This window comes from Chelonia mydas, chromosome 8, assembly GCF_015237465.2.
Source record: "Chelonia mydas isolate rCheMyd1 chromosome 8, rCheMyd1.pri.v2, whole genome shotgun sequence".
NCBI lineage: Eukaryota > Metazoa > Chordata > Testudines > Cheloniidae > Chelonia > Chelonia mydas.
This window is the reverse complement of record NC_057854.1, coordinates 21867260-21928207: the sequence shown is the minus strand read 5'-3', so window position 1 is coordinate 21928207 and position 60948 is coordinate 21867260. Positions and strand designations below refer to the sequence as shown.

Genomic DNA, 60948 nt, shown 5'->3' with positions numbered 1-60948 from the left:
AGAGTGAGCGAGCTAATGCCCTAGCATCCAGCAGGGCTCCACAGCTGCTCCATCTAACTGCTACTGAAACGATTTCACATCTAGTCTGGGACGGGCCTGGAAAATCATTTCCCCGGTAATGTCTAATATGAGCATGTCAGTGTCCCATCCTCCAGGTGCACTCCAGTGGAAAGAAAAGGGCTGGAGTCAGCAGCTGAGCTAACCCTGACTGACTCACTATGCCTGCATGCTCTTGGGTGATGCAGGCAGCGTGGGATCTCTGCTGTATAAAGAATGCTGCACTCGCAGGGAGTCTCTCATTGCCCAGACACTTTATTCACACTAAGCCATTGTGCTAGGCGGGTGCCTTCCATTCAGCTGTCACTGGATGAGTTGCTCTGCCCACTAACTGCTCTGCTGTGGGGCTGGCCTCCCTGGATCCCAGAAACCTCCCGGATGGCTCTTGTGCAATTGCTGTACGTCCTGGATCCACTGACGCCTCTCTCTCAACAGCACAGCGCAGGCAGAGAGTACGAGTTTAGATCTGGAGTGCACATCACCTACTTTTATTGCAGCTGACCCAGCTGTGAACCATCAGTGCAGAAGTGCAGAGCGACACAGGCTGTGCCCTTACCTCTCTTAAGACCTAAGGTGAAATGAACAGCCAGGGACAGATTCGGATCTCCATTACACAGGTGTAAATCCAGACTAAACCGACTTTAATGCTGTCATCATGCCTGGGGAACCCAGAGCAGAATGTGGGCCTCAGTATTTTGGATCTGGCACATTCAAATGAAAAAGAAAATACTTCAGCATTTATCCGGCTGCTACTGTTTTTCCATAAGGATTTCTACTGACAAAGGCCCCTTTCAATTAGGCAGGCAGCAGCATGCCGGAGATATGGCAGCAGGAGATAGTGGGTAGCATTTTCCAAGTGGAAACAGGCAGCTGTTGTGAAGAGCTGACGGGTGAGACGTTGTCTGAAATCTTATTATGGCTGTAAGTGAGAATGAGCTCGGTGGCCTCAATTTAATTCCCATTTGTCTGCATCAAAACCCCACAGCCTAGACTGGCACAAAGCGGACTGAGAGGCCCAGGATTGGGATAGCAGGCCAGAACTGAGGTGCACTGGCAGAACTGCGTGGGAGGCACGTACTAAAATAGCAGGGAGGTAGCAGGTCGAGATGCAGGTTGAGATGCAGGTTCATTGGCTGAGTTATGCAGAGGAGCAGCATTGGAATAACAAGGCGCTGAAGATGAGGAATGTGTGGTAGTGGCAAAGCTGTGTGGGGTTTCCAGCACTGGCATAGCAAGGCATGCAGCAGGTCAGTGCTGAGGAGCGTTGGCAGAGGTGGAATGCCATGGGGTTTCTCCATCACGAGTGAGGGCCTTCGACAAAGCAATGTGTGGTGGCAGGATTGGTACATCAGGACTAAGGGGCATGAACCTGACACCTGTGTTTTGCAAAAATAGATAAATTGTTCCCTGGACTTCAAAACCATCATAAAGGAGAATGCTGGTTAGATCTTATGCCTAACCACCCTTGACATTGTCCTTGAACAATGCAGTATTGGACCTGCCTCGTTCAGCGGGTTGTGTGGTATATGTAGCTTGAAACTGGGATAGCATTTATAGTCTCTATTCTGCACCTTTAAATCTAAGGACACTTCTTGCATGCAGAGGTCAGCAGCCATTTTGTTCTCAGTTACTGCAGCCTGTTACAGTGGAAACACACACATTGCGCTCTCCTAGGGGACTTTACTGTTATTCTTTCTTGGTGGTGTTGTCTTGAATCTAAAATGAAAGCCATTCTAGACTAGAATAGTTTGCTTCAGGTTATAAACCAAGTCATCCATGGGCAGGTTATTCCATTATTGTCCATGACAGGGTTTCTTGCATCCTCCTCTGAAGTAGCTGGGATAGGCCACTGTCAGATACAGGAGTATGGATGAGATAAACCATGGTCTGATCTGGTGTGGCAATTCCTACAGTTCGATGTGTATGGAAACATCACAGATGGGATGATGAGCCTGGTTTATTCTTCTCCTTGACATCATTTTAATAACCTGAGACAGACCAAATCCTCTGCCCCAGGTGAAGACAGACAACCCCAGCTTAGTAAAGCCGATCAGAGGGCTAGGAAAAAAGCATCCACCAGAAATGCCCAGGGGCGAGCAGCCTGTGCTCTGCTTTCAATAACTAAAGTGAGGATTGTCATCTGCATTTGCTTAGCAAGTGAATGACTTTATTTTTGATATGATGCTCTTGTCTTTGATGACTCAGGCGTGAAAGTGGAGAGCAGTTAAGAATGAAAAGGCCTGGCTGGAGGGGACCTGGTGACTGTTCACCAACAGAATCTCCAGAGGCTGGAACCCTTCCAAAGGATTTACACAGTTGTCAGTAATAAGAGCAGGATTTGCTTCTTTGCTGGGCATATAGGAGCTCCACTCTAGTGAAAACAAACCAGCATGCCATGATAACAAGTTAGCTATGTCCAGTTAAGGCTATCGAGGCTGCAGTAGCAAGAGCACTGGCTATTATATACTTGACATGCTCTCTCCTGGTTGCATTGCTATATCCTGAAGTGCCTAGCTCTTCCCTCCAGTGAGGCCAATGCTGTGGCTGGATTTTTTTGTTTTAAAAGACTGCATAACATTATGACCAGTTCTGATATCTCTAGCTGTGCCACTAAGACAGGAGCACACACATGCACCAGGGCATACTATGATTGTTGCAGGGGTCAGGAAGGAATCCCTGCCAACCCCCATGGATGGTGGTTTTGACTGGGGTTTCCAAGAACACAGTATATGCTGAAGGATGCAACCTGCTCCCAATGAAGGCCAAGACAGTTATCCCATTGTCGCCAATGGAATCAGCACTGAGACCTTTAAGAGCCTTTGTGGTTTGTGCAGAGGATTCCTAAGGGCCACATTATGAAGGACCCCAGCAGGAACTTTCCCTGATTTGCCACTTCCCCACCCCCCACCCCCCGGGCTCTGGGAGCACATGCTGGAGTGGCAGCTCCATTGCCTTTTAAAGGATGGCAGCATGAGCTCCAAATGCCAGCCCAGTTCCACATGGCCCCAATCCTTCTTGCATGACTAATACCACCTGTAGGGCTGGCTGGGCCCAGTCTGTGCTCACAGAGTGTAAGGACTGCTATTCTAGCTGGGCCCAATGCAGAGACCCAAGTGGGATGAAGGCTCCTTGTTTAATCCCACCCCATTGTGCACCCATGCAGGGCGAGTCACAACCTGGCTTTGAGCATAAGAAATTCTGTGGTGCCTTGATAATAACGCAGACAGAGCAGCGAATGCCGATCTTCTGCATATTGCCACTGGGGCCCAATGGGAGTTACCAGGACTCACCTTCACCTGAGGCTGGAAACTGTCTTGCCTGCATAGGTCCAAGCCAGTGTGGTAAACCTCGTGCCTCCATATCAAAGGCTTTAAGGTTTCCTACATTTTTATCTCAACATTCCCCAGTAACACCCCGTCCCCTATGCTCTGCTCAGCTCTAAGCTAAGAGGGTCCCTTTCCCAAAGCCAAACAGGTTACACTAGTTCTAGGTTTGGGGCTGAAATCCGTCCCTTCGCTCTGCCAAACTGTTCCCTGGGCAGCAGGCTACCATAGGCTTCTTGGGGGAGTTTCTATGGCTTGTTTGGTAAACAAGAGACAAAGGGCTCTCCCATCACCGTCCCTTTACCATGTTGTCAGTCTATTGTATTGTAACATCACCTGCCCCCATGCTGATAGCCTGGAATTCCTCCCCCAGTTCTTCCTGGGGCCAGATGCTGGTAGCTGCAGCGATCAGTTGAGATGGCAGTGGTGAATCAGAGGGAATAATGACAGTGTGAGTTAATCAATCATAGAGCAATTCAGTCCTTGATTGTTACATTTCTCCATGGCAAGGAGCAAACAGACGCCTTCAGTCTGCGTGACTCTTATTTTAGATTGGGAGAACAAAACAGCATAAAAAGACAAAGTAAAAGCCTGACTGCCTTTGTCTACTCCAGACTGGGCTTTCTCCACCCCTTCTACTGCCAGTGCAGTCCCCCTGCAGTAGAGGGCTTGTACACAACATGGAGAGGGGTAAAATACCAGCCGGCCAGTCCAATACACTAGCAGCCACCTCAGCCCTATCTTCACTAGCATTCCAGCAGGGGAGAGTGACAAGTTCCCTATTTACTGGTGTACAGGCTGCCTATCTCTCTGCGGAGAGTAGCGCACGTAGAGATTTAAAGGCACAGTATACAGAAACAGCATCTTTAAAGTCACCTATCTTTATACACTACATTTATGTTTAAAGGGCACAGGTATGTTGCTGTTTGGAACAGTGGCTGGGTATTTGGGGCAGTTGGGTGCCCTCTGCAAGCCCCCATTTTACTCTGCCACTCTGTGACCTGTAAAGGCCTCATGTCATGGTAGCCCCCTGTGGCTGATATACGCTGGCTCTTCCACAAATTCTTGAATTTCAGGGCTCCATACTGCCACCTTGCTTCACTGAAACCACTCCAGGAACTCAGTAAGTCCATCGGTTTTGGCCAAGCTTGTGGCCTGCCGTCCAACCGCTGATCTCTGATATATCACATGGTGCATCTCTGATACTCCATGCCATTGAACAGAAGTGATACCGAATGGCACATTACCTCGCAGTGACACCAGCCTGGGTTTTGCAAGCCTTTGTGTGATGCACAGCAAGGCACAGAAGGTCGTTATGCTCCAGTAGAGGTTATACATGGACGCAAACCAGGTTGCGTGCCAGGTGCAGCCCTTTGTACTGAGAGTAAGGCCAGGTTTACACTAGAAATGTTTCCTCCGGTACTGCATTTTTTTTTTCTGACATTTCTATACTGGCAAAAGTCCCAGTGTAGCCGCAGTTATCCCCACACAAGAGTGCTTTTGCTGGAATAGTTTATTTCATTCAGCGAATCAGTATAAGTTCCACTGGCAAAAGCTGTGTCTTCCCTGGAAGGGTTTGCTGATACAGCTATACCCGAATAACTATACCAGAAAACCTCTAGTGTAGGCTAGACCTGAAACCCCTCACATACCCACTCCCTCACTGAGAAGAGAGCATTATAAAATGGAAACAGTGAATTGGAGAATCTTTCTATCTAAGATACTTATATGACCCCAGTCACCACAGTATCTGAGTGCCTCGTAATCTTTTTTTCAATGTATTTATCCTCCCAACAGCCCCGGGAGGCAGGGCAGTGATAGTCTCCCCATTTTAAAGGGGAGGATTTAGACATAGCACAACTAAGCAACTTGCCCAAGGTCCCACCGAAAGCTGGCATTGGAGCCCTGGTCTCTTGAGTCCTAAGGTAGTGTCCTAACCACTGGGACAGCCGTCCTCGCCCAGGTCTGTGTGAGATGGGAGACATGGGTTTAAGCAGCAGGTTCAAACTCACAACACGCCTGTCCAACCAAATCCAAAGGCATTCTTGATTCACTAGAATGACCAAATAACCCCAACCCCAGAACCTTCGGTTGGAGTGTCTTGTTGAAACGAAGCATTGCCTTCACAATAACAATTAGTTTCTTAATTAGCAATGACTTACATTTTCATAGCAATGGCTCCCCAAATGCTTTACAAGCTCAACCACTTTGCCCGCCACTGAAAGGAGGCTTGAGAAATCAGGCAATTAGTGACATGTCAGATTTGGTAAGGATGTTGAATTCCCCAGACAGCATGAATAAGATGCTGGGCAAAACAGCCAGTTTCTTTGGTGAGGGGAAAGCTTATCCTCTGGCAGCTCACTTGCCTCCAAGTTTGTCAAATTCCACTGAGATCTGAGCAAAGCATTTTGCGGCTGGAGGGCTACAAATATCAGCCATTAAAAATAAATATAAAATGACCTAGTTTTCCCCCAGTCCAAGTACTAGAAAATGATACAGTAAGTGGAATCTACAAATGGATTTCAGATACTCTGATGGAGCCACAAGATAAAAGCAAAGAGAAACCGATACAAGAAATGACGCACAGGCACTGCCTCCAGTGTAAAATCGAGTGGTGGGGGCCGCAGTTATGATTCACTCATCCCCTCCCTCAGTTAAAACACAGCTCTCAAATGGCATAGCAGTGACTCTGGAAAGGGATAAAATCCCTCCCGCTTCAGGGCTATGGCAACCTCTAACTAACTGAGGTTAGGAAGAAACTGCCTCTGTAGGCAGGCAGGTTATCCCATAACTGTTCACTGCAGGGCTTCTTGCGTCTTCTTCTGCAGCATCCAGCGCTGGCCACTGTGAGAGATGGGACACTGGAATACCATGGACCACAGGTCTGATCCAATCTGGGGAGCCCCTAGGTTCTGTGTTTCACACCCCTGTTTTAATCACACTCCCAAACTATGCTACGAACTTGGGCTTTGCTCCCAATTCAAACATTATCGGACCTTTGTACCTGGAGCTACTTAGGTGTGCGTGGTTCTGGGCTGCAAAACCAAAGTGGGTTTCAACCATGGCAGAGGTCCACCATGCTATAACTGGTTTTCACCCATTGCTTTCACTCTGGAGTTCAGTGTTTTCCTCTTTGGGGGGAAGTGGAGGGCTCAGCTCCTTGCAGGATCCCCAGCATTTGTGAGAGCTTCTTTCCAGTGCTGATCCATTTCATTTTGCCCAAAGTATTGAGGTGAGCAACCTTGAACTGATCCCATCACATCCCCTCTGGAGGCAGAAATCTGCCTGGTGGCTCCACAATTAAAATGGAAATGATTTGATTATGGGGCTTTGTTAGAAAAAATAACCCCCCCCCCCCCCCCGGGTCAATGTTATTGAGGGTTCTATTTATGGATCAGGAGGCGCAAAACAAACTGGATTTATTTCTACAGTTTATAAATCTGGTCAGTAACAGCTTGAAGGACACAAGATCACAAAGCATTGCCTTCAGTTGGAGACAGAGCAACCTGATTTCCAAAACCTTTGATTGACAGCTTGATTGACTAGATGTCAGGAAATGGACGGAGCAGTGGCTTTTTGTAGCAGAAGGCCATTTCCAAACCCTCGACAGCCTGCCACATGTTTACAGATCTTGGCAGCGCACTTCTGAGTGCTGCAGCTCAGTCACACGCCCTCGCCTTTCTGATTTACAAGTCAGTTCCATTTATTTATTTTCTTGACTCTCCGCTGCTAGTGCAAGTGATTCATGGAGGCCTTTTGCCACTTAACACCAAGTTTGACTTTCCATAACTTGATCCATTTTTCTACAGTCCATCCGGCTCTTCCCTAAAGGATTAAAGCAGTGTGTAAAGTATGAGTTAGCAGCAGAAATTCTCAGCAACGGGCTCGTGGAATATGCAAATGTTTGACTCCCTGAAGCTGCAGCATTGCTGGGGAAAGTAATTCAGTTAGCATCCCATGCATGTGAAACTGGTTCTGCAGGGCCCGATGTGAGGAATGCCAATGAGGAAGTTGCTGAGAACAGTGGCCCCATGTCTAATGCTACATTAGGAATCTATTCTATTCCATTTTCTTTAACTTCTTATACCGCTCCCATCCAACAGTATCTGAGTGCCTGATCTCTGTCTAGCAGAGTAATTCCTCAGAATTACTGGGCTGAATCTCCCCTAGATCAGAAAAAGTGACTGAAATTTGTTACAGGTTCTTGGTGAAATGAAGAGGTAAACAGAGGAGGTGTCTGCAGTACAAAGGCCACCTCACAGCTAGGGGCTAATATGCACCCCTTGTTGTCAGTTCCAGCAAAGAGGCCAGTCTCTCCTCTTACTGATAGAGGGAGGGTCCCTCTGGGGCAGGGCAGGGACACATTGTCCAGGAGGTTTGCCCTGCAGAAGTTTGTGCTGCACCTGTTATGTGGATACAGCTTAGCCTGGGGCTCTCCACCCGCAGCTTTCACCAGCACTGCATTCACTTCAGAAAAGAGCTGCACCTGCCAGATTCCCCCCATGGCAGGAGCATTTCCACACAGCTTTATCTGTGGCCACATCACAGAGCCAGGCACGGAGCTGTCTGCCTACTCTGCTTCCTGGAGCCAATTCCCAGGGCTGTGGAGAGGAAAGTGTTCCCTGGAAAAAAGCACCATTCTTCCCACAATTACCACTGGCAGAGATGCGCCATTCCTGTTTGAGTGTGTGAGAAACCCACAGAGAGCAGCAAAGCACATGGGGCTTGATCACATCCGTCTGCCGGGCTGGCTGGCTGAGAAGGATGAGCAGGGGTCTGATTAGATTTCTACTGTATGTCTCAAAGTGGTTCAACTTCTGAGGACTCAAAGCAAACTAGCACTCTCTCATTCTTTCTGTAAAGCAGGGAACTGGGGCTGCTTCCCCATGAAAAATGTTACGGCTCATCTTGCTAGGAAACAATGATTTCTTCTTCACCATGGAAACAGGCGTTCAGCCCTTCCAGCGGCACCAGAACCAGCCATGCCCCTGGGTTCCTGGAAGAGCCTATACCATTCATGGCAGGTACGAATATTTAGCATAGCTTAAAACTTCCTGCTCTTCCCTTTTCCTCTTCTCCTACATCTGGGCCCTGGTTAGACAGGAAGGATGTGGAGGAGTCCCATTCCCCACACCCTGACACTTCCACGCCCTGTCCAGGCTAGGAGCAGACACAATTTGTAACCATGGACACAAGCCAACTCTCAACTGTGGCTGGGGAAGCAGCTTAGAATGCAGTCATTTACAACCCTTAGCACAACCCAGTAACCTCAGAGCTGCTACCTGTTGATGCACCATAGAACAGCACACAAGGGGCCAGATTCTCAAACCAGTTAGATGCACAATCATGTATGCAAAATGGGCATTCATTTGCATGCCAAATTTGCACACACAGTTACTGTGACTGCATGCACAAATCGGGCAACTGTATGAACAAGTGGGCAATTGGATGCATTTGCATCTGCAATTACCAAATGCATGTGTGCAGTCGCACTAAATGCACATGCAAATGGACCACACAAGATGTGCATGAGAAGTGCTTTAGTGATGCGGGTGCTTAGTCGTCTAATAGCCTGGGTAGCAGACGAACGGCAGCTACAGCAGAAACTAACCCCAGAAAACTCTGCTCTCTGCTCTCACTCTCTTGTTCTTTAGCTCTCTTGTGGTCTCTCTAAAGTTGATAGGAGCTGAAAGCCCCAGTGAGAGTGACCTTGGGGAGGGAGAGAAATGGAGGGATTTGCCTTTAGCTGCCAGGTAGATGAAGCACCTCATTGTGCAGAGCCGAGAAGGCCCCAGGGGAAAATGTCCATCACCCTGAAACCCCAGTGTGGGGGCCAGTGGCACATTTGTGACTGGAAACTTTAATGTGCAGGCTGGAGGCAGCACGGACCTGTGCAAGGCAAGAAGAGCAGCGTTATGGGCTGTTGTGAAATGGCACAGGACTCCAGCCAGGCTGGGATGTGTGGGAGCCAGGCAGACACACAGAGCGCTCCAGGGACCCTACCTGTGTGTTCTCCCAGGTCAGCTCTTGTGCCTATCGGTCTATAATATCTACCCCAATAAAAGATTCATGACCCACAGGCTGCACTGCGAGCTTTGCTTCTCTCCCATTTTGCCTTGACCTTTCTCTTCAGCTTCTCTGTACAGGAGCTGGGAAGGAGTGGCTTGCTGAGACCTGAGACTGCCCTGTGTTCACAGCTGTCTCAGGTCAACCCAGGGGGCAGGTTGGCTCCAAACTGGCATCGAGCCTCTGACTCCAGAAAGCAGCTCTCAGCTGAGCAGTGAATCTGGGGGGCACAAGATACAGGGCCGGTCTAAGGGAAGAGCAGCACAAGTGAGTGCTCAGGGTCCTGCATACTCACAACTCACAGGCCAGGCCTGATCCCTCCCACCCCACTGTGAGCACTGGGGGGAAGTGGAGGTAACTCCCTGTCTGAGTCCCCTGCTCCAGATGCTGGAGGCCAAGCCTGGCTCAGACATTCTTCTCTGCCCCCTCTCCCATCACGATGGGCCAGGATTGTTCACACTGGTGCAGGGACAACATAGAATACCCCTCTCTGCTCCAGTTAATCCCTGCTGGCCCAGAGACGATTCGCCCCCATCTGCCCTCCAGGTGGGATGCTGGCAGAGGCTGCTCCCTCGGGGATGTGCTGAATCAGGGCCTCTCTCCATCTCACTGTGCAGACCCCCCTGTCCACCTTTCTGCTTTCCACCACTGCTAGCTCCTCAGCTGGAGGGTCCCCACAGGCCCTGAATTTAACTCGATCAGCTCAAATCAGGTGGCCAAGCAGGCTAGTCGAGTGCTCAGCGCAAAGGGCCAAGGAGCCAGGAAGGTCCTTGATTCCCCCAATGACTGTTCAAACAACATGAGCCAAGCAGAGCCCACAGGAAGAAACCACCCCCCAAAATAACATCCCTGCTCTGTAGCACAGAGCGGCCCCTCCACGGAGCCGCAGCTCCGGTAGTTGCCGACTCCACCGCCCTGCTCCCCATTCCGGGGAGAGGCAGGCGAGGTGCGTGTCCCGAGGCTGACGGTGCTCCTGATGAGCTAGGACAACGTGGCTCCCCCTCACTGCTCGGCATCTCCCCAGCACCCCCATTCTGTCAGTCAAGAGCCTCAACGCACATCTCCCCACCACGCATGCAGCCCATCCTCCCTGCCACAGGCTCAGCCAACGCAGGCGTGGTCCCATTTCCTAGGTAAGATGCAGATCAGCCATGTTCCTGTTATCGTTGCCTGAGGCTGGCTATGTCAGCTAGCCCAGTGTACACTCCGGGCCGATCACTGATCACAGCTTCCGCCTGGCTCTGCTCTGTGCCAGGTGTTTGTTTAAATGGGCTGGTCTGAGTTGATTCTGCCGCCCCTCCCCTGCTCTAGTTGCTGTTGCCATATTCCATGACGTCGCCCGGTTCCTTGGGGGGTTGTGCTCTTGTGTCACCTGGTGTCGTGTCGTAGCTTGTCGTCCCTGGAGGCTTGGAGCCAGCCAGGCATCACGGCCCACCCTGGCCTAAGTGGGGGAGTTCCCTGGAAGCCAGTAGGGTTGTGCCTGCTTCACACTAGGAAGTGGGGCCTGCAGCTCCTTTGGGAAACGTCATCAGCTCCTGGGAGAACCCCAGGAAACCTGCGGGGGGAGGGCGGGTGGAAGAGGCGGATACACACTAGAGCCCCCCATCTCCTCTGAGATACGCAGCCCCACCCCCACGCCAGCCCGCCATGGGAATTAGGGCTCAGGGTGGGTTGTCCCTGTGGGTAGAACAGGCCCTGCTCTCCATTAACCTTTCGTGGGCCAGCTACTTGTCTCCCATTCCAAACACTTGGCTGCCTGCCTACTGTGCCCTATGTGGGGTGATTGGAAAGAGCCCTGAGAGCCCCGTTGGTGAGGTCTCTCGACCATCTGATCAGATGCAAATGGACCTTGTCACCTTGCCAATCTTATACAGCTCCTGGGCACGCTGTGATCAGGTGACAGCAGCTTCTGCCTGCACAAATGTGCTCAATTATGCAGCACTAATGGCAAAACATACCTTGTGGTCTGAATCTTTAACCAGAGCAAGGGTTTACCTTTATCAGCAGTTAAAACATGAAACCACTCCCCAGGGGCAAAGTATCTCTCGCTTGCCATTGCCCTGTTACCCTAAGCTCCAAGTGCTCAGCCCAGCCAATCCACCCCTTCCTAGAAATCACAGGCTCTGATCCTTCTGTGGGTGCAGTTCCCTCTCTCCCTGGAGCTGCAGCTATTAGTGTGATGACATCACTGGGCCATGGCTGTATGTGAGGGTCAGATCATCAATACCTCTATATTTTACATGCACACATACCCAGTGTGCATGCGCTAACCGGGCATTTGTGCCAGCATAGGTCAGGCACCCACCTCGCCACATGCTGAGGGAAATGCCTGATCTTCACACGCACACCAAGCTAGTCACATATAGGCGTCTGGAGTGCCCAGCAGCCGGCATGCAATGACACGGGTCTAGTTCCTTCCCCGAGGGGGCACAATGGTCCAGTACAAAAAGCAATGGCCTGGGAGTTAGGAAACCTGGGCTCCAGTCCTGGCTGTGCCCCGGACACACTGTGACCCTCCCACAGTCACTTCTCTCTGTGTGCTTCAGCTTCCTGCCTGGCAAAGGGGCATGATGATACCAGCCCAGCTTTTGAAAGTGCTCAAAGAGCTATGAATTAAAAGCACTAGGGAATGACTAATTCTTGTTATTAAACTCAGTGAGTGGCTTCTGAGCACTCCCAGCCTACGCAGGCATAACTGTTCATCATCAGAGCCCTGGACAAGGGAAATATGTGATTCCTCTTTTTGTGCCCACATGTATGTTTCAAAACATATGTGTCGGGCCACAAAGACCCTTTCCGTGTGCTGCTGACAACCAGTGGTAAAGTTTGTGTATGGAAACAGACCAGCATAGGTCTCCCAAGGTACCCACCTTGCCCAAGGTGAGTGACATGGCCCCTTGTGTTCTCTGCACGAACCTGATTGCAACCTTCATGTGCTGTTCCAAACCATACAAGGCTATCTGATTGGCACTGCACCTGGCACTAATTTACTCCAAGTGGCCAGGCTTTGCAGCAATTCTGCTCACAGGGCAGGTTCCTGGGCACAGTGCTTTACGCTGAGCTTCTCTTCAGAGGCCAGAGCTCTTTGGCTGTGGCAGAGTTTTGAGAGGGTCTGTCCTAGCCCCTGAGCTAACCGTGATCTGACGGGATGCTGGCATGGCACAGAGCTTCCTGCCCCAAAGGCCGGAAAGGGCTGCAGCAGCCCTACACGTGACAAACAAGCAGAGCAGGATGAGGCCTGGGTAGCTTTGACCAAGAGCAGCTGTGCTAGGTTGGGGTTGGTTTGGAGCCTCAGCCCTTGTCATTAACTGCACCTTTGGGCAAGCGGACTATGCCAGTAAACACATGACCACCTTCTTAAAGGGGTACTATCCACTGCAAATAGACCTACAATGGGCTTACTTTAGAAATGACCCAGCACATCCCGACATAGCTCTGTGATGGTGCTTGCCACACCAGCATGTCTATACTAGACTTTCTAATCAACCCCTCACCCCCAACTGCTGAACCAGGACCGGTGCAGCTCTGCTGCTGGGAGCAATGGCAGGCGGGCTCGGGCCAGCCTTTACCACCAGTTGTCTAACCTGGGCATAGATGATGGGGGGTTAGAACACTAGCTGCCAGGATCTTGTCTGCAATAAGGCTTCCATGACAAATCACTGGAAAGCTGGTCTAATGTATTAAAGTGCAGCAAAGGCCGACACGTCCCAGTCACCCCCCTGCCCCATTCCTCGCACCAGGGTAAGGGGAAGCCTGAAGCAGGTTCCCTGCCTGTGAAACCCACACCCAGCCTGGAGGCAACAGTGACAAGACCACCAGAAGTACCCTGTGGTCAAAGTCTTGAGGTGCCACACACCCGTGGCAAAGCCCAATGCTTGGACACTGGCGTTGTGGGGAAGCAGTTGGAGAATGCTAGAGCATTCTGGACCATGGCAGGCCAATGGGCATGGCACCACCAAGTGCCCCATGTGACTGCACTTCCGTGTCCAATGCCACCACCACGAGCTGCTTCTGACAATGGGGAAGAGATGCTCAGCCCAGCTCAGGTGCGTATGGCCTGGTTACACAGACGTTGGTGAGTATCCTGACAGGACTGCAGTGGCTCAGTACTGCCTGACTCCTTGCAGGGCTTGCAAAACTGCCCATGCATTCAGTCAGCTGAGCCTGAGCACGTGCATGAGACTGACCTGCTCATCTGGCAGGCACAATGACAGCAGCCGGGACGTCAGCAGCAGCCGGCTCGCTGGTTGGGGCGGGAGATGGGAGGAGGCATAATGAGGGTGCAGCACAGAAAAGGTAGCAGAGCGTGAAACCAATTTCACACTTTATTAGCCAATTCAGGTGTCAATTGCTCAAATCTGAAGTGAGTAATCCTGCCTCCTTCCCTCTTCCCTCTTGCTCCAAGCCCTCCCCTCGGAAGCATATTCCCTTGCTCTTAGCAGGGCCTGTGAGCAACCCAAGAGCCATGAAGAACATTCCCTGGTACTGCCCCTATGGCGAATTGCCTGCTCCAGGACAGCATTGTCCCAGAGCTCTGTGCTGCCTGGGTCCGGAAGGCTGGCCATGACTGTGTAAGGTCTTCCTCTTCAAAATACCATCTTCTGGTTTACCGCTGAGAGCAATGCCACCACTTGGCACATACCCACCACCAGCACTTGGGTGCCAGTTTGTCTCAGATTTACTTTATTAGACAATCTCCTGCCAGTGTTTAACCCTTCATGGAAAGAGCTGGTGGTGCACCATCACCAGATTTACACAGCCCCCCTCAAGAACAGCAGAAACACGGCAGCCAGCACCAGCAATTGCAACCCACCACTAGCATCCCCACCAGCCTGAAAAGCACAGTGCCAGCCATCACGCCACCCCCATGAATGCCAACAGTGCCACCAATGGGACAGCGAGAGCACCACCTACCAACAGCAGCACCATGCCAACACCACCGCCCCTGCCACGAAGACACGTATTGCCACCAGTAACAGTGCTCACAAATGCCTGTATCATCCCCAATGGCATCACTCCCAGCAGCACTGTCATTGCCCAGGTTCCCTGGAAACTGGGCCGTGTTTTCATTCCCAAGAGGCCAGGGCTTGGATCAAGCATTCTCACAGCACTTTTCTGGGCAGGGTCTAGCAGCTTCCGCGGGATTTAAGCTTTGATTTCTAAAGATGATTAAGTTCCTAGCCATCATGGAAGTTGGGAGAGAACCTTCCGAATATCAAGAGCAAAAAGAGGTCCAAGACAGATGTGCACTGCCCTTATTAATGGCATTGGGTGTTGACTCTGAAGTCTAATGATGACAACCCACATGCCAGCATTAATTATTTCCCTGCTCTCTATTTTAACAAAACACCCAGCTATTCTGGGGTTGTGGACAGGGTTTAGGATTGTGAGTGGAGTTTGGGTAGAGTCCCATCACGCCTTCTCCAGCCCTTGAATGAAGCCAAGTAACTGACAGCAGCCAACCATGGAGAATGCATGCAGCTGAGGATGCTGTTTCAGCAATGAAAAACAGGCTTGGAACTTTCTTGAAATATATTTCCCTTCCATTTTCAATGATTTGGTGTCTGAAGATTAACAAGGCTCCCTGGATTTAGGCTCTGCAGGAGAGATGCTGCAGTGGGCTTTCCCTGATGCCTAATGCTTTCCCTGGACTCCCTGACCTGAAGCAGGAGGACAGATCAAAGTCAGGGGAGAAGTCCTTCCTGGCCCATGATTGAAGCAAACAACAAATCCAAAGAGCCTTTTCCGCTGGAAGATGTAATTAGCAGGGCCCTGGGTCAGCCCTGCACCAGCCTAGCGACTCTGTCAGTGGGAACAAGCACACCAATAACAGGGACAGCAGGAACTGTGCACAAGGAGCGCTGATATTTAATTAATTAATTTATTAATTGCAGATCAGATATACTGCATCCCTGAAACACTGCAAAGGGGGAGCCATGCTTCCCTGTGAACACTGCCTGTGGGTGGGGCAGGACGTTTTTCACCCTCTCTCTGCTCCCACATTCAAATGGAGGTGAGGGGACGGACTTTTTTGCCTTTCCCTAGAGCCCAGAGTTGATGGGGAGGCAGTGTGGTTAATGGATGGGGCACTGGACTGGGAGTCAGGAGACCTCCATTTCATTGCTAGGTCTGCCATTAAATCATTATGTGACCCTGGCCAAGTCCCTGCCCCTTTCTGTGCCTGTTTCCTCTCCTCTCCTTTGTGCAAATTGTCTCTTCAGACAGTAAGCCCTTTGGGGCAGGAACTGTCTCTTACCGGGGTCTGTACGGTGTCTAGTGCATGGAGGCCCGGAGATCCGTCGGGGTCTCTAGGCACTATGGCAACACAGATAACAATAGGACTAATGATGTGGTTGAGGAAATGGAGAGGGCCTAGCGTTGTGAGCACAGGAACAGGAGCCAGGAACTCCAGACTTCTAATCAAGACTCTGCTACTGACCCCTTGCGTAGCCTGGGGTGGATCATTTCACTGTTCTCATCTGGGAACTGGGAATGATGATACTTAATACCCTACCTCTCTGAGAGGCTCTCGGAGTTAATGAGCATGACAAATATTATTATTAAGTGCAAGGAGCTAGGGAACACGTCCCTCTGCTTTCTTGCCCTTACCCACTGGAGTCTCCATAATGCCCTGGCCCTGCGTATGCCCCTCAGGACACCAGGTCTGATGAGGAGCTGGGGGAGGCTGTTTCTCTGCAAGGGAGCAGCTGTGGCCAACAGGGTGTCATGACAGCTCCATGCCTTGTAGCTGCCTCTGTGTCCCCTGTTGCAAACTGCTTGGCTCCTTCCTCTTTGTTTGCAGTCTGTTGTCATTACAAGAGGAATCAGAGCTGGAGGAACACGCGTGACAGCGAGATGCGGGGGGGAGGCAGGAAGGGAGCTGCTGGTTTACAAATCAGCCGGGAATGTTGAGTTAATGTGCTGCCTGGCCGCGGGCCAGTGCATCAGCATTTACAGCCTGTGCTGGGGGTGCAGAGCTTCCCTTGCATCCTAATACCATAATTACCACAGCTGCGCTGCTGGCCCACAGATACGCTCCCTGACTCACTGGCCAGCCGGCCGGCAGTGCAGACTTGGGGCCTCATGGAAGGGCCTTCTCTGGGTGGGGCTGAATGGTGAAGCTCTGAGGGGGTCTGCCCCACCCTGTCTCCCCAAACTTGCAGCCAAGATGGAGGAGCCAAGTGGTGGGTGACTCTCCTGGGGCTGGTGAGCTCCCTCTTGCAGAGGGCCCAGTCTGGGACGGGCCTGGACACCTCTTCACAGAAGAAGATGGGGAAGGGTGAGGGGCTCTCTGCTGGCCGCTGGTGCAGTGGGGAGCAGGGAATGTTCGTATATGGACTCAGATATATACTTTCCAAAGCTACAGCCCATTAAGGCAGACACGTTGGGGGGGGGGGGAGTTTCAACCCCTAATTCTGAGACTTGCTTTCTGCGCTGCTGTCCGAAAGGGTTCCCCTGGACATGGGCAGCGCCATCGGAGGCCCTTGCATGGTATCCTAGCGACAGGTTCCCTTTTTCTGGGCCCACAGCTTGGCACATAGCTTGCTTATAGCCCAGCTGGTGCGGATCAGTCATAGCAGAGTGTGGGGAAGATGGAGCCCCTCTCCTCCCCAGCTCTGTCTTGGCCCTGCTGTGCCGCTCTGCCGTTGGCACAGTGAATAACCCTGGCCCAGCCAGGTCCTGCTGGGGAAGCAGAATAGAGTTTTGTCTGCCCACCCGCTGGGGCTGGGGAGTTACCCAGAGAGCTGCCCTTTCTCTCCCTGGTTAGAATTGTGCTGAAGGCAAATAAGGGTTTCCAATGGCTGCCGGGTGGACAGATCATGACTTGAGTAAGGCTCCCTTGCTGAAAGCTGCCCCAGCTTGGAACCTAAAGAAAGCGCTATAGGCAACCATCCCTTTGGGCAATAATAATGTGACCCAGGAAAATCAGCTGCTCTAGCTGGTGTGGGATTGACATGAGGAGTTTATAGCAAGGGGGACTGGCAGGTGCTCTGCTCCCAATGTTGCGTTCACTCTGGGAAGCAGCGTAGTCTAAAGAGGATCTGACACCCAAATCCCCAGGACAACCTCTGCCTTCAGCCACACATGATCACTTGTGCAGCTGGCTGGGCTGTGGGATGCCAACCTGGCCCCTACTTGCCTTCACCTGAGGCCTCTCTGGGAGCAGCCTTTTCCTGTGGTCAGGAATGGGACCCAAAGGGGTTCTCCAGAGAGAGTGGGAGAAGGAGGGTAGGGGGAAGGGAATGAGTGACTGACAGAGTGTGACAGAGGGATAAACCTGAATACAGTTATATGCTGCTTCCCCCCGTCCAACACCCCCTGTGACTGTGTCTTCTATCTGCGTTAAAGAGGGATGGGACTAGCCTGGCCAGGAGAGGGGGCTGCAGAGCTGGCATAGAGGCCTGGCAGAGTGGGAGGCTGCAGGTCAGGATGAGGTGATCACTACCCTCCAGGATTGTTCTGGAGTCTCCAGGGATTACAGATTAATCTTTAATTAAAGATTATGTCAGAAACCTCCCAGAATACATCCAGCCAAAACTGGCAACCCTATGACTCAGCAGAGCTGAGCTGGGCCATTCCTCTGACATGGGTGAGGGGTGAAAGAATTCTTGGGGTTCCCGCAACCTTGCTGCGCCCTTGAACTAGATACAGACCCCAGGCTGAGCGGAGCATGATCGTTTAGCTGATTTAGCTGTGACCTTGCAGAGCTGGAGGTCTGTGGAAGACCCCAGCCACAAGAGGGGGGAAAGCAAAGAGTGGGGAAGGATGTTTACCCACCCTTGTTGTGACCTTGCACATGAGCAAGACTCAGAAAACTTCCCAGAGCCAAGGCCTCAACAGATGCACCTAACTGTGAAGAAGGAGATTCCTAACCTTGTCCTGAGTTCACTTACTGAGCTAACAAGTTGGGTCAGGCACCCTCCCCCTTCGCTCACTCCCAGCCGCAAACAACATGTTCCAGTCATGGGGCCAGAGCATTCCTGCTGGAAGGGTATGTCCTTGCCAGGCTATTTAAAGGTATGCGGGCTGCCCTTTATTCTTCCACATACTTATGCTGTAAGAGGCCTGTACCACACGCCTGGCTGAGAGGAAGCAGCCCCAGGGTCAGGGCAGTGCTGATTGGGAGGGGCTGGTGCCAAACACAGCATGAGAGGCCTGCCATGAGGGGTCCGTTAGGCCTTCAGTGCCCATTTGCCCAACCCTTGCTGTGTAATAGCAAGACCTCCCCACGAGCGGCACTGCAGGGAAATGCAGCAAAACCCTTGGTTACGTTCAAGTAGGGTCTGGGCCTCACACCTGAGGGCTCTGTCCTGTCCTTGCAGGGAGTGGATTCAGCGATCAAAGCAGCCTGTCCATCTCTGCTTGCTAAGACTTGTAGTAGTAATTACCCTGCTGGCCAAGAACGCACCAGGGACTGGGCTGTTGCAGCTTCTTTTAGACACTTCTAGGGAGCGCCAAGGAAGCAACACGCAATATGGCTGAGCAATGATCCCTGGACCAGCCTTAGGCCCGTGCCAAGCAAACAGCTGTTTGGGGGCGTCACCCATGGGCCTTCAGCCACTCACCGTCTGGGATTTTGCTTGGAGCACTGCCCCTTTCCCACTGGGATGGGATGGGGAGCAGCAGGCCTCAGTCCTGCCCTCTGGTGAGTGGGTCACCCCTGGGGAAGGGGAGCCGACTGCAGCAGGCCCCACCCTAAAGTCTGGGTGTTGTCCCTGGCCGGCAATGGGGGCAACATTCTGGGGTGATAATGGCTGCCGGGGCCTGGATAAGTGAAATGTCACTGGCGTGAGAAAAGGAATCTAGCGCCCCTGCCCCCTCCCCCAGATCTCATCCTTGTACTCAGCATGGGTGGCTGGGCCGTGGGAAATACATTCCTGAGTCTGTTCTAGCTCAGCCCAGCCCAAGGCCCAGCTATCGCCTGAACAGCAGCTCAACATGTGGCCAGCATAAACCGCTTACTGGGATTTGCAGTGGGCTGTTTCCTTCACATCTGCATTGGCCTGCTCAGCCTGCTTGCAAGTGCTGTGCCCAGGCGCTAGATGGGGATCCTGCCAGCCTCCAGGCTATGCGAAGGAGACAGTGACTTGCAGCCTGAAGGACCCCCACAGGCTCTACATGCTAGGATCAGCCTTTCTCAAATGCGGGTCCCACTGCGGCCACATGCAGCCACCTGAGGCTTTTCTTGCGGCCAAAGCCTCCTAGGCGGTGATGGGGGAGAGGGGCAAAGCAGCAGCCCCTCCCCAGCAGCCACCAGCAGCGGTTGGCCCTGCCCCCTCTGGAGATACAAACACTGGAGGGGCAGGCAGCCAGCGAGTTCCCTACCTTCCTGGGGGCAGTGGGGTTGGGCTTCAGCCTAGGGGTGGCAGGTGGCAGGCTCCAGCTGCGGCGCTTCGGGCTCCATTCCCCGGCCACGCAGTGGCAGGTTCTGACCCCAAGCTCAACCCCCCCCCGTTACCCCTGGCCCCCGCTGCCTCCCCTAGTGCCCCATCACCCCTGGCCCCTGTTGCCTCCATCCTCACCTCCCCATCGGGGCTGAATTTTCCCCAGTCTTGCTGAGGCTGTTTGTTATTGTATGTTTGTTAATATCACTTTTCAAAGCAGACTTAAAAAAAAAAGCAACGGAAAAAAGCAAAAGAAACTACAAGAGAAAAAGACAAGAATGTTCAAAGCACCTTATTTGTGTTTCTGTTCTGTTTAGGTCCAGTAAAGAATAGAGACAACTGTACATTATTTTGATGATTCAGTCTGTAAAAAAAACCCTACATAAATAAATTACAAGGATTTGGACATGGATATGTGCATATTTATTTGTTTTTCATTAAGCATTTTAGGAAAAATTGTCAACGCAGCCCCCAGCAAGAGTTGGTGGCCACACTCTGAGGCCACCAAAAATTTTGTTGTGTGAGCCCCGCTATGTGCAAGAATCACTTCACTCAGTGCTAAACTGCAGCCACTTCTGGACGGGGACAGGGCAGTCATTTCACACTCATAAAAGCTCATGCAAAGGTGGAGTAAGAAAATGTTGTAACTCTGTAACCAGGCCTCGTGTCTCCCCAGCTTTCACCCCGATCGGTACGGAAGTTGCTCTGGGGTGCCGTGAGCAAAGAGCAGGGCAGCATTTCTGCAGCACTTCCCCTCCCCAAAGGGGCTCAGGAGTCTGAGTTCCAGAGGAGCAGGACTTGTTTGAGTTGGCGTTTCTCATAATTGCTTGTGTTGGTTGCTCTGCTGATTGTGTTTGAGCCCCCCACCGAGTTGGCAGGAAGACCGCTTGGGAGGGAAATCCAACCTGATTTGATTTGATTAGAATGAAGCGGAAGAATCCAGAGGAGCCATCAGCAGCTCCCTGAAGGTCTGAGCCCCACTGCCCTGATGCATAAGCAATGGGGGGCATTGTTCCAAGGAGAGGGGATGTAGGCGTACGCAAGGGACACCATCATGTGGAGCTGCCCTGGGATAGCAGTGGTTGGAAATGTTAAGAGACAAGGCCCTGGGGTGAGACAAGCAGGATGGGGCCCTGTCCATTGGCAGCATCAGGCCCATTCTAGTTAATTAACTGGAATGGCAGGCAGCTTGGTGGGGTAGGAAGATGAGTGACACTTTCACGGTGATCGTCAGACCTCGCTGTGTTCTCCCCCAGCCCCTGTGTTCCCATGGGTATCCAGCGAAGGGCAAACCAGTGTCCGGCAGGGCCCACAGCAGTCTGGCACCCTGTGTTCTGGGCTAAACGCACATTCCACTTCCCCTACAGTCTCCCCATGGCCCCAACCCACCTTGTCCAGAGACCCCCACCCTTGTACATCCTCACTTTCCCTTGGTACCCGGCAGCCCCCTGCCCTCCTCTCTCCCCAGACACACAACTCCCCGACAGACACCTCCATGCTCTTGCCCACCTTCTCATGTGTCCAATTCCATGCTGACAGCCCCATAAATTCAGACCTTTCTCACTCATCCTCCCTGGCTCCCAGACTACTCCTGGACCCAGCCCCCACTGACAGATACACTACAACTGTGTACACCCCATACCTACCCATACCTATACACTCCACCCCATTCCCTGACTCCATTCCCATATTCACCCACCACCCATGTACCCTGCAGCCAGTGAGAGTCTGCAATAAACTTGGCCTGAGCAATTTATAATGTTGGGCCAGCAGTGGCCAGCTCTCCAAAGGGGATGCAATTCCTGCTAGGCCACTCCATTGACAGGACTGGCAGTGTGGCTGGGGGCTGGGCTCGCCTGGACCTTTAAAGTGCTAATGAAACCTCCTGCTGCGGGATAGAAACAGCAGCATCCCACCCTCCCAGCAAATAAAGGGGAACTCCTCCCCACAGCCCTATTGCGGCCTCACCCCACTCACATCAATGGTGCTTCAGATGAAAGGAGCACTGTTGACAAAGGTGGGTGAAACCCAAACACCATTATACTCCTGCTGAGGGAATGATGATTCCAGTTGTGTATACAGATGTTAATAGGACTCTAACTGCAGACTGGATTCTTCCCCTTCCCTTCCTGCCATGCCTAAAGGGATCTACTCACTGTCTCTGTAAATACAGTACAGACTCTGGTGACAGTGCCTCACCCATCCCTGGAATGCAGCCATCTCTGGAGTGAAAAGCAACAGCTCTTGCCAGTGAAAAGTCTGTCATAGCAGGTAGCTGTGAGCCCACAGCTGGATCAGGGTCACCTTCCCTTTTGGGGGACACAGGAGTGTCTGCCCCGGAGGGGAGCCCAAAGAGGAATTTTAGGTGTACTGCCTCTGCCATGGACAGTGTCCAAATGTCTGGCAGTACATTCAGGAGGAGGGTGTGACGTTGCACCCCATATGATTTTATGAAAATATGCTAATGAGGATGAATATAATGTAACTGGAATATGTTTCACGCAAAAGGTCTCTTGGAAGGTATCATTACAAAGCTTATAATCTACTCAGTGTGGTCATCCTATTTGTATAAATGTATCAGCGGGCAGCAATGCTACACAGACAGTCAGGGCAGGAAGTGAAGGAGACTATCGCTCCAAAATGAGATGCCAGGGGAGCTTGTGGTAGGCAGGATATACTCCGGCCCAGACTGGGATTGACTGGGACACCAGAGCCAGCATGCATAATCTTGCAAAAAGTGCCATAGAGGCTTTGATGGGAAATGGTCAGGAGTCTGCCTTTATATCTCATGGACAGGGGAAGGAAACATGGTCCTGCCAGGGCTACCCTCCTCACACTCTGTATAAACAGCACAACCTTCCTGCGAATGTGCTGAGTGATGAGAAGCAGAGGCCAGGGCCCTGCAAAGTGCTAACTTCTGCTCCCTTCTTGCTCTGCTGCAGAAGCTGGAGGAGATCAGCAGCTTTGTTACTGGTCCCATTGCAATGTGAGTCGGCGACTGGCTTTGCTGGGTGAACCCCTTTTCCCCCATGCGAGGGGGCTGTAACAGATCTGACAGCATCCCATCTCACCAAGTTTCAGGATTCCCATCTGAAGCAGTCCCATGGTTCCTGTGCAGCAGCATCCCATTGGGCTCTCCCAGGAGAGCCTACCAGCTAGTCATGATGCTTCAGGCAAGGCCCAGCCCAGTGGATGGCTTAGGCTTGCTGTGTAAGACGCCACACAAGACATACCAAATCATTGCCTGCTGGGCAGTCATTCCTGTTTGTTCCCTGTGTGTTTGCCTTCCTGCCAGTTAGCAGAAATAGTAGCAGGCCTAAGGCTTGGGCTCCACCTAAAACTTGTACCGGCCTACCTGTGTCTGCCGCTCACGGCAGCATAGCTGCACAGCCTAAACCCTCAGTATAGCTGCACCCTGGAAGAGGGTGTCTGTCAGCACAGTGAATGGCGTTCAGGGAACTGGTGTCCACAATGCACCGTGCTTCATTAGGGGGCTAGGCCAGCAAAGCTATTCCAGCGCAGGCACTGTAGTGCACACATAGCCTCATGGGAATCCGTTAACAAATCCAGGGCCTCCCACAGGCACGACGCTGCCCCCTACTGAGCCACTGAGCTCTGCAGGGCTAGACCTCCAATCCCCTGGCTCCAGCATCTGGCACTGGCACTGACTGGCCTCTGCTGGCAGACTCAGCAGAGCAGCTGAGGGTCAAACAGGCCATGGCGAGTGAGCTGCACCCTCAGCCCTGGAGGAGTTCCCTTTCGACACATTACTGCAGGCCTGAGCGGGGGAATCTTGCCCTGCTGTAGTCCAGCCTGTACCTGTTCTTGGGATCATAGAGGCCTTCAGGCTCCAGGGCTGCTGCCTTGCGCAAATCACATCCGTTGGCCATGTTGCTGAGTTGGCCAGAAGTGATCATTTGAGATAGGTGACAGGCATGCCCTTTGCTGAGGAGGAGCACACTGTGACAACCTACTGTCCACCCGGATCCTGTGCCTTTAAGCTGCAGGAGTGCCCACCACATAGACACCACCTGCCCAGCCTGAGCGCAGATAGAGGGGCTTATGTTTTATCCATCAGAATAAATATAGACATATAAAATACCACTTTACTGTAAACCCTCTGAATATGATGTGTGTGTGTGTATCGGGGTGGACACTAGCAACAAATGGACATAAGGGACAGAACCACATACCCCCTGTGCAGCCCCATCCTGGGCTGAGGTGTCTGGATGTCACGTACCTCGGACAGGTCTGAGCTTTTGGTCTCATGCTTTGGCGGCATTTATCTAGCTTGTCACGGGGCTGAACTGGACAGCCTTTGTCAGAGTGGACATCTGCGTTAGCAGTCAGGTACCAGGAGCTGTCTCACAGCCCTCAGCTGTACTGCTTTCCCCCGGGTGCCGTGGCTGCAGCTGGCGGGTGCATGGGTGTTATCTGCTCTGTGCCCTGCAGCCAGCATCTCAAAGAACCCCAAAATTATGAACATACATGTAGGGTGCACACACACACACACCTGCGGCGCCCACCCACGGCTGGCATACATTGGCTGCCTGTGTTGATAGACCGCTGCACAAAACACATGCTTGCCCTGCAGGCAGGCCAACCACGTCTGCAGGCTGCAGCCTCACCCAGACACAGCTCAGCCTTCCTCTTCCTTGCGTAGGGCCCTGGAGCATCAGGCTGGCTGGTAGCAAGAGGAGAGAAGTTTGCATGGGCTGCGCATTTTATTTGCTTTGCAGGGGCTTGAGAGGAGGACCTCAGCCTATTTTCATGCCCAACAGGCTGAAAGCCGAGGCTTTCAGCATTTATAATATATAACTTGGGATCGATTTTTCCAGCCCAGCATTTTTAAATAGAAACAGCATGTTCTGAGTGCCTGGAGCCTCGCTCCAGTAGTGCCCCACAGACCATCCCTTCTCCTCCCCTCCCCCAAGGCTGGTTCATCTCTCTGCTGCATTGTTCAGCTTTGCTTCCCAAGGCCGTGCCCATCCTGCTGTGTGGGGCAGTGGGCCTGGCATAGTTGAAAGCCAGCCTGGCGCCTCATAACCCTTCATGCCTGCGTAGAATGTTACAAATATTCCCCAGTTACTCCTCACAGCCTCCCCGGCTAGGTATACTGAGGGGATGGCATGAGGCTGCTGAGGGAGGAGTGTCAGAGCCAGGATTAGAACTCAGGAGGCGCTGGCTCCCAGGTCTGTGCTCAGACCACATCTTTCTCTGTAGGTCCCACCTAGGCCTCATGGTCCATTTGGAGCCTGTCCCTCAGCAGCACTCTGTGGTAGTTACTGCTCCTCACAATCCCCATCTCTCTTTTCCACGACCATTTCTTTGGGCTGGAGATGCTGCTGCTACAGGCAATTGTGTTGTTTCTAAATAGCTCTTCCCATCCAAGGGTGAAGAACAGGGATGTCTTCTCTTGGAGACTTGCAGGCCTATTGCTTCCACACATCCTACCTTTAAGGGCGGCATGCTTCCAGTTGTGGAGAACCTGCTGGTTCTTGCCTTTGGAGCCAGTCAGCACCACTACTCTGGGCTTGTCTACACTTACATTTTATAGCGCTCTAACTTGCTGGCTCAGAGGTGTGAAAAATCACCCCCCTGAGTGCAGCAAGTCTGAGCGCTTTAAAGTGCTAGTGTAGGCAGGCTCCGGGCACTGGGAGCTGGGCTCCCAGCGCTCGGAGCTAATCCCCTCATGGAGGTGGAATACCAGGAGCGCTGGAAGAGCTCTCTCCCAGCGCTTGCGCACAACCACACTCGTGCTTCAAAGTGCTGCTGCGGGAGCATTCCCGCAACAGTGCTTTGAAGTTTCCAGTGTAGCCATGTTAGCTGGAGCAGGCCACCATCAAGTGACACAAAAGACTCCCTTCCCTCATGCACTGCCTGCTTCTGCCAGTGCTGGGCATGAGCCACACAGATGGAATTAGTCATATCTCCTATTTATAAGGATACACAGAGATCCATTCACCCTCCTGTGAAATGCAGCCACCTCTGGGGTAGGGCCTGGCAGCTCTTTAACAGGGCCCAGGAACTCTACACAACAGCTTTCTCACAAGGAGTGAAGACCAAGCCTTTACTCAGTAGAACTGGCAGGGAAGCTGTCGTAACCACCTTCAGTGCAATTTGGCTGCGGCTCGCCAAGCCAGTCTTAGAGCTTGAACAATAATGGAAAGGACCATGATTCTGATCTAAGATCAGTCCCGAGTCCCCTGGGATCTGTCAGGCCCTCAGCTTCACAATGCAAGGAAAAGGTTGCAGCACCATGCCCTGGCACCACAACGGAGTTCTGCTTGAGAACTGAGTCCCTGCAGCTCCTTAGGGCCCCTTTGCGTGTCTCCCATCCAAGCACCTACCAGACCTGCCGTGGCTTAGCACGCAGTATCGCAGTGGAACACCAAGCCTCGCAGGCAGTGGGATGTGGGATGGCAGAGCCTCCTCTACAAACTGCTGTCCGTCCCCACTGACTTCTCAAGCCAAATGTTTGCTCTGGAAGCTCTGCTCTTTCAGAGCTGAGGCAGATCTGGGAATTCAGCAGCCGGATGGCACAGCTGTGCCATCTAGTGGCCACACTATGAATACGCAGTGGGACACAGGGTGCACTGGGACCTCTGTAACACAAGTGTGTCACAGGCCACTAAAGAATTCCTGTCATCAGCCACACAGAGCAAGAGCCTCACAGCCCTTTCTAACCATGGCACCAGCATTTCTCACCCCGCATGCTTCCAGTACTCCAGCCCTTGTGATGATAATGTACGAACAGTCTGAAACATCCCCATCAGTACAGCCGTGTTCCCCTCCAGCTCAAGAATCCCAGGCAATTGAGTCCTGTCATGGCGATGTGGAGGTGATGTGTTGGGGGCGTCTGTGCCATGTTAGCACTGCCACTGCCCACATGCCCGCCCTACCCACTGCTGGAGTGCAAAGAATGATGGTTCCCCCTTCACCCACAGTAACTATCACTTAGCAGCTCAGTAGTATTTCCCCCCCAAGTACAGTGCATGAGTGAAGCATTTGGTAGCTTATCCCCAAGTATCAAGAAAGTTTGTTGTATGTATGTAGCTTTATGTATCTATGACATGTCAGAATAATATTCAGTATTAAATAGTATTAGTAGTCATTGTTAGCTTTTCTTCAGTACATCTCAGAGGAGGTCATTTGAGCAAACTGAGGCAAAGGGAGGGGAAGTGACTTGCCCAAGGTCACCCGTTAGGCCAGTGGCAGAGGCGGGAATGGAACCAAGATCTCCTGAGTTCCATTCCAGCATTCTATGCACTAGGCCACTCTGCTAATTTGAATGCTCTTTTAAAACATAGCAGCCATTGCCATGTCTTTTTTATTTAAAGTGGATTTAGTGTGAGTCAAAGGTGCTAGACTTTGAGCCCATGAGACTGAATGGGCAGCAAGGGCAGCAGCTGAGCAGACTTCCCCTAAGTCTCCAGGGCTCATTTGATCCTTGGCCTCTCTGCTGAGATGGCTAGTAAGAGCACCAGCCCTTGCCAGTTGTGATGGGTGCTTTCAGGATGTGGACACGTGTTTGCTAGTCATGTCCTCATGTCCCAGATACATTTCAAAGAGGCCACCAAACAGCTGTCCGTTTCAGTCTGGAGGTCTCCGTTTGTCAGGGGAGGTCAACATTGGATCTCCTTTAGATTCCGGCTGGGTTCTTTCTCCCTGCTGAATGGAACATTCCTCTCAATATTATTAACTTCAGTGAGTCACAGCAAAGGGGCACAACATGCACCCACAGCCCTTCCTGGCTTCTAATAAAGCACAGAATCATAGAACTGGAAGGGACCTTGAGAGGTCATCTAGTCCAGTCCTCTGCACTCAAGACAGGACTAAGTATTATCAAGAACATCCCTGACAGAGGTTTGTCTAACCTGCTCTTAAAAAAATCTCCAATGATGGGGATTCCACAACCTCTCTAGGCAATTTATTCCACTGCTTAACCACCCTGACAGTTAAGAAGTTTTTCCTAATGCCCAACCTAAGCCACCCTTGCTGCAATTTAAGCCCATTGCTTCTTGTCCTATCCTCAGAGGTTAAGGAGAACAATTTTTCTCCTACCTCCTTGTAACAACTTTTACATACTTGAAAACTATTATCCTGTCCCCTCTCAGTCTTCTCTTCTCTAGCCTAAACAAACCCAATTTTTTCAATCTTTCCTCATAGGTCATGTTTTCTAGACTTTTAATCATTCTTGTTGCTCTTCTCTGGACTTTCTCCAGTTTATCCACATCTTTCCTGAAATGTGGCACCAGAGCTGGACACAATACTCCAGTTGAGGCCTAATCAGCGAGGAGTAGAGCAGAAGAATTACTTCTCGTGTCTTGCTTACAATACTCCTGCTAATACATCCCTGAATGATGTTTGCTTTTTTTGCAACAGTGTTACACTGTTGACTCATATTTAGCTTGTGGCCCACTATGACCCCCAGATCACTTTCCACTGCACTCCTTCCTAGGCAGTCATTTCCCATTTTGTATGTGTGCAACTGATTGTTCCTTCCTAAGTGGAGTACTTTGCATTTGTCCTTATTGAATTTCATCCTATTAACTTCAGACCATTTCTCCAGTTTGTCCAGATCATTTTGAATTATAATCCTACCCTCCAAAGCATTTGCAACCCCTTGCAATCCCAGCTTGGTATGGTCTGCAAACTTTATGAGTGCACTCTCTATGCCATTATCTAAATCATTGATGAAGATATTGAACAGAACCAGACCCAGAACTGATCCCTGCAGGACCCCACTCGTTATGTCCTTCCAGCATGACTGTGAACCACTCATAACTATGCTCTGGGAACCATTTTCCAACTAGTTATGCGCCTACTTTATACTAGCTCTATTTAGGTTGTAGTTCCCTGGTTTGTTTATGAGCAGATCATGCGAGACAGTATCACAAGCCTTATTAAAGTCAAGATATACCACATCTACTGCTCACCCCCATCTAAAAGGCTTGTTACCCTGTCAAAGAAAGCTATTAGGTTGGTTTGACACAATTTGTTCTTCACAAATCCATGCTGGCTGTTACTTATCAGCTTATTAGCTTCTAGGTGTTTGCAAATTGATTGCTTAATTATTTGCTCCATTATCTTTCCGGGTACTGAAGTTAAGCTCACTGGTCTGTAATTCGCTGGGTTGTCCTTATGTCCCTTTTTATAGATTGGCACCATATTTGCCCTTTTCCAGTCCTCTGGAATCTCTCCCATCTTCCATGACTTTTCAAAGAGAATTGCTAATGGCTCAGATGGTGCAGACACAAACACACCCTCACACCTTCATGCCCTCCTCCACGACAACACAAAAGACACCCTCAGACTAACACACACACACACACACACACACTTTCCCGCACACAAAGTTCCCTGTGCAAAATTCTATGTCAGTAGTTTTTGTCCTTCCCGTTCTCAGTCCAGTGGGGCCTCTTCATTTCTTTGCCAGCTTATTCTCCAGCTTTACTCACTGCATCTGCCAAGCCTCTTTGTGGAGAGGGGTGGGTAGGGGAGTGAATCACTCATTCCTGAACATTGCTTCTGCAACTATGTTTGCTGAGTTGGTAGAGACCAAGCAGGCAAGCTCCAACCCCCCAGCTCCTGGGTGGGGACCATCATCAGGTAACTGGAAGGTACGTAGCCCCGCTGTCCATTGACTTCCACCAGGCTCCACTCCTTGCTTCCCTTCTTATCGTGAGGTTCCAGCACTGTCAGCAGCTGCCCTGCCTGCAGACTGACCTCATGGGGGCTCCTGGCTGTGAATGCATAACCTGCAACCACCTGGAAAAGGCAAGGAGATGGTACAGAAAGCCCTCTTTGGAAAGAAGATCCAAAGGGGAGCAGGACATGGGAGCTAAAGTGAAGATGAATGGAAGAATCCCACCCATTTAGGCCTTATCAATTCAGAGAGGTGTGCATGGGTGTGGAATTTCAGAAGCACTGGCTACCTGTTTGCTTTTGAGAGGAATTCAAGGAGTTAGTTACTGTCATTTAAGCCATGACTGCCCTGGGCCGCACTCTGAGTGATGAGACCATCAGAGTTAAATGTTGCACCCAGGATTTACAAAGGGACAGTGTAATGTTACAAGCCAAAAGGACATTTACAGTTGTCTGTGCAGAGGGTTAATCAAATCTCATCTTTCTGAGCATCTTCTGATCATTGCAGGGGTCAGGGAGGCCTTTTCCTCTAGCTAGAACATTGTACAATAGTCAATTGCACATGGAGGGAGTCCCTTTCTTCTGCACTGGTTAGGCACTGGTTAATGTTAGAGAGGAAATACCAAACTGGGTGGGCCACGGATCCGTCTGTGCTGTCTGTTCACAGCTTCCCTAGAAGTGGTTACAGACATGGCCAAGTATGTCCTGAGTATACACATGCGCGTGTTGTGAGTGTGGCTGTAAGTGCTTCCCCCACTCCTGTGCTGTACATGTGTGCAGGTACTGGATGTGCCCAGGGCAGCTATACGCACAGAGGTGGGTGTAATAACTGAACAAACATAGGTGCCTGCAGGTGTCTCCACACCCACCTGAAAAGCCGGAGGGGTGATGAGGACCTGTGGCCTGGGTGTTTCGGGTAAGGTGTAAGAATGTCGTCTTCTCTCAGCCCCAGCGTCCGGGGCCAGCATCTGCATCCTGGGCTTTTGACTTTGGACCAGATGATATGGTTGGAGTTTTCCAGCCAGGACATAGCCTCGGTGACCTGTAAGACACACACACTCAGTCAGGCTGGGCACCAGTTACCTGTTGCTCTTTTGAGGATGGATTCAAGCATAGGGGAAGAAGGAAGGGATGACTCTGGCAACACCCTGGCACAGTGCAAGGCTGCACAGCTCTGCTGCTGCACCTCTCTGCTACCTGGCTGACTGGCCCCACCGTGAAGCACCACAAAGGGATTCTGAGATCTTGCTGAGCACAGGGGACCAGGCTGCGGCACATCACTAATGCTCCCTGGGGAATCAATGTGGCAAAACCTGAGCACTATGTGTAATGGCCTGTGGCTACAACATATTAGAACTGGGCAACAATGGGGGTGGATCTGGGTTTGGCAAAACCAGGGAAGGGTCACATCTAGCTCCTCTTTCATCCAATTCCAGGAAGTTCAGGCTGGTTGAGATAAATGGTTCTGCTTCAGGCCTATCTCCAAAATACACACTTGGAACAGAATTCACAACCTTCTGTTCGCTCAGTGCATCGAGATCTGTCCTGTGAGTTCCACCAGCAAAGTTCTGATGTATTCCATCGACAAGTGAGCAGTCAAGGAGAATGGATCTCAGTAAGGTTGCTCCAGAGAGAAAAGAGATACAGCCCTAGAGCCGAGCAGTCTCTGCTTCCCCAGAAATTCCCAGATGGAAGGCTCCCTTGGGACAGTTCACCAACCCAGAGCACTTTACTTTGTCAGAACATAGTTCTCCCTTCTGTTTTTTACGCTGGCTTGAGGGACCCTTAGTGTCAGGGAAAAAGAGAAGGTTCCTGTAGTCCTTGCAAGTACCTCCAGCATCCACTAGCCATCTGTTAGTGTTGCCTTTGGTGTCCATTTCGTGCAGGAGAGCCACTATCTGTCCCCTCTGCAGGGTCAGGTCCAGATCTTTGCTGCCACTGATGTTGCTTGTCAGCTGGTAGAGCTTGTCTGGGCCATGTTTGTTGACAAGTGAAAGGACCCTGCGCTCCTCAGCAGGGCTAAGAGGCTAATGGGGAGTAAGACACAGGGAGAACTGAGTCAGAAAATGTTCCCTACTATGAGATCTTACCCTCAGAGTGTGTTTACTTTCTGGATTACTGGGGGTTATGTCATGATCAGTGTCAGCCAGGATAGGGGCTCCAGTCAGTTGCAGTAAAACATCTGATCAGCTTCAGGGTATGAAGCTGGGTCTCCAGAGCTAAGGGATCCACCATTGTAACCTGATGTGGAGGATTCCCTGGCTCACCACAATTACCAGCCAACCATTGTCAAGGAGTCAAAACCAGTAGCATGGCTGCTGCAAAGTCCTCAGCATTGCCATTGGCTGTCCCTAACCTCACTTGCTTCCCAATGGGATGTTCTCCTGCATTTGTGAAATACTGAGAATCTATGATCTTCCAGAAAACACCATCCTGGCTACTGTGGATGTAGAAGCCCTCTACACCAACATTCCACACAAAGATAGACTAACAAGCTGTCAGGAACATTGTCCCCGATAATGTCACGGCCAACCTGGTGGCTGAACTTTGTAACGTTGTCCTCACCCATAACTGTTTCACATTTGGGGACAATGTATACCTTCAAGTCAGCGGCACTCCTATGGGTACCCACATGGCCCCATAGTAGGCCAACATTTTTATGTCTGACTTAGAACAACGCTTCCTCAGCTCTCGTCCCCTAACGCCCCTACTCTACTTGCGCTACATTGATGACATCTTCATCATCTGGACCCATGGAAAAGAAGCGCTTGAGGAATTCCACCATGATTTCAACAATTTCCATCCCACCACCAACCTCAGCATGGACCGCGCCACATAAGAGATCCACTTCCCGGACACTACAGTGCTAATAAGCAATGGTCACATAAACACCACCCTATACCGGAAACCTACTGACCGCTATACTCACTTACATGCCTCCAGCTTTCATCCACACCACATCACACGATCCATTGTCAACAGCCAAGCTCTAAGATACAACTGCATTTGCTCCAATCTGTCAGACAGAGACAAACACCTACAAGATCTCTATCAAACGTTCTTACAACTACAATACCCACCTGCTGAAGTGAAGAAACAGATTGACAGAGCCAGAAGAGTACTCAGAAGTCACCCACAACAGGACAGGCCCAACAAAGAAAGTAATAGAAAGCCACTAGCCGTCACCCTCAGCCCCCAACTAAAACCTCTCCAGCGCATCATCAAGGATCGAGAACTTACCCTGAAGGACGACCCATCACTCTCATAGATCTTGGGAGACAGGCCAGTCCTCGCTTACAGACAGCCCCCCAACCTGAAGCAAATACTCACCAGCAACCACACACCACACAACAAAAACACTAACCCAGGAACCTGTCCTTGCAACAAAGCCCATTGCCAACTCTGTCCACATATCTATTCAAGGGACACCATCATAGGACCTCATCTCATCAGCTACACCATCAGAGGCTCATTCACCTGCACATCTACCAATGTGATATATGCCATCATGTGCCAGCAATGCCCCTCTGCCATGTACATTGGCCAAACTGGACAGTCTCTACGCAAAAGAATAAATGGACACAAATCAGATGTCAAGAATTATGACATTCAAAAACCAGTCAGAGAACACTTCAACCTCCTTGAACACTCAATTACAGACCTAAGAGTCACAATTCTTCAACAAAAAAACTTCAAAAACAGACTCCAAAGAGAAACTGCAGAACTGGAATTAATTTGCGAACTGGACACCATTAAATTAGGCTTGAATAAAGACTGGGAGAGGATGAGTCATTACACAAACTAAAAACTATTTCCCCACGCTAATTTTTCCCCTACTGTTACTCACACCTTCTTGTCAACTAATGGGTTTGAAATGGGCCATCCTGATTATCACTATAAAAGTTTTTTTTCCCCTGCTGATAATAGCCCACCTTAATTGATTAGTCTCGTTAGAGTTGGTATGGCAACCCCCATTTTTTCATGTTCTCTGTGTATATATATCTTCTTACTGTATTTTCCACTGCATGCATCTGATGAAGTGGGTTTTTAGCCCACAAAAGCTTATGCCCAAATAAATTTGTTAGTCTCTAAGGTGCCACAAGTACTCCTTATTCTTTTTCCTGTCTTCTCAGCCATCTGATGGGAGGAGGTGCCTGGCTCCTCCCTGCTCCTACCTGTACCACAGGGCTCGGCATGACCGTCTCAAATTTCTGGCAGAAGGAGTTAAGCTGAGCACCAGACTGGCTTAAAGTGTCCTTCACCATCTTCCAGAAAGTAGGTAGAGGGATGTGGCTATGCGGTAGCTGTAGAAAGACACACTGGAATTAGAGATCGCAAGGGAGAAGGGCTGTGCAGACAGAAATCCATGGGAAGGGTATCAGGAAGAGGAGAAACAGAAGGAAAGGGAATCAGAAACCCAAAGAGAACAAGAGTTTCTACATTTCAAGAAACTGGAACAATCTCTCAGGTCCCCCTCGTCAACACAAGATGCTCCTGTCTGACTTTGAATCATAGCTCCTCCCCATGTGTACAATGGTCAGTGATACTGTCAGGACTTAGAGGAGGGCTCCTAGGAGATCAAGAATATTCTGGCTTGATCAGGCTATCTCCTCAGGGCAGGAACTCTCGTCTTGTTCTGCATCTGTACAGCACCTAGTGCAGTGGGGTCCAGGTCTACAATTGGGACCTTCGGCACTAGCACAATTCAAATATTAATAGTAATCCTCAGCCACCATGTGGAACTCCCCAAGAGGGGGTAGGGCCACCCGTAGCAGTCTAGGAGAAGCAACTCCAGCCCACCCAAAGGAGAAGGGAAATAGACACGTGTAAATAAAAGTGCAGCCTGCGGGGAGAGCTCGGTGCATCTGCCTGTGGAGAGTCAGAGAGGGAGGAAAGCAGCCTGCTGCTACCCAGGCAGAAACCTCTCCTGGTGCTCCCCCCAACCCCGTGCCTGTGGGTCTTAGTGGTGTGTGGCTGTCGGCTGAGGCCAGGCACAAGAGCTTCTAACTCGTGCTAGCTCAGTACGCACCCAGGGGTCTCCGTTACCTGGGCCAGCTCTATTTCAGCCTCTTGGAGCACCTGCTTTGCCAAGTCCCTCTGAAGGGCCACAAGCGAGCGCAGTATCTGCCCCAGCCACTGCATGGCCACCTGGTTGAAGGTGGGGAGCTCGGACACCAGTAGGGTGTTGATGGCAAGGTAGGTGTTCATGGTGGCCTCCTCATCGTAGGTCACGTTGCCCATCTCACACTTCTTCTCCTCGATCTCCTCATAGTCCAGCAGCTTGTCCAGGCGCTTCCTGATCAGCTGCTGCGGTCCCTTCAGAGTCTCTGACAGGCTGCAGAGTGGCTGGTAGACCAGCCGGTCCAGCTGTCTCATCTGTTGGAGAGAACCCAGAAGCACCCCAGTGAAATCCTGATGTCGCCAGATCTGCCAGCCATGCAGCACAGTGCTCCAGTCTGAACATCAGAAACAGCATGGGGGACCCTTGAACTCCAGGCTCTTCAGGCCTGTCACAGATGAGAGCGTCAGCGCCCAACTCTCCTGCGTGGCTGGCAGCCATGAGAGAAGGGAATTGTCATGTCTGCAGAGAGCAACTTCTGGCTCCTACTGACTTGACGTAAGGGAAGCTTCCACTGGGCTCACCAAGGAGGCCTTCTGCCGACAGACCCCAGGAAGCTCCCATTATGATCCCACCAGACTCCACACATGGTTTGTATCTTCTCAGGCACCTCTCCACCGGTAGCCAGACAGAACAGGCATCCTTCCCTGGATGTTTAGTCGGACACTAAGAGCCACCCACCCACCTCATTCTGAGCCAGTGAAACTGCAGCAGTGAGCAGCGTGGGGCACAAGACAGAGAGCAGACTTCAGAGGGTGTTGAGTCCCCAGCCGATAAGCAGGCATCGTGGAATGAAACAGGCAGGGTGCTAGAGGGGTGGGGGAACATATAGTTGAGTGAGGTGCCCAAGGTCTGACTGCGGGGAGGGGTCAGGGAACCCCTAGAAGTGGTGGGAGGGCTGGGGCTGAGGCACATGATGGAGCTCCCTATGGAGTACCGTTCAGGAGGCAAGTCAAATAGCCAGTGTAATTGCCTTTCCCACAGTCCTCTCTTCTGATGCAGTCCTGCCCTCACTGCCTGCTGTAAGCGAATGAGAACAGCCCTGGGGTGGGACCTGCAGGGCCAGCGCTAGGCTCCCTGCCCACATAGATGTAAGTGAGGTGGCACTCACAAACTCCGGGAAGATGGTGCGACAGAGCGTTCCCGCCAGGCGGCGATACTGCTGGGCAGCTCCTTCCATTTCCAGCTCGCACTCCTGTGGTTTGGAAAGGAGGAAGACCTGGGAGAGGGGGGGAAAAGGGGCTGAGAACCCTAGAATTGTCAAAGTGTGTTAAAACCTGGGAGATGCCCAGGGCGGTGTCAGCCTTCCCTGAAGGCAGGTTCAGAATGGGACCTACTCCTTTTCCTACAGCCCTCTGTAAACTCCAGGCACTTGTTATCTCTTCCACCCAAAGCTCCTGTCCTCTTTTCTTTGAGAATAAAAACTACGGCAGCTGTCCTGCATTCTACAGTATCCAACCAGTGCACTCAGGCTGATTCTCCCAAGCTACCTAAAATAACAAACCAATGGATTCAGCCTGGCATTTCCAAGTTATCCTAAAATACCAAAGCAGTGTTTGTAGACCAGTGTTCCAAGCAGCTCTCTGGTAGCAAACCAGTTTGTGCACGCAATGCTCAGGAATGACCCCCAGGTCAGGGTGCACAAACCACATGGCAAGAGCCACCCTACAGTAATGAACAGGTGCCCGCAGCCCAGTGACCACAAGAAACCCTGCAGAAACCCAAACCTCCACTTGGTTTGAGATCTTGTTGTCAAGTTTCCAGGGCTGCTGCACTCTCCCCTGCAGCAGTGTGATTGGGGCTGCTTTGGTACTCCCTGGCATGTAGTGTTTGGAGCTCAGGCAGCGTGGCTAACATGAACACTCATGCTGCACAGAGGACTTAGCTGACACTCTCTGCCAGGGAGGCCGTGACTGGGGGACTCATGCAAAGGGAGAGGAGCTGGCAAAACAGATGTCCCAGGTCTCCTAGAGGGACAGCCTGAGCTCCTAGAGGCTTTGGTTCTACCTTTCCTCTCATGGGCAGCATCTCTCTCAGTGCAGTGGCCCACTGCTGCCCTTCAACGGCAGCATTCAGTCCTGAGGGGAGAATCCAACCCATAATGCTCTGACCCAGAGATGGGAGCACCACCCACTCAGCCATAAGGATCCCTGCCTGAGGGCAGCTGCTGAGGTGACGAACTCCCTGCTCTCACAACTGGATGGGTTTTCTTCCTCTTCAGAGGAATAGTCGCCAGGCCACTCAAGAGGGGCTTCCATGTGCCGTTCCCACCAGCCTGGGCTGCCTTGGAGTACTGGCAGAAGGTGCTTTCTTGGCTCAGACTGAGCTAATGACTCCTCTGTCCCAGGTGCACTCCTGCTCTCTCCCACCCTCCGCCAGAGGAGGAGGAGGTCATGTCGCAGGGAATGCAGCTCCCTTTTCAGGCCCTCATTGCTACTGAAAAGGTGGGAACCAGAAGCAGCGAAGATGATGGGGGGAGGGATCTTTGGCCCCTCCACCACTGAGGTGGCTGTTGTGTCTGAGACCTCTGAGCCGCACCGGGGTCTGGGTTTTGATAAATAGTGATTTGGCTGTCTGCTGGTGGCTGAGGGACTGGCATGTGCAGATGAATAAGGAGGATCAGACTGAAGGGATTAAGGAGCTGCCAACCTGCCAAATGGTGCATTAGGAGATCAGGTCATTTCTGTGCGGGAGATCACATCATCTCAAGCTTTTATTAATATTTACCAGAGGATTTCCCTCGGGCAGGGATGGGACACACTCCTTTCCTCAGGCACTTCTAAAGGCTGTGTCTGATCACAGCCCTGCCCAGCCAGACCACTGAGTTTATTGTCCTGGGTGCTCATCCCTATTCCCCGACTCCTGGTGCCATGGTGTGAGAACTGTAGCGATGGTAAAGGCCTCTCAGGGCATCCAGCTCAGCACCCTGGGGCCAAGGCAGGATTGTTCTCCAGGGCTTTTTCCAGGCTAGTTTCAAAAGTCCCACAGGATGGGGCTTCCACCATTTCCTTGGGAGACTATTCTGCACACTAGCATGTCACTGGCATCCCAGAATATGTTTCCTTTCCTTAATTTCATCCCATTCCTCCCAGTTCCAGCCCCAAAGAATTCCTGGGTTTCATGGGGCTTTAAGCCCTTCCTGTATTTATAAAGGGCTATTCGGCCCCTTCTCCTCCTCTCTTAGCCTAGCCTGTTTAGCACTTCTCATTGCTCTTTATGAGTCCATCCCTCCAGCCCCCTGGGCCTTTTGGATGCTCTTCTCGGAGCGCCCTGCAGTTTGTCAAGATCTACCTGGCAACACTGCATCTAGAGACGAAGGCAGGCCACCATACCCAGGCCATCTCCCACAGAGAGATGCCACCTGGTGGGAAGGCTGAGAAGCAAGCAAATCAGGTCTTCAAAGGAGGAAAGCCAGGGCACTAGCTCACTGTTAGTCACCCTGTGTCCTTGTTCCCAATGTGTCAGCCTCAGTGTTGGAAAGAGTCCTTCTCATGCAGCATGGGGATTTCAGAGCCTGAATAGCCCTGGGACCTTTTATAGCACTGTGCGTCTTCTAAACATGGTGCAGTTATTATTTTATTTATTCCTCACATGGGTAAACTTACCTCTGGGCAGAGAATCAGTACAAGGCCCAGGCATTGTTTCAATCGCAGCTCAGTCTGGGGACTTAAGCAATCCACAGACCTTACATGACCCCTCTGCACCTTCTGTGAGCCCTCTGCACAGGGGTGGATTTCACCCATCAGAAATAAGGCTCCAATTCTGCCAGGTGCTGAGCACCCTCAGCTCTCATTGGTTTCAGGTGGAGTTGAAGGTGCTTGAGCCATCCACAGGAGCTTCCCCAGGATGCCTCTGTGGGTCTCTCACCCCCAGGTATTATGGGATGAGTGGGCTTTACCTGTAAATTGTTCAGGTAAGAGGCTACGTTCTCCTTCAGCTCAGTCACACCAGACGCCAGGAATTGAAACTTTTCCTCCAGATGGTCAAATTCTTTGTCCTCTGTCTGAAAGTCAATGGGAAGAAGATATACTGTGGGCTCCTGGACAGGAAATCGGTCCACTGACTAGTCTGAACAGGCGCAGTGCTCCTGCTGTCTTGTGGGATGGACTGGATTGCAACACCAAATGGATTGGAATATAGACAGTTCTTGGTGGACACAGAGGGTGAAATTCTGGGAGCTTTGCCAATGGCTTCAACAGGCCCAGAACTTTGCCCAGAATGTACTTGCCTGGTGGTAGGGATGCATGCAGGATAGAGGTTGGGCATAGAAAGGCCTTCAGTGGACTTGGGAGAATGCACTAGCCACAGCCTGCAGGAAGGGTCCACCCCACTGGATTTGTTTCCCTTCCTAAACCTTTAGGAGCTGAGCAAGCTGCCTCTACAATGCTCCAAGACTTTGCTCACCAGGGGATCAAGAGAGTGAATTTGATACTTGAACTCAGATCACTAGGCCAGCCTTTAAATTTAGGACGAATGATGACAGGTAGATCACATGAGGACTTAAGTATCTCACATGATATCAGCATGGATCACATGACCTCAGTGCTGATAAGACCTCAGTGTGGCTCACCCATGTTTCACACATCACATTTGCAGATACATGTGATGGCCAGTGTTAAGCCACAGAAAGGCCACCTGTGAAAAACAACAGGTGCTTTCAGTAAGTGGCACCCATCTCCTGCTGCCCTTGGTTGAACTGTTTTCCTCCTACCTACGTCACTAGCATATACACATTGTATTGTTACTGGGAGCCGGATGTGAGCAGGAGCCTCACCTTGGGCACAATGCCCGCTTCATGCATGAAGAGCCGGCTCAGCCGCATGGTCTTCTTGGCAATGGAGTGCTTGTTGAGCCGGCCAAGGCGCTCCCGCAGCGTCAGCTGCTCGACCTTGCTGTATTTGGTTGCTGCCTCAGGACAGAAGGGGAGGAAGATAAACAGGTGAGGGATCAAGGAACCTCTGAGCCTGGGTTCCTCCTGGGGATCACATCTCATTCAGTTCTTTGGGGCCCAAATGCAGAGCACTGACCCATCATAAAGGGAAGAGAGTATAACTGAAGCTGTAAATGACCTACCTGCTTACTCCATTATACCCCTTCCTGTAGTTCTCCCCTGGACACTCTTACCCTCCTCCTTGCCTCCTATAGTTTGACACACACGTCTCATTTGAATTAGACTAGAAGCTCTCCAGCCAGGGACTGTCTCTTGCTAAGTGTTTGTGCAGTGCCTAGCACAATGGGGCCCTGGTCCCTGCAGGTGCTACTGTGATACAAATAATAAGAAATAAGGTAGGAATAGTCATAAGAATAGTAAAACACAAAGAAAGGATTGTAGGAAATGTAACATGACTCTAATCAGACTGATTAGCGGAAAGAGAAAGACAACTCAAACCATTAACAGAGTAGAATATTCAGACATGAAAGGCCAATGTGGTTTCATGTGTGCAAACCACTATGGGTACGAAGTGTTTCCTCTAATTATTTTAGGTCCATGTGCGGAATTAATTTTGTTATGTGCACCAATATAGAGGTGATGTGTGGGAGGGGGCTCAGGGCTGGGGCAGAGGGTTGAGGTCCAGGGGTGTGTATGATGGCTCTGGCTGGGGGTGTGGGCTCTGGGATGGGGCCAGGTACAAGGGCTACAGGGTGAAGGAGGGGGATCAGGGCGGGGCAGAGGGTTGGGGTGTGTGTGGGGGTGATGGCTCTGGCTGGGGGTGTAGGCTCTGGCCTGAAGGAGGGGCTCCTCTCCCTCGGCCACGGCAAGTCTGGGGCAGGTCCGTGCTGGGGCCAGGGGAGAGATGTGCCTCCCCCCGCTGCAGCAGGTCCATGCTGGGGCTGGTGGGGAGGGGCGCCTCTCCCTGCCGCAGCTCTGAACCCCTGCGTAGGGCTTAATAGGCAGCTGCACGGCCACGCAGCTTAGAGGGAACTTAAGGTATGACTCAATGCTGGCACAAGTGACCAGCTGGAGAAGTGTGTGTGTCGCTAGGTACCACTGCAATGTATCAAGGTGAATTACTTGGTTGAATACAAATAATTTAGAAAAAGAAATCAGAAAGAATTTTAAAAGCCTGTTTTATTTGGTACCATTGGGGAGGGTTGTTTCCTCTTTGCCTTTCTCAGCTCTTCCAGGGACAACAGATTGGTCAGTTTCATGATTGTTTTTAGTCAGTTTCACTTCAGGGATCCCCTACACAGGGCAGTTTGTTTTGCAATGAGTAGTATTAGCATAGTAATAATATTACTCTAGTACCTGGAGGGCATAACTGAGATCAGGACCCCACTGTCCTAGATGCTGCTAGAGACTGTCCCTGTTTGGAAGAGTTTACAATCAAGACAAACAGAGGGTGGGAGAAAGGAAGGGTTCTTCCACTGCAGGTTAAAGCCAGACTGAAAACTGTTTTCAATGGAATAACAATGAGTCAAGACGTTTCTGTTTGATCTTGGGTTTTACAGACCCTCGGTCATTCTGACAAGGCCTTTAACATGCCAGGTCCTCCTCACCTACTTCCTTGCGCCTCTTGTACTCGTTGATGTTGGCATTAATCTCGAGCATGGCGCTGGCTGCGCTCTGCAGGGCAGCGTAGGCTTTGTCCCTGGCTGACGTGTTCTCCAGGATCTTCTGCAGCAGCAGTGGGTACTTGGTGATCCTCTGCACTGGCATCACCAGGAAGAAGCTCAGGTCTGAAGCACCCGTGTGTGGCCTGCATGAGAAGCGAATGGGGAGGATAAGGGTCTTGAGTACAGCTGAACTCCGGCAGGGCTTTAAGCCCTTCCTTCCTGTCCACAGCTGGGTGAGAGACCCCTCAGCTTTCAGATGTACCCAGTCATGAGGGTGGAGGCAGGGGGGGCAAATGGGCATCAGACACCTGTGATGTAATGAGGGTGATCACCTTCAAAGAAACTCCGTTTCACAATAAGGTCCCAGGCTAATTGCATCCACCCCCTGAATCCATGTGACGTGTGTAGCAGCCCTCCCCCCCACCCCCAAAGGACACCACAGTGGGGAGGATCCTCTGTGCACATCATAGATGGGCAGTACCGTTGCTCCCATTTTCTCTTCAAATTCATGGCCAGTTCCCCAGCTGCTGAAAATCAGTTTCTCTGTAGCTACAATGACTGCAGTGGAGGTTTGCTGATTTACACTAGCTGAGGACCTGGCCTCCTGTGCTGGGGAGCTCACTGTCAGGTGCTCAGGGATTTCTAGGCCATGAAGCCCTGATCTCAGCCTTCCAAAGGGAAGCAGGCAACGCCCATGAACCGTCACCCCTCAGAGCTGTGCTAAGCCACTGCGATGACTGTCTCTGCCAGCACCAGTCAGGGAGTGACCCGAAGGACACTGCCAGCCACGGACGGATTTCCTTGCTTCTTTACACAGTGCCCCATTTGTTTAGTGAACAGGTCCTAGGATTGATTTTTGTCTTGGGGACAGAGAGAGGGAAAGGGAGACAAAGACAGTGACTCGCTGCCTTTAGCAGAGAATGAGTGCTGCAGGCTGACCAGTCTTCCTCCCAGCAGCATGGCAGGCACCATTCACTAGTGATTTTGTGGCAAGATCCATGGAGGCACAGCATAAGAAACCCCAGCAACTGCCTCCCCTGCTATCAGTGCTCCACCTAATAGGGCGACTAGGCAGTGAGAGTGTCAGCAGCAAGCCCATGTCAGCTCTTGCCCCAGGTCATGCTGAGGACGATCTCGCAATCCATTGGCAGGCCCCTTTCCGCCTGTGGGTGATGTTTTCCCACTTGCTGGCTGGGGGAGGGGAGTAGGCACAAGCTGCAGATGCTCTCTCAGTTATCAGCCTCGCCTATTGTCCAGCTTTGGAAGGATGAGCCAAGGGTCCAAGACAGGGACCAAGGTCCAAGGCAAATGCAGCACAAAGCAAGGCCTAGTATTTCTGATCCTTCCCTGTCAACAGATTAACACCCCCCATCCGTCACGTGTGTTGGGGACAGCAGTGATATTCTCGGAATGCTGGTGGGGCCCCCTCCACACACCTCCAATTATTCCTTCTCCCGTTCCCATTCCAACGTCCTTTTGTGTCCAGTACGACTAGATGGGTCTCCCTTCAGAGCTTGTTAAGGCGGTTTCTCAGTTGGCCCAATGGGGGCGATATTGAGGGAGGATGGATCTGCCAACAGGAGCTGAGCACATGGTCAGACAGGGGTCGAGGCACTGAGAATGCAGTCAGGGTCCCCCACCCCTTAAGGCAGTGCAGGGCCATAGGGCTGCCCCCCAAACCTCATTTCATCCTCTTCAGTCCCTAGGCACGTTCCCTGCTGACACGGCCCCTGACCCCACTTTTGTTTAGAAGGTGAAATATTGGGGTGTGAGGGCAGCCTCTCCCCGTGACCCCAGATTGGAAGGAGATTTCGCTCTCCAAATTCGAACACCATGGCCGAGCAGCCAGATACCCCAGAGGAGAAAGGAAAAATCCAGCCTCTGCTGAGGCTGGTCTCTCATATCTAAAGGAGACTGTGACCACCTGCACCAGAATGAGGGGGAAGGGGAATGGTGCTATCAGGACAACACTTCGGTTCCTGGGTCACAGCTTCCAATGGGAGCATCAGTAGCTGTCTGGGGTGGCTGTGAGCGATCGCCATTCCTCATCTCCGATCTCCTGCTGAAGCAGAATTACTCAGTCCCTTGCAAATGAGTCTTCCCCATACCTTGGGAATGTCCATAAACCACAGGCCAGTCCTCACAGTGCTTCCTACAAAGCACCATGGCAACTGAACCAGAGGATTCTGGGACTCAGAGATGCATAATTTTGCCAGAGGGCTGAAGGAGGTTGTGGTGTACAGATGGTTGCCAAACCCTGTTTCAGGGTGCATGATCCAGCCAGCTGACTGAGGACATGTGTCCCCAGCAGCAGCTTCTCTGGTCAGGAGGACAGGGACATCCAGCTAGTCCAGCCAGCTGTGTAAACTGAATGTGCTTCCAAGGCATGCCCAGTCCATCCTGGATAAAGAGTGCCATTCAGGCCAAAGCATAGCTAGCTTCACCAAGAGAGCTGGGGAACAGGTACAGCACTTACACCGTCGTATTCAGGGTCTCCACAATCTGCTGCTGCAACCTCGGGTCCTTCTTGTAACTCTCCACCAGCAGAAGGGCTTGCTCATAGGAGGCACAGTAAACCTTATAGATGCTCTCCATCTCCTCCTTGAACTCCTGGAACAAGGCACCTGGGCAGCAAAGTTACCAGACTGAGTCACGCTGGGGAGCCAGCCCCATTCCCCAGGGAGGGGCGTCCTCAGCGCACACAGTGCCAGCACTGTCATTAGCCTTCTGGCCAGCAGGTCAAAAGAGAGACCAAGGATTGAATGGATATGGCAGCGAGGCACCCTTGAGGGAGATACCTCCAAGCTGCGGCTGAGGAACACTGGCAGGGGACAGTGTGGAGGAAGACTTTGAAGGCTAGTGCAGAGATTGAGGTCTCCACTCTCCGCACCAGATGAGCAAGAGACATTCAAAGTCACAGGAGGCTCCTCTCCACCCTGCTGGAAACTGGGGAACAGGGAACATGAGGAAATGGAGAGCAAACAAGACCAGGCCTTGCCCCAGCCAAATGTAGCCCAGCAATGGGCATCACTGCCCCTCAGGCACGCTATCCTAACCTGACTCTGATGTGCCCCAACCCTTCCATGGGCAGGTCCGATCTCGTGCCTCATGCAGCATGTATCCTGCAGGGTTAGGCTGTCAGTGATTGTTTCACTAGCTCTGTGCAATCTGCTGAGATTAACACACAAGACCCAACAATTCCTCACCCTCAGGCTCTGGATTCCTGGGAGAAGCAGGACATGAGTACAACTCAGGCTGCCCTGGATTGCTGCCCATGGGCATGAGGCTGGCTGGGTCTGCCAGATCTGCAGACAGCTTTGCCACGGTAAATGTTTGGATATCAAGAGTGCCGAGGAAGACAAGGGTGATGGCTGTTAAGGTGAAGCAGGCCCTTTTCCCCTGCTGCTGCCAGGCATCAGCGGTATCAGTTCAGTGTCAGCCTGGCACACAGAGCCTTCCTCACTGCCACCTTCACACTTACTGATCAGAAGCAGCTGCTCAGGCTCCTGGCTCACTGTCGCTTCCAGCCCTTTCAAGAAACGTTTGGAGACACAGAGGACGTCATCTATGTTAGAGAAAAGCCCTTCCAGGTCTATGTCAGGCAGCTGAAAGGAACAAGGAAGCCACAAGCAATCAGAATGAATTCAGTCCCACACTAGACACCAGCCTCCGGGCAGCAGCATGTGCATCCTTCAAGCCGTCCTCAGAAGTTGCACATGGAGCTGGCTGGAAAACAACAATTCCACTTCACAAAACATTTAGAGGTATCGAAATGTGGTAACATTCCACCTATGGAGGCTCTGGGGATGGGGAGGCCCAGGCCCGCCCACATCTAAAGCTGCCCCGCCCCCAGCCAAAGGGGAGGAGCCTCTGCACCCAGGAGTCAAAAGATATGGGGGGACAACAAATGAAAGAAAAAAAAAAACATTTTAATGGAGAATGTAAATGAGACCTCTGGAAGTTTAATAGAGTGAGACACTCTGGCTCTATAGCCTGGCCTGATAGAAACCAGGGACTTGAACCTGGGTCTCCTACATCCTAGACCAGCATCCTAAACACTCCCATAGAATCAGAGTCAGTCTCTCATATTCTCTTTCCTCCCCACCCACCACTCACTGAAAAAAGATTCTAGTGTCAATGAAATGGCATTTGTCAAGGGAAACGTTTTGTTTATAATATTTTGACCAGCTCCAGCTGCATGCACAGGTTTCCACATCTAGTTGTACCCTTGCAGAAGTTCAGAGCTAGGCATTCAAACTGCACTGCATGTCCTCAGTTCACTTGTGCAAATGCACTTTGCGTGCCCCACTCTGGATGTTTGCGCATTTAAAAGCAGACATGAAAATCTCAATGGGTAAGAAGGTGCAAGTTCAGTGGCTATTTTTGAAGATCTGTCGCCTCATGTCACAGGTAATTCTATGGGGAAAAACTCCTCCAGGGTAACGGTCACTCTTTGAGGAGCTGGTGGAGGGTTCTGCCTCCGTGAATTTAAGAAGCTTCACTTTTGGGCTTGGATGTCAATCTTCCAGGATTGGTTAGACCCCTCCCCACCTTCTCTCCTGTGGAAGAGGCTGGTTAAAAGAGCCCTTCCATTGTACAGTGGAACAGGCTTGGCTCATACCAAGGGGAAACCCAGCAGCTCCCATTTCAATCCGACACCAACAGAACATTCCCCCCGTTGTGACTGACATCTCCATTGGGAGATTTTAGTCTAGCTCTCACCTGCTTTTGCCGTAGGTGGACCCGGATGTCATAGACACACAGCTCAATGGTGTGGACATAACTGGCCTCTGTCTTGATCAGCTCTTCCACTGCCAGTCTTTGGTTCTGCTCTGCTCTGTCAAGGCATGTCACCTCTTCATATATGGGGCACTCAGCTCCTGGTGTCTCCTTAGCAGACGGCTCATCTGAGCTGGAGCTCGCCATGTCAGCAGCAGGCTCTGAGAGAGGCAGAGAGCTCAGTTTAGAGCAATTCTGCAATTGACTCATCTCAGCAGCTTTATGCAGGACTATAATAAAGGCAGATGCTTTGATTCAGTGTTACTGAGTCACCTTTTGCCACTAGGTCTCCATTTTTCATCCAGCCAAAACTGGTAGCAACCCAAAGTCATTATCACTCAATGGCTGTTTTGTGGCCCATGGGCAATAAATGTGGGGATCTCAGTCAGTGCTGTCTCAGTCCAGTGAAGAGATATTGATGCTCAGGCGTTGGCATGATACCAATAACCGATTACAATTCAGGGATTAAAAAGAAGTTATACTTTAGGGTTTGGCTTTGCAGCAAGAACAGGAGAAAACTGAAAAACATTATTCCATTCCCACATAGTGAGTGCAGGACGGAGAAATAAAACAGGCTTGAGAGTAAGCTGTACATAGCCATAAAGCGCTGATTTCACTGACCTCAAGGGTTGGATTTTCAATTAGGTTAGACACAAAATATGCTGGAAGGTATTCACCAGGTTTATGGGCACAATTATAGTGGCTGCATGCATGGATTGGGTAGATGCACCTTCAAACAGATAATTAGCTGCATGTGCAGGCATAGTTATCTGACCTGCATGTGCAATTGCAGTAGATGTGTGTGAAAAAATTAGATTTTCAATTGCAAATGAGCACCTAAGCTGCCTGAAAACCTGGGCCCGGAAATCCAAAGTGCAGGGACCTCGGGCTATTCCATTCAATGAGTGTTAGATAATGGTGCTTCTTTTACTCTTTGCTTCTTTTCTGCATGTTCCTTTTGGACTGGGATTCTTAGTACTGTTTCCAACTTCACTTTAACTCTAACCATTTGGAATACTGCCTGCAGCTCAAGAGCTTTACTCAAAGTCCAGGGGGAGTCTTGCCATTTAGAAATGGGCAGATTTTTTGGTTTGCTGATAATTCTGAAAAATCAGGGGAAAATATGTTTTGGGTTAAATGGAAAACTAATTTTGAAAACAATTTCAGCAAATCTAAAAGTTGCGGGGTGGGGAGTTTGGGGTCAGCAAAACATTTACAGCATATTTTTGATTTTAATATTTTTAATGTTTCAAAATAAAATTAAAGGAAATTTCAAAATGAAAAATCTTGTTGAATTGAAAAATCAAGGTGTTTCATTTAGACACTTTTGAAACTTTGATTTTTCCTGAATTATTTGTTTTAAGTTTTATTCTGACCAAAACAATTCAGGGAATTTGACATGAATTTGTGAAATGTTCAGTGTCACAGAATTAGCATTTTTTGCCCAAAAATTTTCAGTCAAAAAATCCCTCCCAGCTCTATTTCCATTGACTTGGGATCAGGCTCTCAGACAGGCATGTGTAGTAGGGGGAGTGAGTTTAAAAAAAGCTAAACTTTCATTTGTTATAGATATTAGAAGGAGGAGGAGCGTTATCAGGAACTTGCACTCCTTTCACATTAGAATGTGCCTATCTGAGTTCCTCCCTGCCTGCAGAGAACAGGAATAAATGGAGTTAACTCACATAGTTTCCATCCTGGATTCTGTATGTTGCTCATTTTGAAGTAAAGGGGGGAAGACGCAGCACTGGAACTGGCAAAGCAATATACTCAAAATCACTACAGGGCGGGAAGCCTGGAATGGGATAAACAGCTCCAATCTGCGTCAGCTCCAATCTACAGCTTAGCTTCACGAAAATACCTAAGGCTTCTGAAGCAATAATTAAAGCACTGGCCCCAAAGGGAGAGATGCGTGCTATGTGATGCAAAATAGGAGGCTGAAGTGAAAAATTAGGGCCGGGTGCAGATGTGTTGGCAGGAGAAGAGAGGTGCAGTGGAAACTGAAATTGCTACTGAAATGTAATGCTCTTACTGGGTGTGCTCTCAAACCACCCAACCGATAGTAGCTCCAAAGCGAAATTATTTAGATAGTTTGTTGCCACTTAAAATCCCACTCAATTGCTTTAAAAGAATTCTGCCTTTGCTCACAGCCTGTATTTGGAAGGGAAAAGACCAGGAGTTAAACTTGAATGATTACTAGTGCCACACTCTTTTCATCCCACCAGTTTTCAAGGGTGCATTTTATCTTGTGTATCTCACTGGGGTCTCAGGCATGCTCCCTAAGGTTTGGGTGCAGTTTGTTGCTTGAGCTCATCTGTCTAACCAGGTTTCAACATCTTTCCCCTTGCCAGTCTCTCCCTGCAGCACAGCTGCCACAGGAATAGAAACACCAGAGGAAACAGGTTCACCGATGCCCCAAGCTCCCACTGGCACCCCAGGCGATTAACCTGCCTGATTCTAACAAGCTGATCCCTGCTCGGGGCTCCAAAGGAACGTGAAACCAGCCCCTCCTGCACCAAGGTCCTCACCAGCCTGCTCAGGGGCTGAATTACCACCTCACCCTAAATATGATGATCCCTAAAACTGAACTGGTCCAGGGGTGAGCAGGGCTGCTGGAACAATTTGTATAGTGGGGGTGCTGAGAGCCATTGAACCAGAGTGTAAACCCTCTATATAATGGAAACCACTTAGAGCCAGGGAGCACTGCAGCACCCCCTGCACCCCTAGTTCCAGCACCTATGGGGGGGCGGGAGAGGAGTATCCTGCTTAGGGGTGCAATATACTAGTGGGTGTTTGGTCCCATGATAGCCTCACTCATAGTCATCGCTCGCTGCTCTTCTACAGACACCGGACTAGAATTCTGAGCTGGTTTACTGCCTCACTCTCTGTAGCACCTAGTGTTTCAGATGTTTCCACAACTCTTATGAGTGGCAGAGTTTCAGTAGGGAACGGCCCATCTATATCTGTCTGTATGTGATACTTTAGGAGAAGGTAGCCGCCCCACACTTAACCGACATGGCCAGTTTTGCAGCACTATACTTCTGGGATTTTCTTTCATGATGATTGAGAGCCCTTGCACATGTTCTCATTCACACCAGTGTCCAGTCACAGAAGCATCTGCCAGACTCAGCCAGTGCCAGGCGAGCTCTCAGGGATAACATCGGCATATCACACGTGGGTCGATACCACCGGAATATCGTTACCCTCGGGGAGGGCAGTGTCTGTGGCAGGAGGAACATTTTTATATTCGACCCTGTGGCCATGCCCTGGAGTGATTTACTGCTACTATATTCTATTGTATATATCTCACTCCAGTGCACTGTGCCTGGTGGTAGAATTTTCACCCGGAGCGGTAGCTACCATACCTGGCCTCCCAACTACCTTGCTCTCCAGCACTCTGCAAGCTTGGAGCTGTCTCCATCTGCCCATACACCCTTACTCTTCTTCCTACCCTGCCTTAATTACACTTCTCCCACAGAGTCTCCCAGCTCTGAGACTCAGATTCCTGCACCACCTCAGGCTGCTGTCATCATCTGTGCATCAGACAAGTCTGAACTGTCTCTCGCTGGAAGCTTCCTTCAGCAGAGACTGACGCTGCTTGTATATCTGGAAAGCACTTAGCACAGGGTCCCAGAATTTTACCATAGCAGCTCACCCAGTCCATCCCCCTGCCAATGAAGAGCTGTGCCCCTGCCACACCCTTTCAGTGCCTTCTCCAGTGTTCTCTTACAAGCTCCAAGAAATGGCAATTCCAGTCACTCCAAGCAGGGGACTCTGGGAATAATCCATGTCACTGAGTGCATTGTCACTGCTCAGCAAACCATAATAATCCCAACAGTAACCACATAAGCACCCGCACTATAACCTATTAAGGCCCCTCCCTGGAATCATTCAAAAGTGACTGGACAACTCCCTAAAGAATATTCCATTGGGATCGGTCCTGCCAGCCACAATGCCTCTCCTCTGGACATCTTTCATTTCCAGAGGTCCCAGTTCTGCATGTTGCTGTCTGGGGGGAAATGCAGCCTGCAGGAGGGATTGATTAGCTCAGCTCATTCTTGCTAGGACTTCTTCCAGATCTGTGGAAACTCCCTCCCCGAACTTAAACACGAAAACCTGCTTCTAGGGCCCCAGCCAAAAACGAGGGAAAGAAGTGAAATTGTGACTCGACACAGTACCCTGCAGCTTCTTAATCTAGGAAGGGGGAAGAATGAATGGATCAGGTGAGAAATATTTCTAACTGGGCAACAAAAGCCTGACTGACAGCTGCCAATCAATGGTCTGAGTGAGAATGCCTTTAAAAATCACAGCTTTGTCTCAGGAATAAACCGGAGCGTGTAACTTTGACACGCCTCTTGCCTCTCACCAGAGTCTGTCCTTGTTTAGTCTCATGGGCAGCCAGCCCACCTAGTGGTTAAAGCAGGAGACTGAGAGTCAAGAGACATCTCCAGCTCCGCCACTGACCAACTGTTTGACTTTGGGCAAGTCACTTCGCTGCTCTGTGCCTCAGTTTCCCGGTCTGTCAAGTGGGGATAACACATTATTGACCCACCTGCACGGCGCTTTGGTGAAAGCTGCTATAGAAACTCAAATTGTTATCATTGCTGCTGGTATGACTCAGCTGTGGTGACACAGATTGGCTGGCTCTAAACCAGAGACTCCAGCCCTCCTCTCAGGTGCCCGCATTCCTCCCTCTCCGATAGGCACCTGCTCTTGTGCCGTAAGGAGACAGGCAGGCCTTGGAAGGTACATGATCTCCAACTTGGTTACGCAACCCTCCTGCGCAGGAGACAGCAGCTGCTGAGCAGAGGCCAGATCCTCCGCACTCTGCTAACGCACCTCACACGTTTTCAGGGCCTCACCACCTGTCTGCACATAACTCCAGTGGCAGCAAAGCAAGGGTCGTTTCAGAGTTTGTCATTCTTACCTGCCAATGAGTCAGGAATTGGCCTCTGGGAGCTTCACCTGGCGCAGGCTGTGGCGGCTGCTGCTGCTTAGGCTGCCTCTGTGGAAGTTAATGATAAACTGGCTGTGTGCTGCGAGGGCAGGAGGGACCAGCCCACTCAGCTGTGTGTGCGTGTTGCTGAGTAGGGCCCAGCTCCTCTCGGTCATTGTCATGCTCTCCCCAAGCTGTTGGCAACAGTGACAGGGACAGAGAGAGAGAGTCAGATCAGCTGAGCCAGCTACGTTCTCCCTGCGCAGGCAGACACAGCCATGGCAGAAATGGCTCTGGCAGCCAGCCAGCCAGCTGGGGAGATTGCTGGATGAAAGCAGGTTGCTTACTGCCTGGAAAGCCAACCAAACCTGATAGGGAGATGGGGAGTGGAAATAACACAGGCAGAACTGGTGGGTCAGGGAATGGGAAATGGACTGGGCAAAATATTATGGGGTACAAAAATTAGCTGGCCCCCAAAGGCAATTGCCAAGCTTTGGCCCAATGCAGCCTCTTTGTGGCTCTGCCTGTTCACAGGACTGTCACTGTCTCTCGCTTTTTCTCTAATGCTGTGCCCATCACTGTGGTATCTTTATAGCTCACAACACGATCTATCATTTAGTGCTCACCTCGCCTCTGATTGTTGATTTGTTGAGCATCAACTCTGTGCCCTTTGGTGTTGTGACAGGGTGTTGTGACAGACAAACCCTCTGTCATCCAGCTCCAATTAAGGGAGGTGAATTGGAGCTGGGTAGACCACCTGCTGCTGCCTCATCAGGCTGGGGCTGGATAAGAGCCCCAGGGGAAGGAAGCCGGGGGAGGGGAAGCTGGAAAGAGGAAAGCTGCAATAGAGGAAAGGCAGTGAGAGGAAGCAGAGAGAGATCGCTTGCCCCCTCTCTCCTCCCGGTGGACTGCAAGAAGGGGATTACTCGTCTGGTGGAAAGGTGGTGGGGTAAATAAAAGCACCAGGTGGGCACTGCACCTAAAGGTCTCTGTGTGACTTTCTCAGCCCAGCAGGGCAGAAGCCAGGAGGGCCCTGCAGGGATGCTGCTATAGGTGTACGCACACAAAAGGCATACAGCCCCTGCCTGGAAGAAATACATGATCCAACCCTGAGGGGCCAGCTTATCCAGCATCTCTTTATGGCCCTGTCACTCAGCTCTCACACAGGTTAGCCCCTCAACTCTAATCAGTAGCCCTTAAGCTTGTTTTAATAAGCCAGCTCTAGTGACGTTTCTCTCCACCGTACTCCAGCCACAAACACACACCGATTCCTCACCCCTACCCGCATTGGCTACATCACTTGTTTTTCAACAACAAGCAGAGAGTCCGGTCTGACAGCCACAGAACAAACTGGTTTCTCTAAAGAAACCGACAGGCACAGACACTGGTGCACGCCTCCTCTGGGACTGCGTTCTAAGCACTGGGTATGAAAAGCGTTTCTTACCATAATACCTCTGACTTGAAACAGAAGATAAAGCCGTTTGAGTAAGTACAGTAGTTACACAAATCATTCTGCCGGATAGTTTCTCAGTGTGACAAAATTCCTCCTCTACCTTGGTGGGTCCTGTGCTTATTGGTGGATTTTGCTCGCCTCAGAGATTCATGGCAGCCCTCAGTTTGGCCACTTTCGTGGCTCAAATCTGCCGTTCACTCAGATAACCTCATCGCTGGCCAGCATGGGGAAAAAAAGAGTAAGAACAATCCCCACAGTTTCTGCTGATCCACCATGTGGGTCGGGGACCAGATCAGAGACCTTCACCTCTGGTGGAAGCTCCTGTGTTGGGAAGTTTGGAGGGGAACCCTGGCCCACTCTCTACCCCGGGTTCCAGCCCAGGGCCCTGTGGACGGCAGCTGTCCAGAGTGCCTCCTGGAACAGCTCCACAACAGCTACGACTCCCTGGGCTACTTCCCCTTGGCCTCCTCCCAACACCTTCTTTGTCCTCACCACAGGACCTTCCTCTTGATGTCTGTTAACGCTTGTACTCCTCGGTCCTCCAGCATCACGTCCTCTCACTCCCAGCTCCTTATGCACACACCTCACTAACTGGAGTGACAGCTTTTTTAAAGCCGGTGTCCTGATTAGCCTTAATTCTAGCAGCTTCCCAATTGGCTACAGGAGTCCTAATTAGCCTGCCTGCCTTAATTAGTTCTAGAAAGTTCCTGAGTGTTCTGGAATAGTCTCTGTTATCTTACCCAGGGAAAAGAGACCTGCTTAACCTGGAACTAATGTATCTACCTTTGACCACTCTCTTGTAGCCATCTGGCCTGACCCTGTCACAATGTTTAATTTTGGCTTATTAGGCTCCCACATCTTTATGGTATCAAGGTATAGAAAATCATCCACAGAGCAGCATCTGATTTACAAACAATCCTTCCCTCAGCTAAATCTAGCCTTAGTTCTAGCCTCAGTGAAATGACTGTGGCAGCTTGAACTAAGCTGGCATGCGAGGCCAATCCTCTGTATCCATAAGGTGACACGGGGAGAATGACACACAGGTTCTCGCCACAAGTGGATATGAATCAGAAACTTCAGCTCTGGATCAAGATCCACAAGCCTCTCCACAATTCAGGAGGAGTATTCAGCTCTGGAGTCCCTAACCCCACCTTAATGAGACCCCATGGATGTAACAGGAGGAGATGCTGCAGATCAGATCTGAGCTGCCTCAGCAGAGTGTGGTGGGGAAGCACAAGACTAGAATAGCCGTGTTTGCTGTGGATCAGGAGTGAGGGGCCTTGGTAGACAAGGGAGGGTGGAATAGCAGGTAGGGTCTGCAGGTCAGGACTGATTCCCAGTGATTCTCTGTCTTGCTCTTGTGGGCAGAACTCTGTAGTCAACCATAACCAGAAATAATGATGTCTAACCATCACTCTGCTTCTTTTATTGGGTAACTGTTCTATGGCAATACAAATGCAGGACTAGGTGACCTAACAGACCTTTTCTACCTGTATCTACTATGATCTGATATATTCTGTGCAAGTGACCAACCACCTGTTTGCATTTATCCAGTGAAATCCCACAATGTGTGGGCAGCATCCTGCATGCTGGATAATAACCTGAGAGGACTCCATGCCTCTAAACCTACACTACCTCTGTATTAAGAGAGCTATTTGCAACTCAAGCCTTGTGCAAACAGACTGACTTCCAGATTCCTCCTCTTCTATCTTGCAACCTGTGTTCCTCCCCGCTACAGGCAAGGCCCCTGTAGGGGCAGTGGGGCTGCCTTCTTTGGAGAGTTTCTCCTGTAGGACAAAGTAGTATCATGATGCCAGGGCTCACAATGTTGTTTTGCCTTGTTGCAAGGGCCCCAAAAGTTATCCTGGGCCCCCTTTCACCCTTTCCAGTGCGTTTAGCAAGATGCGGAACCAGCCCCACAAAATCAGGACGATCCCAGATGTAATGGGTTCAGGTGGTGGCATCAGTTCAAGCCACTCAGAGGAAATAAAGGAAAAGAAGGGCACAATAAATACAATCTTCACTCAACTGTCCTAAGAGATAAATATGCAAAACTACCTCCGCTGAATTGCTGCTGGCAGGAGGAAGTGTCAGTGGCGCTGCAGTCTCCCGCGCTTGCACCTTTGCGCCGGCTTTGTTGAAGTGCCTGAGCTGTTTCCTGCCAGCCTTTGTTTCCTTTGGCAGCTGTTTTCACCTGTCCCCTAGTTTGGCCCGTGCCGCTGTGTGGGATGGACAGTGTCAGAAAGTGAAGTGATTTCCCATCAATGCTGTGTTGCTTACATTGCTGTAGCTCCGGTTTTGTCATCGCTTCTGTCAAAATCTTATACCTCGCAGTTTATTGTGTAACATGCTGGATTGGAGAATGGAATCCAGGGCCTTAGACAGGCAGCCGTTTCTTCTTTCAGTACTTCTCCCACCACTGAATGGAATAATGGAGCCATAGACGTTAGAGACAGAAAGGCATGCTAAGTCACCCACTCCGCCTGCTGGGGGATCAATGCACGATTGTTTCCTCTTGTACATTTGCTAACGCTTTGTGCAGTCCCGTTTTCCAAAAAAACAAAACAAAAAAAACCCCCAAGTAACGTGGCTTCTGCTATTCCCTTGGGAGTCACTTCTGCCACCTAATACATCTCACTGCCAATTTTTCCTGATATTTAAGTGAAATTTCCCCCTCCCTTCATACCAAATGAAGTGGTTCCCTTCCCGTGTGCTGTTTCCACCCTTCAAATATTTGCGGACTGTTATCATATGTGCCCCACTCTAGTCACCCCCAAGCCAAGCTGCACACAGCTTGATTTTCTAAAGCCAACACTTCCAGGGCCTGCCACCATTTTGGTGGCCTACGCAGAGAGTTTGGTGGGACTCTATTCAGCTCCGGGGGGGAACAGTGTCCATGACTACCTGCGCCTCTGTGTGGATTTGCAGAGAGGCCCCAGATGGCACAAGGTGTGAATCCTGAACCAGCTGCTATTGGTGTTATTCTTTCCTTGCTATTTTTTTGGATGAGCGAGAACCAGAATGTTGATCAGACCAAGCAGCAATGTTAGAATGGTAGCTGTACCCCCTTCCTAGCTCACACTGCCTTGACTCACTTCACGGCCGTGTCTTGCATGGCCAGCTCCCTTTACTGCTTCTGCTGTTCTTTCCAGTTTCCCTTTCTCCATGTTTGTTTCCTGAGAAAGGGGCTCAGTAAAATTTCCGGTGGAAATATTTTCAAAAAAGCATAAAAGCGGCTGGCGAGCTTGGCTCCTGCCTGCAGCACCCCCTGGTTGGCCATCTCAATAAAGGCCTGAGCCAAAGCCCAGAGAAGGCCATGGAAAAGCTTCCATTGACATCACTGGGCTGTGGACCAAAATGGGCATTGCAATAATAGCATAAGAAGAGGGAAGGATATTTGCAGCTTAGCTGGGCAAATATGTCACACTCACGGCCATAGAGGACACTGGGATGAACACAGGTAGGCTGCCCAGCATATATCCAGGAGTACTATAAAGAGAGGGCATTGGACATTGGACAGTTTTAGACTCAATACAGAATAAAACAACCAGCTCAGCCATGATGCTGACAGTTGCCCCCTCTGCTTGTCACCTTAGCATTTTGCTGTTACTCTAGTAAGTCATTTTTGATTATACAGAGCAGGGCACATGAGCCATCTGAACTGTCCAAAGCCTAACCCATAATGCTCTTCAGATCAGTATTAAAAACAGGAAGTTCCCAAAGAGAACATTGAGCAGTTACTGCTTTGAGATTGCTAGTGATTCCTCAGAAAACTAAAGCTGATTTTCTGTACACAGAGACTGATGCAGACAAAGTGCAACAAGAGCTTACTCAACAATTGCAATGGGATTATTTCACTTTAGGGCATCATGTACACACAGGCCGGGGCAGGGCTGCTTTAACGTCTATTTGATTATTTCCCACATATTGTTCTTTTCAGCTCTTTGCCCTACAAGGTCTTTCTCTCCATTTACTGATATCACTGATTTCACTGTCTCTTTGCCAGTCAGAAAACACACAGTCTAGAAATGTACTCACCTGCTTGATGTAATTTCAGACCACGCAAACACTGTGGGCTTGACAATTCAGCTCAGACTCATATGTTATCCTGTTCATGTTCTGCTCAGAACAGAAACATGGGGGAAGGAAGCGAGAAGGAAAGAAAAAATCCAATGAAATATAATATAGGGAGCCAGAACTTCAGCTGGTGAAGGTTGGGATAGATCCTCGGACATCATTTTTGCTGCCTTAATAAGGCACAGGGCACCCACGTGTACCAGCCATGTCACTATCCGTGGAGAAAGCTATTTAGTCAGCATGCATAAGGGTGACAGAATCAGACACTTAAAGAGCACAAAAGTCCAGAACAAAAAGATGCTCTCCCTCTTCTCATCCCTCCTAGACAGAGAAATTTTAAGATTATCAATTTTGGGGAAAGATTTATCAAAAAGGTGCAGTTGGCACCTTGATCTGTACACACCCCACGGGGATCATAGGTAGAAGAGCAAGTTAGGGGGTTAAATATTGAATACTCCTTGGGGGGAAAGATCCACATTTATGTGAATCTACAGAATAGAATGTGAGGTTTGCAAAACCTGAACTCTCTTGTGGCCCACGAGCTGTACTGTCAATCTCACCATTCCGGGGAGAACGGGGCCAGCTCTGAGAAATGATGTGTAACTATCCAGTAATGAATAGCTGGAAATGATCTGCGTTTATTTGTGCTGCTAGAGCTCAAGCCACATTTTTGTATTCTCCCTCAGATTTTACCATATATGCTAAGCAAACATTTCTGTGATGACAATGTTAAGGCTGAGCTGATAATTCCAATATCTTCATCATCACCCCATAGCTAATTAGGCTCATCTGTGCTTGCATTTACCCACTGTGTGTGTACATATGCACTTGCAGTAATTGCACCCACAAAGTAGGCACATAATTGCACACAGATTTGCCTACTGAAATTGTTTGAAAACTTGGCTCTGAATTTTGAATCATGCCTATAACTTAGGGCCTGATGCTCCACTGGCATAAACCACTGAAGTTCCATTTGACGTGAATGAAGCTGAGGTTCTGGTCCTTAATTCCCATTGGGGGACAACTTTGGTAGCAGGATAGGAAAGGAAGCAGATAGCAAAAATAAGTGGAGGGGATTTGATCCAAGTAGAATGCATTCAATGGGGTCTTTTAGTGCTGAGGGGTTTATTTATGGGCGGACATTTGTGAAACTGTATTCGGCTCAGCTCCTGGGATATATTCTAAAGAGACTTTTTTCTTTATAATAAAGCTCTCTTCAGTGATGAGAGTTATACTCACCAGAACGTTACTTTTCAATGTTCTAACCAATCTCCCTTCTAATTTGACTACAATCTACTTAGCTCGATCCCACCTCAGCATAGGCTCTCTCCCTGAAACCTCCACCCCTCTGGATCTGAGAAGGAAGGTAAAGCTCAATCAAAATCTTGACCAGTCATTCCCAGTGCAGAGGCAGCTGCAGTTGACCTTCTTCCTGCTCCTTCCCAGGTTTAATGTCTCTCCTTTGGGTTGGGTGGGTAGAGTCACCCCTGCCAGCTCTCCCTGCTTGAATCAGGAAGCCTCATTTCCATTTGTCACAGACGGAGAAGTCTTGCTGCTTCTGGCATGATGGCAGTTTTTCCTCTTTTCCATTGAATTTCAATCCTCCTTCCCACTTCCTGTCTCCTCCTTCTCCTGTTCTCCCTTTCCCTGCGTTCCCTCTCTTCTCTCTCGCCCTAACATAAATAATGGTGAAAAAATAAACCCCAACAGCAAGAGAGACAATGAAATGTCAGCTCTCGATCACATGGCATCAGAGCCACACCCCTCTTCATTTCTATCATGGTTTTATGGCTTCCCTCTGCCCCATTTTATGCCGTAGGGACCTGATGTCCCAGTCTCCAGCATTCCCTTCCCTAGACTTTTAACCAAAGGCACGTTGGCATTGTATTCTCTTCCCAGGGATGTGCATCCCTGCATCCCACCATTCATGCTCTCTAAATTCTCACAGGGCTGCCAAATCTGGACTAGGCCAGTTATGCCAGTTAAGCCAGTTCCAGTTCATGATGTCTTGAGGACATCAAGAGAAAGCCAGATGCTGATTTCAGAGTGATGATCACAGGCTGATGCATGTCAAACACTCTGCTCTTCTCTCTATTTGATTTGAGAGCTTTCCTCTTTCTCTGTATGCAGACCAAGCATTCTGGGCTCCTGGAACTTCTATTGAAGTCTCAGTATCACTTTAATTGCTTTTTTCAAGAAACTAAACAATGCCGATATTTATTCATCTTCCTTCCTCTTATTAGTGCAAAGGATGCAGGTGGCTGCCTTGGTTACAAGGGTTTATTCTAATCAGCAATTGGATTTTTCCATTTCTCCATAAATTCCTGACCACAACTGGGGCTGGCTGGCTGAAAGATGCCTTGAGATCTCAGGATGATCATGGGAACCAGGCATCCTGGGGAACTGGTAGAAGGGCATGGAGCCTTTCATCTCTTGGTCCAGATCCAGCCCCAGTTGGATTGTGGACATTGCCATCTGATAGCTACAAGAAATGAATGGATGGATCTGAGTCCAATTCCTACTGTAATCAGTGTGCACATCACACTGAACACTGCCACAGCAGGTCCTGTTTTGGGCAACCTCAAGGAGGAAAGGCCATGGTCTGACAGGGCCATGGAGAGTGACAGGAATAAGTAAATAAAAGTCACAAGTTTGCTGGAGAGCAGAAATAACTATTTTGCAAGCTGGGTATTACACAAGCAACCACTAGAATTATTTGCCCATCCCGCTCAGTAAGGTCTCCACCCAACGAGCCCTGGGCTCCTCACACAACTGACAGGAAGCTAACTTCTGGCACCTCCATGATAGCCTGCTAATTTGCTCGCAGAGCTGGCAAGCAGTTCCTGCTTTTGGACTCAGAATCTGAAATCAAGCTGTGCAGGTTTCTGGGGGTGATGCACAAGGGAACGTAGCGCTGTACAAAAGAATCTGAGAATAGGAATGGAAGAGAAGATGGGTGTGATGGAAAGGGTGTTTGTACCTCCCACTCCCACAAACAAACTGCACCAGCTGCACCTCATCACTGCAGGAGAAGGGTGCTGTTCTATTGACACAACATGATTACACCACAATTTCAGGCTCTGGTCACCAGCATCTCCCATCAAATAGTTTCTGACCTCCATAAGGGGCACAATTCTGTCCTAATTAAGCTGGAAAAGTTTCTCAATTCAGCTCAGAAGGGCAAATGCTCAATCCCACCTGGGACCTCACTTTGGGTGAGGTGGTAACATAAGATCATACATATACAATAATGTGGACTACCTGAGGACCTCTTGCTATGCAGATCACTGACAGAATAGACTGAAATGGCCATGTATCTACACTTATGTATGTTAAAAATTCCTTGGGATGTTTGGGGTGAATTAGATTTACTGTAAATAAGGTAACGAGGAAAAAATAATTCCATCAAGGAAGTCCACTTGCAGTGTATTGTCTCTAAAGTAAATTCTTAAAAATAATATTTAGATTAAATCAGCCCCTCTGATTCTAGAAGACATGAGAAAGCGTCAGCTGGGGAAACGCTTTTGAAAAAGACCCAACCATCCACATTTGACAATACTATTTTCCTCTCTCTTCCTGATTTTGTGTTGATTCTGCAGTTGTGTGCCCATTATTGCATACACCTGACATCCAGAGCTGGACCTATACCCTTCTGTACACTACTGCCCCACAGTTCCAAAGACCCTGGACTACATAACACCCCCAATCTGCAGCAAAATACCCCCACATCTTGCCATTGGTACCCCGATGCACCACATCACCAATGAAGCTGCACGCTCGTTTGCTGGTATTTTCCACACTATCAGCACATCAGGAAGCAGTGGCTTTGAAAGATAAGATGAGATGCCTACCCGAGGTGAGCTCTTCCTCTCTGGTGTATGTCTTCCAGGGAATCACACTAATCCTGACAACTCATCCACTTCTTAGTAGTACGTGTTTCTGCACCAAACTGACCAGACGCCCAGTCTTTATGGCCCATTGTTGTTCTGAAGATGAAGTCAGATGCTGGTTTCCTGGCCACAGCTGCAGGATCTGAACTTTGTTCTTCCTGCTTGGATTGAAAGTCAAAGATGGAAGGAATGTGAGAGCAACATTGCAAAGAATAAAGCTGCCAAGCCAGTTGGGGCACAAGCTCATCAGTCGACATTTCCATTGGTGCTAATGCAACTTGGAATGTGTTTGCTTGGAATGTAATTGCCTTCCCAGAGTGACCACAAATTTATCAACTACTGCCAGAAGACATAAGAACTTTCTGGCTAAAATGGGTCAATGCTTAGTTTTCTTGTTGGTAAAAAGATAAACCAACTCCATGAATTCTAAGAGATGTTCCACGTATTTCCAGTAGAGACAGGGAAGTGTTAGTACCATTATACAAGGCACTAGTGAGATCTCATCTGGAGTACTGTGTGCAATTCTGGTCTCCCATGTTTAAGAAAGATGAATTAATAGAACACCTGTTAATGGAACAGGTGCAGAGAAAGGCTACTAGGATGATCCGAGGAATGGAAAACCTACCTTATGAGAGGAGACTCAAAGAGCTTGGTTTGTTTAGC

General features: G+C 50.3%; 1 protein-coding gene across 4 annotated transcripts; it reads right to left on the bottom strand.

Annotated features, from left to right (window-relative positions):
• Positions 1 to 14065: 14065 nt before the first annotated feature.
• ARHGEF37 (Rho guanine nucleotide exchange factor 37) lies at positions 14066 to 51158 on the bottom strand. Of its 4 annotated transcripts, XR_006292727.1 has the most exons (14): positions 50857 to 51136; positions 45876 to 46093; positions 44635 to 44758; positions 43630 to 43777; positions 41097 to 41296; positions 39373 to 39503; positions 38497 to 38601; positions 35710 to 35817; positions 34526 to 34855; positions 33655 to 33783; positions 31311 to 31506; positions 30349 to 30521; positions 29169 to 29602; positions 14066 to 14076 (listed from the first exon to the last, which is right to left on the bottom strand). XR_006292727.1 is itself a non-coding variant. In XM_043552987.1 (13 exons), the coding sequence occupies exons 2-13, from the start codon at positions 46140 to 46142 to the stop codon at positions 29369 to 29371; spliced, it is 2145 nt and encodes a 714-aa protein (XP_043408922.1). In that variant the 5' UTR covers positions 46143 to 46162; positions 50857 to 51153; the 3' UTR covers positions 26304 to 29368. The 4 variants fall into 4 exon arrangements, 3 of the variants coding, with proteins under 3 accessions (XP_043408922.1, XP_007062406.2, XP_027680583.2); XM_043552987.1 differs by lacking the exon at positions 14066 to 14076 and having other exon boundaries at positions 26304 to 29602; positions 45876 to 46162; positions 50857 to 51153; XM_007062344.4 differs by lacking the exons at positions 14066 to 14076; positions 50857 to 51136 and adding an exon at positions 47615 to 47682 and having other exon boundaries at positions 26304 to 29602.
• Between the last annotated feature and the right edge of the window lie 9790 nt (positions 51159 to 60948).

Excerpts from the sequence above, each read along its gene's own strand:
- ARHGEF37 (XM_043552987.1), bottom strand. The coding sequence starts at position 46,142 with ATGAGTCAATTGCAGAATTGCTCTAAACTGAGCTCTCTGCCTCTCTCA. Across the intron at positions 44,759-45,875 it reads TCCACCTACGGCAAAAGCAG|CTGCCTGACATAGACCTGGA; the intron begins GTGAGAGCTAGA and ends TGTTCCTTTCAG. Across the intron at positions 31,507-33,654 it reads TGCCGAGCCCTGTGGTACAG|CCTCTTAGCCCTGCTGAGGA; the intron begins GTAGGAGCAGGG and ends ACTCCCCATTAG.